General features: G+C 36.9%; 6 protein-coding genes across 8 annotated transcripts; 5 read left to right on the top strand and 1 right to left on the bottom strand.

Moving 5' to 3' along the window:
- Positions 1 to 15,128: 15,128 nt before the first annotated feature.
- Positions 15,129 to 18,481, bottom strand: LOC137709801 (putative glycerol-3-phosphate transporter 4). The gene is made up of 3 exons (XM_068448784.1): positions 17,455 to 18,481; positions 15,744 to 16,286; positions 15,129 to 15,163 (listed from the first exon to the last, which is right to left on the bottom strand). The coding sequence occupies exons 1-3, from the start codon at positions 18,479 to 18,481 to the stop codon at positions 15,129 to 15,131; spliced, it is 1,605 nt and encodes a 534-aa protein (XP_068304885.1).
- Positions 18,482 to 23,958: 5,477 nt separating this feature from the next.
- On the top strand, positions 23,959 to 26,302 carry LOC137710373 (large ribosomal subunit protein bL19cy-like). The gene is made up of 5 exons (XM_068449331.1): positions 23,959 to 24,093; positions 24,179 to 24,559; positions 24,953 to 25,039; positions 25,126 to 25,259; positions 25,886 to 26,302. Exons 1-5 carry the CDS (start codon positions 24,070 to 24,072, stop codon positions 25,992 to 25,994), a joined length of 735 nt encoding a protein of 244 aa, XP_068305432.1. The 5' UTR covers positions 23,959 to 24,069; the 3' UTR covers positions 25,995 to 26,302.
- Positions 26,303 to 35,137: 8,835 nt separating this feature from the next.
- On the top strand, positions 35,138 to 39,063 carry LOC137711451 (vesicle-associated protein 2-1-like). The gene is made up of 8 exons (XM_068450694.1): positions 35,138 to 35,364; positions 35,564 to 35,702; positions 36,644 to 36,714; positions 36,829 to 36,910; positions 37,200 to 37,315; positions 37,406 to 37,534; positions 38,111 to 38,185; positions 38,758 to 39,063. Exons 2-8 carry the CDS (start codon positions 35,642 to 35,644, stop codon positions 38,890 to 38,892), a joined length of 669 nt encoding a protein of 222 aa, XP_068306795.1. The 5' UTR covers positions 35,138 to 35,364; positions 35,564 to 35,641; the 3' UTR covers positions 38,893 to 39,063.
- Positions 39,064 to 40,950: 1,887 nt separating this feature from the next.
- On the top strand, positions 40,951 to 46,868 carry LOC137709945 (uncharacterized). The gene is made up of 15 exons (XM_068448921.1): positions 40,951 to 41,329; positions 41,414 to 41,463; positions 41,890 to 42,774; positions 42,876 to 42,942; positions 43,046 to 43,108; positions 43,687 to 43,750; positions 43,840 to 43,933; positions 44,008 to 44,091; positions 44,174 to 44,263; positions 44,391 to 44,439; positions 44,731 to 45,258; positions 45,348 to 45,409; positions 46,054 to 46,163; positions 46,245 to 46,332; positions 46,418 to 46,868. The coding sequence occupies exons 1-15, from the start codon at positions 40,951 to 40,953 to the stop codon at positions 46,652 to 46,654; spliced, it is 2,850 nt and encodes a 949-aa protein (XP_068305022.1). The 3' UTR covers positions 46,655 to 46,868.
- Positions 46,869 to 58,118: 11,250 nt separating this feature from the next.
- Positions 58,119 to 60,516, top strand: LOC137710887 (bax inhibitor 1-like). Its single transcript, XM_068450042.1, has 6 exons — positions 58,119 to 58,312; positions 59,088 to 59,231; positions 59,337 to 59,428; positions 59,586 to 59,772; positions 59,888 to 60,043; positions 60,174 to 60,516. The coding sequence occupies exons 1-6, from the start codon at positions 58,196 to 58,198 to the stop codon at positions 60,222 to 60,224; spliced, it is 747 nt and encodes a 248-aa protein (XP_068306143.1). The 5' UTR covers positions 58,119 to 58,195; the 3' UTR covers positions 60,225 to 60,516.
- A 1,459-nt stretch (positions 60,517 to 61,975) lies between these two features.
- On the top strand, positions 61,976 to 64,590 carry LOC137711426 (WEB family protein At1g12150-like). Of its 3 annotated transcripts, none has more exons than XM_068450667.1 (4): positions 61,976 to 62,095; positions 62,197 to 62,373; positions 63,868 to 63,978; positions 64,164 to 64,590. In XM_068450667.1, exons 2-4 carry the CDS (start codon positions 62,257 to 62,259, stop codon positions 64,392 to 64,394), a joined length of 459 nt encoding a protein of 152 aa, XP_068306768.1. In that variant the 5' UTR covers positions 61,976 to 62,095; positions 62,197 to 62,256; the 3' UTR covers positions 64,395 to 64,590. The 3 variants fall into 3 exon arrangements, with proteins under 3 accessions (XP_068306768.1, XP_068306767.1, XP_068306766.1); XM_068450666.1 differs by having other exon boundaries at positions 62,171 to 62,373; positions 64,164 to 64,589; XM_068450665.1 differs by having other exon boundaries at positions 61,982 to 62,373; positions 64,164 to 64,589.
- Positions 64,591 to 71,138: the final 6,548 nt, after the last annotated feature.

Here is a 71,138-nt window from a genome sequence, read left to right as displayed (position 1 = left end):
TGATTGAGGCAAGGAACTGAGATCCGGGAATCCCGCTTGCATGTGATGAAAGCTGGCAAAGTTGGCTGAATAATTAAAGTGAATTGTGGATTCACGCTGAGCTACAGGAAAAGCTGGATGGAACAGCTATTTTTACTGTTGATAAATAGTGTCTTGTCAGGAATCTGAAATGATGATAGCTACTGCTGATGAAGACGATATGGATATGATCACATGGGATATTATTACACTTTGAAATTAAAAATCAAATGGGTCCTGGGCATCTTGAAGATCTGCTTGATCTGCCCACTTGGCGGGAAGCTAAGATGAGGCATCACAGGCGTCTGAGTCCGAGTCTGAGTTTCTTTTATGCAGCATTGCTGCTTCTGCCATTAGCTGCTGGGCCAAATCCAAGAGCTGAGAAGACTTTTCGGATTTCTCCTTTTTTTTCGAACTGGAGGACTTGGAAGATTTTCCTTTGACGGAGGATGATGGACTAATGTCCGACAGAGATTGAACTGGTTCCTGGGCCTTTGGTAACTCAGGAAATTGCTGATTAACTGGCAAAGCCTGTGAAGAAGAAGCTGAAACCTTGATTGGCAGTGCCTGAGAAAAAACCTGGGGAAATTCCATTTTTATAATATCAATAATTTTTTGGTGGTTGAATTTATCCCACCATTTTACCCATCGGGATCTGTAAATACCACCAGTGTCTACTTCAAAATTCCATTTGAGAATCCAAGGGATCTTGTATTTAGCCATAAGTAATGAAAAGATTGTAACTCTGTTGTCGAACCGACTTCGGTCAAATCGGGGCTGAAAGTTGTTGATGAAAACATAACGAAGGTCTTCTGGAATGATGGAAGAACTTGGGCCATGAGAAGCCCACCAGTCTGGAAACCAGGCGGGAAACCGAAGCTTGAAATTCTTATCAAAGGTTATGAACCATGAATGGCTGAAATCTTCTGTCTGATGAAGAAAAATGTTAGTCCAAGCTTGGATGTAATCATAATAATTATAGTGGTTGTTTGGGATAAGGACATGCTGAGTATGGACGGGTTTTGTGTGGTAAATGGGAATTCCCCATTCAAGTTCAGTGAGAAATTTTCCAATGTGGAGTGAATGATACAATATTTTGTTTTGGTGAGTGGTGCTGTAGATAGGCTTAATAGCAATGCTTTCTGTTTCTGAGAGAATGGCCTGGTAATATTTCAGGCTTTTGTAGGATTCTATTGGTAAGAAATGAAAATTTGGAGGAATGAGTAATTTGGCAATGCGCTCTGGAGGTTGATTTTTGTCTATGTGAAAAGGGATGCTAAAAAGCTTTTCTGAATTGGGATTCTGGACATATGGAGAAGTTTTAGCATAGCTATGTGTCTTTGGTTGAGAAGGAACTGGAGAACGGACTGAGGAGTAAGAATCATAAGGGGTGGCTAAGGCCGTTTAGTAGTTTGGGCGGATATTTCCTATTGTTGATCCTAGAGGGGTGAATCTGTTTGTCATGGCTAAGGCCGATGAGGAATCGGGAATAGATTAATGTTTTACTGGTGCTGGGGTTTGGGTGAGAGTGGCTGAAGCCGTCTTTGATTAGGATTAGTACCCATTCTTCCCCTGCAAAAATTCTCTGGTTAGAAAATCTGGTATGCAATTCTGGCTGCCTTTAATGTATTCAATATCAAAATCAAAAATACTTAATATGGCTTGCCAGCGTGCAAAAATTTGTTTTGATGCAATGTTTTGAACATCTTTTTGTAAAACATGTTTTGTAGATTTGCAATCAACACGAACTAAAAATTTTTGATTTAATAAATCATCTTGGAATTTGCTAATGCATAATACAATAGATAAAATCTCTTTTTTAATAGTATTATAGTTGCTTTGAGCCGGATTCCAAATTCCTGAATGGAAACGAACAATTTGTTCAGGAGATTCGGAAGAAGTTTTCTGTTTGAGGATACCGCCATAACCGATATCAGATGCATCGGTTTCGACTATTTTGAGAGAGCCGGGAGTTGGAATGCCAAGGCAAGGCAAAGTCTTGACATGATTTTTTATCTGTTTGACAATGGAAGTATGATTTTGTGACCATGATGGAGGATTCTCCTTGAGGCGGTCAAACAAAGGTTTGCATTGTTGACGAAGGTGTGGATAAAATTCTGAGACATAGTTGAGAGATCCAAGAAAACGCTGGAGCTGGGTTTTATCAATAATTTGATCTGGGAATTTATCAGCAAATTGGATGACTCGATCTATGGGTTGGATGGTAGACCTGTAGATGTGGTAACCTAAAAATCTAACTTTGGTTTGAAACAACTTAATCTTGGTTGCCGAGACAACTAACCCGTTAGACCTAATGATCCTAATGAATGCATGCAAATGCTTCCAATGCTCATCTATTGACTTTGAAAAAATTAACACATCATCAATATAAACAATCGAAAAATGGTTGTATTGATTAAAAATCTCATTCATAATATTTTGAAATTCACTTGGAGCATTTTTCAAGCCGAAAGACATTACATTCCATTCATAATGTCCAAAAGGAGTTACAAATGCAGTTTTGTATTTATCAGATTCATGAATTTGAATTTGCCAAAAGCCTGATTTCATATCAAATTTAGAAAAAACAGTTGCTTGAGAAAGTCTCTTTATCAAATCTCTTTTGTTAGGAATTGGATATCGGATCCATTCTAAAACATCATTCAAAGGTTTGTAGTTAATAACTAATCGTGGAACACCGCGTTCTAATTCTGCATTTTTCTGGACATAAAAAGCAGGACAAGACCATGGAGATTTACTTTTACGGATAATTCCTTTTTCCAAAAGTTGGTTGATTTCTGTTTTACAAAACTCTAAAACTTCTTGATTCATCTGAATGGGTTTGGCTTTTGTGGGGATTTTTGACTCAACAAAATCTTTAACATAAGGAAGTTTAACAATATGCTGTTTTCTGTGCCAAAAAGCATTAGGAAGATCAGAACATATTTCTTTAGAAAGCTTATCAGAAAACTGGCTAATAGATTCTAATAAAGATTTGTTTGTTAATTGTTCTTCAATTCTGTTGTGAAGAATTTCTTCTTGTAAAAACTTTATTTGTTGGGATTTTGCAGTAATCTGGTTGAGGGTTTTTGAAACATTATCTTTTTGAAGTTGTTTTAACTTTTTAAGATCTGTTTCTATGCAAAATTTAAAAGTAATCTTTTGGCCAAAAACCTTGGTTGTAATACAGTTATGATGAACTTTGAAAGGATAAATTAATGCGATGAAAGGGAGTCCCAAAATAACTGGATCAGATATATTTTTGATTAAAACGAATGGAGTTTTAAAACAAACATTCTGTTGACAAACATGAGCTTTGGGAATTTCATATTTTAACTTCATTGGGGATTGGTTTGCCGCACTAAGTACTTCGGTAGACTTATGATAATATCTAGTAGGTATTAACCCTTCTTGAATACAATTTAAATCTGCGCCCGAATCAATTAAAGCGATGTTTTCTAAATGAAAATCTTCAATTATTATCTTGATTTTAGAATACCATTTTCTAATTCTAATTTTGTCTAAAAGACTTAAAACAAGTTCTTTTGAAGAAGAAGATTTGCTAGACTGGGCATCGGAATCGGAATGTGAAGAAGAATTGTCCTGTTCAAGCGCTTGAGTGTGAACCCTACTGAGTTGTGAGCGAATTTCGGTATTTTCGGATTTTAAAAACTTAATTTCCGATTTGATTTGATTAACTTCTTTTTGCAAATCTTTGATGGTGATTTCCTTTTTGGGTTTATTAAAACGTTCCAAAGTGGTACTGAGAGAAATCTTTTGAGAAGAAGTTTGGCTAGTGCCAGGTTCATGAAGAGAAATCAAATTTTTGAGTTTCTTCAAATAAAAAGATTTTAAATCAGGGTCATCGACTTTATATATATATATATATATATATATTAAGTAGATTTAAATTTATTTATTTTGTATGTATAACACTTAAGAAATTGAATGATATGTATATTTATTAAGTAACTTTAAATTTATTATTATAGTTTGGGTCTGAATTTTGTTAGAAAAATATATTATTGTGTGTTTTATGTAAAAAAAAAAAAAAAAAAAAAGAGTTTGAAGGGAGTAAAGTCAATTTTTTGGTTAATTACACTAACACCCCCTGAGGTTTATCGTGTTTTCACAAAACCCCATCACATTTGAAACATAACACTAACACCCCTTGAGGTTCTAGTTCACTTTCACATAACCCCTTTAGGGCTAACATCACCTTAAAATAATTTGTTGAAGACAATTTTGCCCTCATTATTAATTACTTTATGAAAAATCCTTTATAAATAAATAGAATAAAAATTCAAATTAAAATCTTACAATAAAAGGAAATAAAAGAAAATTGAAGAAATCTTGTTACCTTCTTCCTCTACGCTGTTAATTCATATCCCAATCCTCTTTTCTTAATTAGAAAAACCCTAGCATAACAAATCTTTCTCCTGTTAAATCCTTTGGGAGTTTCAGAGTATGAATGTGGTTGGATAATTTCTTCCAAGAAGCCAAATCAAGTATTCTTCTCCATGTTTGAAATCAAGGCTTTCTTCCATATCGTTTTCTCGTCGAAATTGGTTTCAGTTTGGGTGAACAAGGAGTGAAGGAGGTTGACGAAGAGATGGAGGTGGCGATTTGAGGACAACAACAAAAAGAAAAAAAAAAATTAAGAGAAAGATCCGAAGATGCATAGGTGGCTTTCTATTTTCAGTAAATTTTTTTTTTTTTTTATGGTTAATGCATGTTTTTGAAGTCCAACCAAAAATAATCTATTTTCTTTATATTGGTTATTATTATATGTATTTTTAAATGGCTTTTTTATTTTTTAAAGTAATTAGTAATGGGGCAAATTTGTCTTTAAGAAATTATTTTAAGGTGATGTCAGCCCTGAAAAGGTTTTGTGAAAGTGAATTAGAACCTCAAGGAGTGTAAATGTTATGTTTCAAACGTGAGGGGGTTTGGTGAAAACACGATAAATATCAGGAGGTGTTAGTGTAATTAACCCGTCAATTTTTAATAAATTTTTTAATAATTTTTTTTTAAAATACCTAGCACGACGCCATAATGTATCATTACGCAAAAGCACTTTGTGCGACGTCATAATTTATAACTGCATCGCGCAATTGTTAAAATTTTGGCAGTTTAATTGAAAAAAAAAAGCCTTTTTTTAGGATTTAATTGGAAAAGAGTCGAGACACTACCCACCCATCTATCTCTCTCTTCCCTCTGTGGAAGAGGTTGTAGGTGATGGATGGGTGTAGTTGGCTTGAAAAAATGGTGGAGATTGGTCAGAAACAACACGGGTCACCGGCAGGTTGAAGAAATGGGGAAGGATGTTTCTCTCTCTTTCTCCTCTGATTGGTTGCTTATATTCTCCCACTTTCCTAATTGGTCCTTACCCTTTAATCTGATTGGTCAGTCTTCCTACAAGGTGGGAGTTTAACACTTTATAACCTAAAATATAAATAACCAATTTCAAATGTCCGTAACTATACTGTTATAATCCGGACTCGCAAGCGGCTTTCGCCTAAATGTTTGTACTAACGAGTACTACACAAATGCGCTAAAGGAATAAGTCATACATTTCTCTAGACGATACTTCACGGAAGTCAAAGTCCGTGCCTCTAGGGGCATTTTCGTCAATTCTCTCAATTAAAATAAATAAAACGTAAATTTAGGGACAGGTTGTCGCAATCTACTCACCTTAAAAAAAAATTGTCCTCAAAATTTGAACTCACTTATAATACAAAAAATAGTGAAAAGACAATAGGGAAATAAATATGTAAAGAAGATATCAAGTTAGAGTGGTTGTATAAAAGAGAATGTCATTCTGTCGCGATCGGAGTGCAGTGATTCCTCTTTCATGCCTCCAAACTCATACTTTCCATCTCCTTCAGTACAATAATATAATATACTGCTTTTATAAAAACATAACTTCGAAAATATTTATATATGTAATATAACATCCCGCCAAAATACATATATATACGATAATGTAAAGTTAAAGTAATTGTACTGAAATGAAAACTGAATATAAAATATTTTTCACCTACGAACTCGTTACATCACGTACTCGCAATAACTTTGGGTTAAGCCCAAATAATAAGTATACTAACGTGAACGGACCTACTTATCTACTTGATTAACGAACCCAACGAATAAGTTATTGATATTACGGTCTGCAGCCCGCAATACCGATAACTCACTGTTGTCTCAATAAGCAAGTAACAAATTCCTGAGGGTGCAATATTACCATCATGCCCCTCATTGGGAAAATACTCATATCGTCTGAACAAAACCTCGATCGTGCTCACGCACTACCTTCTCGGGCAACGTCATAAACATTACACAATTTCTGACATCATAATCTCGATCATTCAAATACCTTTTTGTATTACTCCTCTATCAATCATATATTGTGCATAAAGTCTCCATGCAACGTTTTCAAACAGTGCCAAACTCAAAATCGAAAATTGTAACCGTAGTTACACATAACTCTAGAGGGATAGGTGTTAGTCATAATCATACCAAAACCATAGTACGCATAAACGCAACATGTCCACCAAGGTCAAGATAACTCATTCCAACTGGCCATTACTCTGAGGAAGAAACATGGTATTATACCAAAAACTTAGTGTGCATGGCCTTCAAGAGGACTTCCTAATATTTAGAAGTGATATGCACGTCACAGTGAGATACGGTAGTGACATGCGCACCATATAATCAAACAATGTAATCCACAACACCTTAGCGAACAGGTTCATAGTGAGTTTCTCTCGATTTAGCGAAAAGCTAAGTCAATAAAGCTAAAAGAACACTCAAGAATTTGAGGATCAACACAAGTCCATCAAATCTAGAGTTCAAGATATCTAGGTTGATTGTATGACCTCACACTACAAAGGTAGTTTATAGAATATTCAATCACCAATGGTAAAGGTTCACTCAGCAGAGTAATTGTTGGGTGATTGAAGAATTAATGGTTGCAACTAAAATTTCAATGTCCAAGCGATTATTCTAGACAGTCTGCCTACCTCAGAAATAAAACGGAAAACGGTGGAGTAGATACATACTCTTGATTGACTGAAATGCTTTCCAACAAAAGAAGATGAAACACCGTCAGAATATATGCCTATCAAAGCGCAAGAAAATCTGAAGAATTCAAGAATGAGATATTCTCTCAAGGGATCAACAATGTAGTCCATCTGGACCAATAGGAGGTGGGTTGACTTGTCAAGTTAGTCTATAATCACCAAACGTCATCATAATCTCCACATGTATGAGATACCTTGTACTAGGAGCTTATGGTGATATTTCCCCATCTCTATTCGGATACAGGAAACGATTACAACTATTCGAATGATTCTTGAAGATTTGTAGGTAACGTCAAACCAAGCTTGTGGATTCCAACTAAAATGGAATAGGACAGGCTGAAAATATTTAAAAGGTAATTAATGTCTTTTTACACAATTGGGACGATACTCAATAGTGCAATCATAGACATTGATTTAGTTCTTCCACTGCCGCTATCGAAAATTTAATACTTTTTCAAAAGAAAGTGCATTTAAGAAGTTTGTGAGATTGGTGAAAGTTCTGAACACATTTCTCCACAAAGAAGTGTCATCCGGTTTTCCAAATGAAAATGAAGACAATTGACTCTAGGTCATGAATAAGATGGTTCATTTCAAACGGTTCTAATCGTTGGAAAATATAAGCGATATTTCGTCATGCCAACGTCATCGAAAAGTGTAAAGAGATGGTGAGGTGAGAACAACAGTTCGGTAGTCTAAAACTTTATTCATAATCAACACCCCAAGCTTAACTAACTTTCCTTAGCCGATAAGTGAGGAAAAACACTATAGCCAAAAAATCGCTAACCAATTGTCGATAAACTCGACAAGATTAAGGATATCTCAAATCTCACACATCTCACTTCCAAATAAAAGGAATATCACCAGACCTATTAATGAGATTTTACATAAATCCCATAATTTTTTAGATTAAAAATATTAAAGGATAAATTATACTCTCCACCATATTTTGTGTGTGTGTGTGTGTGTGTGTGTAAACATGGGTACGTTCGTTAAAACTAACCAAAAAATTATTGTACCAAAACATGAGTACATTTTTCAAAAACACAAAAAAATAAATAACAGATACTCGGCTTAATAACATCACTAAATTTCGTCCATTAAACTTGACATGGATACATTCTCAAATAAATAAAATTGAATGTACCCATATAAGTTAAAATTTTGAATTAGAACAAAATTGAATGGATTTTATATTAAAAAAAAAATGGGTACATTTATATTTAAAAATGGCACATTTTATATATGACAAATTAGTATATTTAAAAATGGTTACATTTAAGATTAAAATAAATTGAAAAATATATATATGAATGAGTACATTGAAGATTAAAAAACTGAAAACATGTGCCTAGTATATGTAATAATACATGCAAAATTATTTACCTACAAAATAAAAGGATGTTTTTAGCCAATTGATTCAAAGTTAATTAATTACCTATATCTAATTAAAAATATAGGTAATTTATTTCACACAGATATAATAATAACGAAATGTGCCTAATGTATACATGCAAAATAATTTACCTACAATGATTGTCAAACAAATATAAGAATTGGACAGATGATGACAAGACAAGTATGAAGTAGATACTTTTGTGATAATAAAGCACTTATTTGCCATAATTATGGTGGATAATTAAATTCATCAACATAATTAGGGTGTTGTGGTACAATTGTAAATATTTTAAAAATAATAGGTATTTATTTGTTTACATGGCCGTTTATTTCAAATTTGGGTTTTATTTGAATGTTTAAAACGAGATGGGTTTTTGTCAAGAAAATAAGTGTTGCATGGGTTTATATCTAAAAAGCCCCTGGTACAAACTTATTCTAATTTTTTTTTTTTTTGAAATGTTTTGCATTAAAAATTAATTAGGAGGTTAATAAGGGTGTGCATATTAAAATTCTAAATCAATTACTAATTTTTATTTTAAAATATTACATAACTGACATATAAATTCATTAATACATTAATGCTAGAGACTTCGATTAAAATCTAAAAACTACTCAATGAAGACAAGTGAATCAATGATAAGGTTTTTTTTTTTTTTTCTCCAATTAAATTCTCAAAGTGTTAATTATTTTTATAAAACATACAATTTGCCGGTCCTTTTTTTTTCCCTAATTTACTATTTTACTTCTCATCCAAGACCTTCTTTCCCTTCTCCACTGTTCTCTTTCTAAATTTCAAGTTTGTCTGGAGAATTTTATCTAGCATGAACCGGCTCATATCATCAATCAAAATCTATAACCGTTGAACCTTAATTTAATCATTGAATTTTTAGCTAAAGATTAATGATGGTTGATCTCAGTCCATACTATCATAGAATTTTCACCCATAATATATTGGCTTAGAAGAAGTAAAGGGAATTGTTATTAGCACTCCAAAAATCTGATTTTGCACTCCTCATACGTGTATTTTTCTTTCTAATTATAGAAAGATAGAGTGCAAAATGAGATTTTTGAAGTGTCAATAACAATTGCCGATGCAAATTCACAACTAACAGTCTAAGACCAGTTACTAGTTTATGGCCAACAACTGAAATTATTTCATTGCATCAAAGACTTAGAGATAGTCAAGTCAAGAAACTTAACTAAAAGAAAAATCATTCACATGTTTATAAACTTTTTCTAGTTGAAGATGACCATGGGAGCTTTATCACCTTTAGACCAAAACCAGTCCACTTGTTCCACACTCTAGTTGTAGCCATGAGAAGAGAATGCAAGTGCAGTGATATGTGGTTCTAATTTTTGCCCCAAGACCCAAGCCATCGGGCACTAGCTATGTAGCCGTAGACTTTGTCATGTAATGCCGCTGGCTAGCGTGTTTGTTTGTGTGTTTGAGCATATGGAAGGTGAAAATTTTAGGTAGGAACTTTGTCACTACATAACAAGATGAGGAGAGGTATTATCTACACAATTCCGATGATGTGACAAAAGAGTCCCCATCGATGTTTGCTCCTAAAAAAGGGTGTTGGAAAATTGAAACTTGTGCTTTGGATTATGGTTTCTAGATGGACATTCAAAGCACCACAATGCGATGCCGTTGCCAGCGGCTTAGCAGTTTTGTATGGAATGAGTGGATAAGAAGAAATGGACAGCACTACAAGTTGCAGTAATAGTTCCATGCCTTCATCCTAACATGCTATCAACTTTCTATCAAAACCAATCCTTACTTTTCCACACAAATCATTGGAATAGTTCCAAAATTCATGCACATGAGCAACATTGACCTTAAATTAAATTTAGAACTCTTGACACAATTAATATAGAGGAAATTGTAACAATAGTCCTTCAACGTGCAACTATGGCTTTTTTTTTGTCAACTCTGTCAGAGCTTCTTTCAAAATGATTCACGTGTCATGCACATAAGATTGAATCAAGGGGCAAATATAGAAACCCAAATGAGAAAATTGTAGCAATGATGCGTCAGCTTTAACCCAATTGTAGCAATGGTCTTTTCAACATGACTTATTTTGATAGAAGTTCTGCAGAGTTGGCGAAAAGGATCATAGCTACACATTTAGTTAAATGATCATTGCTCTAATTGGATTAAAATTGAGGGACTATTGGTACAATTTTCTCATTAATATAAGATCCTTTTTCTCATAAGAAGTATATTCTATGAGTTTTATTCTAATGTTGACATGTATCGTACCATGATTGACCTCCTGGTTGGAAGGAAACTCTTGTGCTTCGGCAGGGATGCCTCAGCATGAATCCTTCAATGGGTCCTTGAAAGTATGAAGTTGACTGGTACTTGGTAGTTTTGGGATTGGTCAAGTGTGTGGTATTACCAACAGGTTTCATTGTTTCTGTAGATGAGCGAAAAAGCAGAAGCAGAATTCACAAGTAAAGTAGAAAAGATTTTTACCAAGAAAAAAAAATGTTTATAAAGATTAATGGCCATTTTTGATAAATGAGGTAATTTTTGTTAGTTTTGATGAAAAAAAAAGGCATATTTTAATTATGTAACTAACACTTTTCTTAATTCACAATAAGCATACAATGTTAAAACCCTCTTCGAATTGTGTTTGGAATTAGCTTAAATGATAAGAAAATGTAGAATAATGAGTTGAAGGTTTTTGTCACACACATTTATACGTATGCTTATTGTCCAAATTATTTAAATATCAATGATTTTCTGTATCTCCAGCATGCATGATAGAGATTGATGGTTATGTCTGAGTTGGAGCTTTCAAAATCGACATAGCTTGTCTTTTCGTTACTGCATCATGGGAACCATAATTTTGCTTTTTTTGGTCATGAGGAACCGTCATTTTTTAAATGGAAGGTTTATGACCACATCTAGCTTATGACCTCAAAATTCATGGCTTATCGTAGATGATTATGAATTTTTTAAACAGTCATTTGATAGCTATTTTGTTGTTAGCTTTTAGTTTTAATTTTTATTTCATTCCAAAACTGAAAACATGTTTGATAACTATTTTCAGTTTTCAAATTGAAAATTAAAACTAATTGGTTATCAAACGATCCGTGAGCGATCTGACAAGAAATTGTGCAAGAAAATTATGAAAACCAAATACATGATGATGATACTAAATATTTACGTGAAGGAAATCCTTGATGCCAGAATGCTTAATTGTGATCATACGATAATGCTTAACAAATGATTATTATTTATCTATTTAATTATTTGTGAATGTGAAGCCAAAAACCCTGGCTACTAAGCCCCCATAAAAGGCATCCTCTTTTTAGAATTGTATTAGGGCACTCCGAAATTCCGACAGGCATCACAAAAGATTGTACATGTTATTGTTGCTGTTTCAAGGGATTGCGAAGTTTTGAGGAATTGAGAACAAGGTGGTGAGTAATGGGGATTAGGATCCTAGCCGAATCCTCTTTTAGAGGATCCGAAAGATCAATTAATTGTATTCGTTCATCGTAATCATGTAATCAGAAATTATTTTAAATTTTTTATTTAAAATTAAATATAAATAGTACCTAACGAAAACTAACCGCACAATGTATGATAAACAGACACGATTAATTGATCCTTCAGATCCCCACAAAGAGGATCCGAAGAGGATCTGAAGAATGGATAACAAAAAGTTGATAGGATGAATTAAAAAATGCACTTCATGATCATTATAAAAACATGCAATAGGGATTTGTAAATGACACCTTTTAAGTACGAATGCAAAGAAAAAACACCTCTCTCTCTCGTTGAAAACACAAACAAAGGAACAAGCAAAAGCCGCCGACCCTAGCCTTTGGCTTGGGTGCCAGTGGCAACCCCCTTTTCTTCTCCTCCTTTCGTCCTTCTCTTCTTCTTCTTCTTTATTTTGGTTCTCTTCTAAGTGTTATCTCAATTTTCTTTGACCTCAGTCTCAATCACCCTCTAAGCTTGTCTCAGTTTTGGGTTTCATTCCCCTACCTTGACTTTCGTCGCCACTTATCCTCTAAGCTTGTCTCAGATTTAGGCTTCATGCCCCTTATCCGACGTTTTTCGCCTATTTTTACTACTTTCTGGTATTTATTTTTCCTTGCTCTCCCCTCATTTGGGTTGTGGCTCACCTTTTTCTTGAGCTTTTTACTTTGTATGGTGTTGTTTAGCTGCTCTTTTTGGGCCATTTTATTGTTTTTCTTTCTTTTTTTTTCCTGTTGTTTTGCTTGTATTTAGATTGTGGGATGCCTTTGGACCTCTCTTCTCCTTGTACTATTTTTTTTTCAGTGGAAGTAACATTGTTTGACAAAAAAAAAAAAAGAGTAGGGATTGGCATATCCCTCTCAATAATGGTCATGGAGGGCTTTTGTAATCATTACTGTCTAACATTTTGTGATCAATTTCTTAATAACTTGACCTTAATCCCTCGGTACTTGAAAAAACCTCACTCAAGCATTAAAAAAATTTCAAAACCAAAGATATATGTATATTTTGATGTCAAGAACTTTTGTGATGCCCATAATTTTGAGCAAAATGGAGAGCTTGTAGCATTTGTTTCATTACCAGTGTTAGAACTTGGGACCACAGACTATGACTACAGACCATATTCATGAAGAAGGGGGAAAACACATATTACTGGCCAAAGAAATTAAGCACTAATATATGATTATGGTGATGCACCCATCTCTACATTATTAATTAAGTATTGCAGTGAGTGAAGGATTACTTGTGGGATTTTGTTGCATTTAAGAACCTGATGTGAATATTTTTTTATAGGATATATTTACACCAAGTGAGAAATTTGTGTTAAATCACACCATAAGCCAGCTATAATAAATTGATATCAAATTCGTCACCCAGAAAAATGAAAATCAAGACCTTATACTTATAAATGAAAAGATTAGGGTAGAAAAAGAATTGCCAATTAAAGTCTTTTCAATGTTATGACTGCTATGATGAAAAGGTTTTATATGGAATTTTAAAACAGAAATTTTATTTCCTACAAGGAGGATTTATTCCAATGTGGTTTTTTTGAAGTCAGTTTTCAGATTTGCCCAAAGCTTCTACTACAATGGTGCACTTTGCCTAATTGGACGTTCATGCGACTAATCGAAAATCTTTATTTATTGAAAGTTAGTGCGTATAGTTGATGACTGGAGGCTAATTATGGAGCCCTCTCGAGTCTCGACGTATTACAAACAATTCGAGTAATCTATTTTTTAAATTTCACTTCGTATTATTTCTGTAAAATATTAGCAAAAATATTAGTCAGAATCAGAAATGATTAAGACATCTAATTGTATTTAAAGAAATTAACAAACATAGCACTCGAAAAAACATTAAAATTCCAACATGAGAATTGAATTGGTAAAAGGTTTCATAATGAGTTGACCTTTTACAAATGCGATATATTGATGGAGAACTAAAAACAGGTTTTTCGAATCATTGTAAAAATATATTTAAAATGGGGATCTCTTTTTGAAGGGTTTTTGTATATGTAAATCACGTTTTACACTTTCCAAATTTATTCAACAACATTTTCCTCGTAACATTGAGATTCTAGAAGTAACCCTCGTCTATTTTTTCTTTTTTATTCAATCAATGTAGAATCGAACTCTTATTGTAAGTGTGATATTTCTTTTCGAAAAGTCTTCATATCGCTAGTTTTCTATGAGAAATGATAATCACGCATCGTTTTTCTCCTCCTACATACCTCTTTTCATTTTGGCCGTATCAAACAAAAACGACAGACAAATTAAACACGAGTGAGAAAAAAATGTGGGTATCATATTCCGTTTTCTTTTGCTCCCTTCAATCCTGTAATTTTTTGGTTACATCCAGCTTGTCAACTGAATTGATTCATTTGTTAATCACAATTATTCTACAAAAAAAATCATATAAAACAATGTGACATACTTTACAGCATGCAATCATACCCTTTCACTGAAACATAAAAACTACAAAATACAAACATTATTAATAGCTCCATTTTATTTCCAACTCCTGCAAATGTAACACTCTCAACAAAATTTTCTACACTAACTTCTCCCCAGCAGCTCTACAGAGCTACATTATCAACGAACATGGAACCAAAGAAATGAAACTACGATTCGGGCAAATGTCGATTGGTATTAAACCAAAGTTGTAAACTTACAAACAGAAATGTTTTGAATCTTGACAGAAAGCTAAACAGCATCAGTGCCACCTAGTTGGATCGAGACAGTAAATCAAAATTGTCACACGAAAAAGAAGTCGAGAAAGAAAGAATTATATCTTAGCCAATAGCCGTAAACACAATTCACCCGGTCCCTCAATGACAACAGACCTACTTGGGAGAGCGATTACCAGAGTAGGGAAAATCTTAATATCGTTTATTAGTTTGCTTATATTACGGTCAATGAACCCCAAAATGACTGCTAAAAAGCTACTTCTGAAGGCATTCAGTTTTGACTATACTGATGCTTTGGCTTCGTTTTGTAGAATGTCCAAAAGAAAATTGCTTTTTTGAAGACCACAAAATGCCACTTACATGCTGAGCTTGAACTCATCAATGTAACGAAGATTGTTTTTCACGATTTCCAGCATACGATGAAGCTTCTTGAGGCTGTACTTTAGTATCATCATTGATCACTTAGAAGTGGCTGTGATGCAGGAGCTGCAGAAGGAAATAATACCAGTAAGTACAGTATGGAATGAAAATGTAATGGTCACTTTGGCAAGGACTGCACATAAGAATTCTAGTTACCCAAGAACGAATTTTTGACGTCTATGATCACCTGAATCAAGGCATGCATGAGAGGGTGTGTTAAGCATAACTTTATATACAACTTAGGCCTCTCTACAAATAACTTAAAGTATTGTGCTACATTAATTTAGGAAACGTTTTGTATTCATATTTCCCAAATATTAAGATAACTCTTCCGGGTGTGTTAAGCATAACTTTATATACTACTAAGATGACGGTTCCACTGACCAGGATGGTTTGATCATGGAATGGAAACTCATCTTTAAATATGACTAATTCTTGCGGAGGTTAGTTGGAGATTATCTAGAGTCAAAGGGTTTATTTTCCTTCAATCAATCATGATCTGGCCTTTTTTCACAACATGGATGGAATTGATTACGCAGACCATCCAGTCATTCTATATTGTCAGTATTGGCTGAGGAAAGGAAGAAATGCAGGAAGTTCCCTTTAAGCAAATATTAAGGGAACAATGCAAAAAAGTAAGAATTACCTCCAAAACTTTGCTCACTGGATACAGGTACTGGTTTGCACATCTTCTCAGAAATTTCAGCTATAACCAAACGTGATAAAAGAAGCGTCGCAATAAGAGCACAAATCATTAACATCACAAATACTGCATCCCATCCCTTTGTTGAAAGGAAACCAGTAAGAAGAGGGCCAAAAGCTGCACCAACTGATCCTGTACCATCAATTATGGCGGTAACTGTTGCCAGTGCTCGAGAATCCCCTCTAAGGGAGCTGTGCGTACCAAGGTCTGCAGAAACTGCAGTGGTGATAAGTGCATAGGGCCCATTAATAAACAAGCCAGCAACCATCATAAGTGCAATGTTGGCATTGTGTGAAATGCTGCCATATTTCCGATATAAAAGCATTGCCGGAATTGCAAAAGACATGAAGCCTGCTGCTGTGGTAGCTCGAGCATTAAGTTTATCAGATATGTAGCCAGCAAGGATTCCACCAACTATGCCTCCCACGTCGAACAAAGTGGAGAGATTTCCAGCAGATTTCACAGAAACATACTCTCCTCCAATTTCTGAAAAAGCATAAGAGGGAACAAGATGAGGAACAAAATATCAGACGCATGAACACAATTTAAAATAAATACCTCAAAAAAAATAAATAAATAAATATGACTCTGCAGTCACTTCGCCAGTTCATGAACATTGTTGCAATGTGATATAACATTAGACAACAAAGAGTGATCAATTACCAACGGCAATGTAAAATAACAACACTTACTAACAAGTAAGAACAGTGTGTGCGGATAAGGTTCTAATAGACATTACCATCGACAAAAGAACAGACGCACTCATGCATAGGATCAGCATAAATAACTAGGTACGCATGAGACCAGTATCCACATTAGCAGCCTCATCAAAAGACATGTTTCCTCTGTTGTTACTAGTACTCAAATAATGTTGGAAACCAGGTGAACCTCACGAAGATAAACTTTTGCAGGCTACTAGGACTCCTTATTAGAGTACATGTTTATTCTTTGCAAATCATCTGGAAATCATATAAAGGAATTGGTAAAAATTTCCCTCAAAAACCTATTACCATCTACAGGATGTTTACAGAGAAAATAGATTGGCCACTCTCTCTCTCTCTCTCTCTCTCTCTCTCTCTTGGAACTTGTATGAAACAAAAATCACAAGAAACATGAGAAATTTGTCAGACAAATACCCTCCCTCACTTGCAGCTCCATCCTACACATGGAAAGGCAAAGAAATACAGACGGAAAGAGGCATATAAGTGCAGCCTTGTCTGCACCTTTCAGAACAACAAAAAGGTGGAGAATGGCAATTGGAGGCTTCAAAACCCAAGTCCTGAAAAACATTCTATGCCATTTTAGGCAATTAGATAAGAAAATTAACACACGCAACTGCATAGACTAGAAAGATGGAGACATAAGTAACATTAACTCTATCAACTCATAAGGAAGTTTATTGTGCACTTGTAGTATAACAGAGAGGCCCTAGACCCCAAGCACCAATGTTCTGCCAACATGTTCTTGACTATAAAATTATAAATAACAACCCATGGATACTGCAACGTTTATAATCTTCTTGTTCCAGATTAAAATAATAAAAATACAAAGGCAGAAGATATCTGAAAATGTAGATGGCATTCCCAAATCTTATAATTTGTTACGTCGTATCAGTCAATTCAGATTATATATAAAACCATGAATGTTATGTTACCTGTCTGACTTAGATAAAATGGTAGCCAGTACAGAAATGTGTAGGCCACAAGCTTTGAGAAGAAGAGGCACAACGCAAAAGGTATAACTCCTGGTATTGTACAAGCTTGAATAAGTCCAATACTCGTCCTACTCACAGACCCAATTCGGCGAACAGTTTTTGTTTCACCCTCGACAATGAATCCTTTTTTTATATTAGCTTCTTCGTCGTCGGCCGTTGCCTCCAAATTAGGAGCTGAATTTGGTGGGAAAGAAAATCCAATATCTTCAGGATAAGCAGCCAAGAAGAAGAAAACGATTAGGCCTCCAACTGCTATAAAAGCACCTGGAACAATAAAGCACCAACCCCACCCATAATCCAGAACACTAGCAGCAAGAAGTGAACCACTTATATTCCCAACCGAAGTATGCGCATTCCATATGCCCATTATCAAACCCCTCTTACCCTTTCCAAACCAATTACCAATCACAGCAACAACCGAAGGCCAACCTGTTGCCTGGAACAACCCGGCAATCATTTGCATCCCAAGATAGTAACCAAACACATGGATATTCCAAAAGTATCCCATCCCAAACAGGGCAACAAAAATGCCACTCCCAATCATCCCGGTCGTCAAGAACAACCGGAGGTCCAATGTATCTCCCAAATGACCAGCAACATACATTCCCAAAGAGTAACATGCAAGAAATGCAAGATCAATCTCCCCCAATTTCGACGTCCCATCGGTTCCATTGAAGGGGGCCCAACCCTTGTCTAACCTATAATTCTCATTGCCCTCAAACTCTCTCTTGACAAAGACTTTGCCAAACAAGGGGTCCAAGCCATTGCCTTTATTGGGGTCAGGATACAAAACACTTTTAACTATACTACTGGGTTTTCTAGATGCATGGTAACATGTATAAGCTATGAAAGTAACAAGCAAAATCACATATCTATATGTAGAAAGACTCCAGTCTTTGCCTCTAATGCTTCTAATCAGCAAAATCCCAGGTGGGATTCCTCTCATTGTATCAGAATTCTGAGACATTTTAACAATCCCACAAAAAACTAAAACCAAAATCAAAACAACCCAAAATTCTTCACAAGACCTTCATATGGCATTCATTTTTCATGTTCAAAAACTACCCAGAACGCAAAATTGCAGGTTTCATGTGTCAAAATATCAGAGCAAAAGCTTTAGAGAGGGAGAGAGAGTAGGATGAGCTTGTTGAATTGACGAAGAAGAACTGAGGCCTTAAGAGGCCAAAGATTCAGGCTTGCATCCCTGAGAGGATGAGAGGGAAAGCGTAGAGGGCGGGGAGGCAGAGGGAGGACAAGTGGAGGGATATGAGTAATGGAATGGAACTGGTTTTGCTGTGCTTGGGCGCCACGTTTTCTTTCCATAGTGTGAGACTGTGACGATTGGTGACACAGTGGATGATGGAGTGTTTGTATTTGCTCGGCTGCGAGAAACGCGTGGCGGTTTCTGTTGGGTTTTGTGAAACATGAATCACGCATGTGTACAAAACAGCAAACAAATTTATAAACGGAACTTTAACCAAAAAAACTTTCATTATGTTCACTTTAGCGAAAAATCATATTTTTACGTTAAAAATTCAATCTTTGTACTATTTACTTTACCTTTTATTTTATTCTTACGGTTAAAACTCAAAGTTTTCAAATTATTTTCATTAATTTTCCAATTTATTTAAACTCTAAACTATCTCCAATAGTTGGGATAAATCTTAAACCGCTCAAATCATTTTTAATTAGGATAAACATGATATAAGTTTTTTTTTAACAAACGATAGTATCTACTTATAATTTAGTTTATTAAAACTAGTCTCTCACCACGCGCTCATACGCATGCGAGAGGCATTTTTGTATCACGGACGTTGCGCGCCCCCAAAGATGTGTTGCTTTAGATATTCTTATATTTCTTAAGTGATTACTGAAAATGAATAGGATCTCATTATTATGCCTAGGAGAACGACTTATATAAAAATAACTAACACAACATATTTTAAGTGGTGCGTAGCGCTCGTGATTAAAAAATGTCTCTCACATGCTCGTGAGCCCATGTGGAGAGGCTAGTGAACATGAACGCTACGTGATGGCACACATATTCTTATATATGTTGTTCTCCTAGGCATAATAAGATGACTACGCTACGTGATGACACGCATGCGTACTTGCTCACATGCTTATTTCTTATTGGAACTTAGGCAAACATTTGAAGTGGTTGTTGACAATTGGAATATTAACTAAGCATTGATTAACGTACTTATTTTCTATTGGTGACATATCAAATAATTTGCATATTTAATTTAAAAATTAGTCTATCTAACATTATTCTTCTCTACAAATATGAATAAAACTCTTAAACATGTGCTATTAAAAACTAACGTGCCAATCTGTGGTAATTAAATCCCTAATTACAATTGGTATACAGAGTACAATGCCTAGGTTCTTCTTATACTTGACCCTCTCTTATCTTAATCCCACTCGTCATTGTGACAGAGTCTGGTAATCTGCACACCATGGTCACCTCAAACCTTATTCGACGACGACGTCGAAGAAGTGGTCGTATCCTATCACCAAGGGCTAGTAATAAACAAATTTTTGGTTAGAAAGAAATCAAACTTCAAACCATGTCCACCCTACTATTCGTTTAAAAAAACATAAAAAATGTGAACTAAAAATAGAAAACGAACTGGTTATCAGGCAAATCCTTAAACTGCCCAAGAAAAGAATGTAAAAAAAAAAAAAAAACAAACAATTCAAATTACCAGAAAACAGAAATGAGATGTTCTACAAAATCATAATTTCATCATTCTTTCTTCAACTCAAGCAATCGGAACTGCACAGCCTAGCCCATACTGCAATAGCATGAATAATGAATGAGCTCCAGGACCATAAAATCCACCCTCTAATGTTGAACATTCTATACCTAACCCGAATTGGTACACCCATAATTATGTACTCACTCACTCCTCTAACTGCGTCAACTCTCTTATTCGCACAACAATATGAACAGATGATCCACCACCTGCTCGAACGAAGCCAATGCACTCACACTCTTCCCCATTTTATTTGCTCCGAATCACATCAGTCCAACCAGTTGTCCCATGTATTTCATCACATCCCTGACGCAGATCATGTCCGACAGTCTATGTTCATCCCATGTTGTATCGTATGCAGACTCGCGTCCATTCAATCTCAAGCATCCTCTGCACTTCTAGAATGTCAATTCTTGCCAATTGGAAAACTAATCGCAACCAAACTCAGAAATTAGGAGCCTTCGAGAATATAACAAATAAACTAAAAACTTAAAAGCCAAGAAAATAAAGAGACCTATACCAAAATTAGAAGCACACAGCCAAATTGGTAAATATTAGTTTATAGATTTACAAAATATAAAGAGACCCAATTCCAGAACTAGAAGCACATAGCCAAGAAACTAAAAAGAAAAAAGACTCAATGGAATGTGTGAAGAAATAACTCAACCCAGATACATAACCACATAAAGTAATCCAAAAAACCCAAAAGTCACACAAATTAGTCAAATTCTTTTTGGCAGAAAAGAAGAACATACGGTGGGAAACTCGTTAATGGTGTAGCAAATAAGCATACAGGCCTTCCCCACAGCCCCATCTCCCAGAGTCACGCACTTGATGAACCTTGAAGAGCTTCAAGCCATTGGAAACTACGAAAATACTCAGAGAGCCAAAATCTACATAGAAAACGAAAAGAAAAGATTGGTTGTGGTTGGGTTGTTGGGATATGCACAAACAGAATGATCTGGTAAAACTACAGGTTGCAGGATAAGATTCAAAAAATATTAAACCAAAAACCAGTATATAATTTGTACCAGTGTGAGATGATTCTTGGCAACTAAATAGAATCCAACGAAACTGAAATTCACTTTGGAGAAAGAGTAAGTCGTATCAATGTAAGATGAGTCTAACTGATGGGAGAGATCTGATGAAATTCAGAAGAAACTTCTAAAAACCACTCGGAGGAGATGAGTCTGTGCAGAAAATGAAAGTGAGTTTGTTTACTTTTTGTATATATTTTGGGGGTTAAGTGATGATTTGAGGTCTTTAGAACGTGCGGTAAATGGCGGTTCCTTCTCCAGTATTGGCAACTGCTGTAACTGCTGTTCTAAGTGGAAGTGTGGAGAGTTTCTGTTCCATCTGGAGTGGTTTTCTTTTATTTTTTTTATATTATTTTTGTGTTTTTATATGGTGAAAATATTAGAGTGCAATGTAGTAGTTATAAGATGATCAATCTAAGGGTTGACAATGAATTTTAAAGCGTGGATGTTTTCATCTGGTAGTCCAAAATGTCCATGGTTAAGATAGGCACATATGCGGAGCATTCCACTTTTTATAGATAATTTATTAATGTTGTGATATTATCGTTTTGACCCTATTTCTATGAGCAATTATACGTTAGCTTTGTGTGTGAAGTGAGGACATTCTTGGCATTTCGGAATGTTTCAGCATTTTGTCCTTCTCACTTTATATATATAGATAGATAGATAGATAGATAAATTTAGTATCTTAAGTTTAATATTATTTTATAACCAATAATTATCTATTTAATGATAAAAATTATAATAAAAATTAAATTTCTTCCTAATTATCTCTTTAATTATACTTTTTTTGTTTATTTTTTGTTAATTTTTGTTCTCTTTTTTTGCTCTAAACCTCATTCATAGATTTTATTTTTAATTCTTATAATCAATCTAATTTTATTTATCTACGTATATGACAGATTCTTTTTTATAATCAACTCTATAAAAAAATTAATGTATCTTTTTTATAGGTATACTATGTTTTTCTATCTTTAGGTTTAAAATAATTTAAAAAAAAATAAAGGTGGAGAACAGCTAATATTGGACTTAACCTAATAATCACGTTGATTTTTGGACCCAAATCTAAATGCCCCTTTCAATTATTTAGGTGTAAATTATAATAAGCCTTTCAAAAATTTGAGCTCCTCCCAAAATTTGAAACCTATAGCATAAGCCCTAAACTTATCTCAAGGACATTCCAATACCATAAACCTAAAATGATTAACCACAAACCTCGACGTGCCTTCTAAAACCCTGGGTGCATTGTTACACCGGACTATCTCGGATTAGACTAGCTTCAGGGACTAAATTGGATTGGCTTAGACTAGACTAAGCTGGACTAACTTAGTGAAGCGTTTGGTGCAGTGTCGGACTAACAAGCAAGATAATTAACAAACTCTAATATTATGTTATTTAACCCATAATTATTAATATTTTATTTTCATCCTATTTTTGTATCCCTCTATTCCTCCCTTACTGTCCCATTCTGTCCCTTTTTTCTCCCTTTTCCATTCCAATCTTTTCCTCCCCAGATTAAACCACTCGATTCCAGCCTCTCTCTCCTCCCTCCTTCTCGATTTCAGTCTGTATCTCTCTCTCTCTCCTCCCTTTATCAATCTCTCTAGCTCTGCGCTAGTCGAATGGAACCCTCACGGCTCCATTTTTTTTTATGAGTTGCAAGTTTCTCGACGAGTTTTCTGATTGAACCTCGTCGGATTAGATGAGGTTTGCACCACTAACAAACTCTTCCCCATCTCTAGTCTCATATCCGAGCTTTGCATGCTCAAATTTGTCATGGATTCGAAAAAACCCAAATTGGCCGAGACTTCCAGGCCATTTTTCGACCACCTCCAACCACCTTTTGGCCTTGATTCAGGTAGAATCATAATCCCCTCACTCCCATCTTCAATTTGGTATTTTATATGAAAATTGGTTGTGATAGTCCAATGGTTTTCGATGGTGAGTGGTCGAGGAGCAGGGCGAGGAGGAGAGAGGGGGAGAGAGGGGACAATCTTAATTAGTCCCATGGTTTTCAAGGGGTCTCACTAAGACCAACTAGTCCTTGATTTAGTCTAGGCAAGTGAGACTTAGTCTCATTAAACTTAGTCCTTGTCGGGAACAAACATGGGACTGGACTAACCCTTAGTCCAGTCCAGTCCAATACGCTTTAGTGAGGGCAAACAAACGCCCCCTAAACTCTCAAAGTCAACTCGGGGCTCTAAGGGGCCTTACAAAATTCTAAAAGAAATAAGCTTGAGGACAATATGGTAATCTCTCATACCTTTTACTTAGTTATAGGCTCACTTGCAATAAAATTTGTAGCTTATTAAAATAATTAATTGATGTCATTTTGTACTACGGTCTAGTAATCTATTTCTTTCACTTGTAAGTGAGAGATTTTAGATTCGATTTTTACCAAAGGTGAATTTAAACCACATTATTGCTAGCTCATTGTGAGGCTAAATTCATCTCTCATCTTACTGTAGATAATATCGTTTGTTAAAAAATAAATAAATAAATAAATTGGAGCGTCAATTACAATTCTTATTATAAAAAAATAAATAAAAAAAAAAAAAAAACTTGATTGTCGTACGTGCAACGCACGTGATGAATAGATAGAACAGATAAGGCCACCTTTGTCCTCCTCTTCTACTTTCCTCTGCGTAGTAGACTCCATAGTTATACCAGTCCATCCCACTCACTCCCATGACCTCTACTCTCTAACTCTTTCTCTCTCTCCCCCTTTCCTCATTACCACAAACCCTAATTCCTGAATCATGGGCTCCAAAATTCTTCCACAGGTACTCTCTTTGACTGTCTGTACGTGCGTATGTGTGAATTGTAGCAATAATTTGGAGAGAAATTGATGAATTTATGGTTTTGCAGGCTCTGCTAACAATTCCACGAAACCCTAACCAATTCCCGCCAGTAAAGCTCGGGTTTTCAGCTGCCCTCTGTCGCCGCTCTTCCAATTGCTCTCGGGTTTCGCTCTCTAGGGTTTCATCGAGTTCAATTGGGTCCGTTTTCAGTCCCATTGTTTCTGCAATGTCGAAACGGAACTTTGTTGTGAGAGCCGAGCCGAGCTCTGAAGGTGAAACCGGAGCCACCGATAATGCCCAAGAGAATGAAGCAGCTGGAAGCGGGGAGGCCTCTGTGGCCGTGGTAGAATCTGAAGCAGAAGCAGAAGCAGAAGCAGTGCTGGAGTCTGAACCCGAAGAGCCAAAGCCGCCGAGAAAGTCTCGGGTTAAGCTCGGAGATATAATGGGGGTAATTTATTCCCTTTTCTCTATTTTGCCGCCTTGCTTGGTTGATGTGAAAAGTGCAAATAATAAGTATGAAGAACTGAACATAATTTTGAAACCGAAACCGAAATTATGTTTGGTGAAGTAATGTAGAAATGAAAATGACATCAAGGTTGTGTTGAGTTCTGATCTCAGCAGAAAATGCGTAATTAAATAAAGGGGATTGCCTGGAATGTAGATTTAAACACGGTATTTTCGGCTGGAATGTATATTTAAACACGGTTTTTTGAGGAAAGCTGAAACACTAACCTCCTTGTTACTGTAAACCTTTCTTAATTTATTAGTCATTTGTTTTTTTTGCCCTTCAACCGTATGGTAAGTGAGATTAATGTTGACCGGAATTCTTCTGTTTGGTTAGATATTAAATAAAAGGGCAGTTGAGGCGGCAGAGCAGGAAAGGCCAGTTCCGGACATTAGGACTGGAGATGTTGTGCAAATTAAACTGGTAACAGTGGTTCTGCTTTATTTCTTCAGATTTATACCATACAACATTGAACCTGTTGTGATTCTTTTTATGTGTATGACTTACAGGAAGTTCCTGAAAATAAGAGAAGGTTGTCTATCTATAAAGGCATTGTCATTTCCAGACAAAATGCTGGTATTCACACAACTGTTCGCATTCGGAGGATTATTGCTGGCATAGGGGTTGAGATTGTGTTCCCGCTGTAAGTTTTCTTTTGTGTTCTGCATTTTGTGCTTGATTTTTATGCTGAATCTGAAGACATGATTCCCTGGATTCTGATGACATGACTCTGAAGAAGCTAACATGTAGAAATCTAGCTGGGATACTTATTGTCGCTGATGTTTATTTATTAAAAGATTTTCTAGAGTCTAATGTATTATAATCATACGTTTCCTTTCCTCGAAATTAAACAACTTGATCCGTCTTTGTAGTTGGGTGCATAGGTGATCAAGGCTTTTCAGAAACATGCATAACCTAGGAGGTTGTAATGCTTGGAGGAAAAAATGTTTATGCTAATTGTATTATTGGATTCTCTCATCCCAAACACCCCCAAATGGCTTTCCTTTTCTCTTTTTTTTCGACTTTTTGTACTTGATAATATGTACGAGAGAAGAAAAACCCCTTACTTTAGTAGAATATGCTAGAATTCAGTTTTGACTTCATGATGATGATGCTTAGGCTCGAATGAGTGTTAGATTGCTTACTGGTAATTTCTCCCCTTAAAGCCTTCCCTCGAGTTTTGAAATAATTCAAGCGTTATAATCATATCTTCCGTGAAGAATATATTTTATATGATATGTTTTTTATTTTTGTTGCTTGTTATTTCAGATACTCACCAAACATTAAGGAGCTAAAGGTACTGAGTCACAGGAAGGTCAGGAGGGCAAGGTTGTACTATTTGAGAGACAAGCTTCCAAGGCTATCGACTTTCAAATGAGAAATGGTACGCGGCTCTTCTTTGGTTGTTTTCGGTTTCAGAGTAGTCTCATGAAAACTGTCACATTGTAAAAAACTTATGTATCCAGGAATCCATTTAATGTATGTGTATCAGTTCTCCCCAATTTTTGTTGTATCTGCTATAGCAATACTAGGTTGTTTTCGCCTTTTCGTTCTCATGCTGTTTCAGTTGATTAATTGGGAGGAAATCAGTGTTCTTTTGCATGTAAGTTATGTTTCCTTCCCTCCTGGACTTCTTCCCTAGCCTATGGAAACCTCTCGTGTTTGGAAATGGTGGTGATTTTCACATACCCTATCTAGCCATCGGATTGGAGAAATCAAATAGAATCAATGCACATGATTTAAAAGAGATTTGTGAGAAGCTAAAAGGAGTGTTTTATCATTTTCCATTTGGAAACTACTTACAACCTATGCCATGATCAGTTTAAAATTGAGTGCTAAAATTGATACTAGCAATTTGACATTAAATTATTAGTAGTAAAAGTATAACGTGTAAAGTTTTTTGATCGAGGTAACTTAGTATTCTGGTTTAATGATATTTTTTTCCACTTGTAGATGAGAGTCTTAAAGTTCGAATCTTGTGATCGGTGAGTTCGTAATAGCCTTCCACCCTTTTTTGGTTTATGCCCGAATATGCATCCACTATTCAGGCAGCGCAACTCTTCTAAATAAAAAAACGATTGGTATGTTTTCATGATTTTCACCCTTCGGTTTCGGATGGTCGGCCTTAAGGCTGTAATATTTATGAACTTATGGTCTGCCTTAAGGTTTTTAACTTTTTTTTTCCGGTCAAAAGATAGATTTCGTTAGATTAGATTTTTGTTTTTTTAGTACATCGATATTTTTACACTAGGGGGATGGGGAGTTTGGCTACGCCACACAGTAGGCAACCTAATTTGGTATCGAATTCATTATCCACGAGATTCGAACTTAAAACCTCTCACTTCTAAGTGAAGAGGAATATCACTAGATCGTAGTACTGAGTGGTTTGTTAGATTAGATGTTAGATTAGCCACTGATGGGGTTCAAACCTACGCCGTCATGCAAGACTCAACATCTTTTCACTACTATAATAAAGAGCCACTTGCGCCTTAAGGTTTTATTGACTATCCATAATTTGTTTAACATAAAAAAAAAATTAATGGAATTGAATGCCAATGATTAAATTGATTTGCAGAGGTAAATTTCAAGAACAACTTCAATTGATTTGAAAGGTGAGACATCAAAATGATGAGTTAGTCATATTCTAAGAACTGATAAAATCCTATTAAGGTGGGGGAATTGTTAGCTCTAAAATCAAAGTTTTAATCCCTAAAGAATGATTATAAATCCAGATAAGTTAATTATGCTAAGTCATTTTAACAATTGTAAACTTCGTCCAAATTTTAAATTTACTCATCTTATCTAAATAGAGGGTGTACATGACAATTAAAATATCATTTAATACTACGATCTAGTGGTATTCTTCTTTATTTATAAGTGAGTGTTCTCAGGTTCGACTATTGTCAAAGATGAATTTCAACTACATTATTACAAACCCATCTTGAGGCTAAGTCCACTTCATCTTTTATCGTTTGTTCAAAAAAAAAATCCGAATAAGACCAGTATAAGTATGGCACAAAGGTTGTATCAGGCTTTCTCTCCCCCGTGAGAGACCTCCATAATGAGTGTTTTTCTTTCCCCCGTGAGAGTATGTTTTATAATCATTCCCTTAATCCCCTCACCAAATCCCTTCAAACCTTTATTAATCCAACCAACCCATTCCATTTTCTCTCCCTTGTGAGAGTCTATTTTCACTTCCTTAATCCCCTTCGTCCAACCTTTATTATGCCCAACCAACCTATCGCACCGAAATTCATATTCAATCCCACCTGTCAATTTCCCCTTTCCAATCCCTTCGCTGTCCAATTAGGTTTGCATCTAGCAGTACCCAATCAACCTCACCCTTAAAACCCTAATCTTTGAATCTGGATCTACGCGTTGTGGGTCTGGACTGCAGAGATAAGGGGAGGGGTCCACTGAACCTTATAACTCCAGAGGGAAGTACCAGGAACACATCATATCTCGAGAAGGTCAGATCGGAAGGATATGACAAAAGGAATCAAAATAAATACCCCAACCTACTTCGAATGAGCATTTACCCCCAACCACCCAAGGTATTCATGGCAATTAAGGAAAGCCCAACTACCAGAGTACCTAACAAAGTAGAGAATAAATGTTTTAAACCTCTAATGAACAGGTACTTACAATCATTTTTTCCTCTTGTGGTCCTACTGTTTTTACAAAAAGATTCACCACTCTGTGAGGCGAAAAGGAAAATCAAGGGTTATTCGTACAACAAGTATCAAAGCAAGCAAACTATTTACTTGTCATATGTACTCGTGCAAACAATCCATCCAAGTCAACAAAGTTAGGGATTGATTGCGAATCCAGAGGTTGAGGAACTTGTGGTCCGTTTTGAAAGATCCATAGAGTTGGCAACTATGGAAAATGGGGTCAAACTAGTGAAGAAGGCTCTGGTCAACAGAAATCTCAACAAATAGGGGGTTAGAAATATTCTCCGCAGTACGTGGAAGGAAATGGGGGACATAGAAATTAAATGGGTTCGGGAGAATACGTTTATCATTATTGTGCATGATGAAAGTACGGCAACAGAAATCCTTAATCAAGTGCCTTAGTCATGAAGCAAAATTTCTCTGTTCAAAGATGGTCACCAGAACTCGCTTTGGAGGAAATACAGTTGGAGCTTGTTCTTTTCTGGGTCCAGATACATAGGGTTCCGCTATACCTATGCTCGGAAGTAAATGTCAAGTAACTTGTAAGGAAAATTAGGGAATTCCTGGATCTTGAAAACCTGTCTAATACATGGGGCTTCCTTGGAGTTAAAGTATTAGTGAACACGCTAAATACTCTAATCACTGGTTGTTGGCTGCCAAGAGATAATAACGATGATACTTGGATTGAGTTCCGCTATGAAAGACTCCAAAATTTCTGTTACCGATGCGGTAGAATTGGGCACTCGAATAATGAGTGCTCTTTTGAACCCACGAAAAGAGGTGCTGCAGGGTATAGAGATTGGACCAGAACGGTGCCAATTCGAGAGACGACAAAAACTCAATGATTCTTAGCTGGCAGTTCGAGTGATCGTAAGTGGGTAAGAGTTCGAAGAAGTGGAGTAAAGTCATTCGCCCAGAGGCAAGACGAGAATAGGGCTGGGGAGAGGGGATATAAACTGAAAGCTCGACTATGCCTTCTCCCACAATAGAGACAAGTGGAAGGAAGACAAGTCAGAAAAGATGGCACAGAATAGAGAGACGAATGGAAGGTACATCGTTCAACCCGGCCCAATGGGTTTGAATGAAAGCAACTCTCAAATAAACCACTAGGTGATACTAAATTATGGGCCATTGGGCTTCCCAAACACTCACACTATGTACCTATATAGAAGGCAAGCCCGAATCCTGACGATCTGGATTGAGGAGATCTTATATAAGATTAACTCTTAACCATTGGGGGTGTCTTAGATGGGAGACCATTTACAGCTCTTGCAAGCCTCGACGGGAAAGGAAGTGATAAGCAAGGTGAGTCATTTGAAGATTTCATCCCATATACCAATGGCAGATAATGGAAATCAGAGAGCCCAACAAGAATGCAACCCCAACCTTGTGGGGATTTGTGAGGCAGTAACTCCAAAAGAGGGGCGAATGCCTGTGAGATGGACTTAGCATTGACTCAATCCGCGCAAAAAAATAAAATAAAATAAAAAAAATAAAAAATAAAAAGCAAACAGATAGAGGGATCTGAAAATATCATTGAAAGGAAAATGAAAGCGGCAGAAAAATTAAGGAAAATGAGTGTAAGGAAAAGATGCTTGATGATGGAACGAGCAATCTATACGGAGGAGAAGTTGCAGAAGATCCCAGTGGAGTACCAAGACATGTGGGATTATATGGAGGCAATAACAGAAGAGGAGAAGAAGGCAATGAGCATTACGAAAGAGGGAAGTTCTTCCCAAGACGGTGGCAGCTGGCCTTCAACAGCTGTACGGTCATTATGATAACCCTGTTTTGGAACTGTTGTGGTCTTGGGTCGGACACGGTAGTTTAGGCCCTTCATGGGCTAATAAGGAAGTATAGGCCCTCTATGATCTTTCTATTAGAAACAAAGATGAAAGATCATAGAACTAATGGTGTTAAAAGACCGATCAGTTACTCGGCTGGCTACAATGTTGCTCCAATTGGGATGGCTGGATGTTTGAGTTTATGGTGGGATGAATCAATTGAGGTGGACATGGTGGATTCATCAAAATACTTCATTGATGCCTAATGTATAGTTATGGAATCACAGCATGTTTTCCGACTAACGGGGGTTTATGGCACCTTCTACAGAGCATAGAGTGCGGCTTTCTGGCAAGGTATGATCAATGACTTCTACCCATCTACCACCCCTTGGATTTGCGGAGGTGATTTCAACAATTTTCTGTGGGATTGGGAAAAGTCGGGATGAGCGGAGGTCCGACACAACAGGTATAGATACCTGGGGGAATTCATGAACATTATGGAATTAATGGATCTGGAGTTTAACAGCCCCAAATTTACTTGGAGGAGACATCACAACGGTTAAGTTGTTGAGGCTCGATTGGATCATAACTTAGTAAATAAGGAGTGGTTGGATTTGTGGCCCAATACTATTGTTACTCATGGTACTTGTATTGTGTTCAAACCATAGCTCGATTATAGTCTAAGGTGAGCCTAGTTGTGGAAAGGGTAAAAGACTATTCATGTTTAAAGCTTACTTGTCCAAAGAGATTAAATGCAAAGAAATTGTGAGGAATTGCTGGGAAATGCACTACTTGGGAGATAACATGGATAGATAAAACAAAAGAGTGAATGATTGTCGTTCAAAATTAATCGGTTAGAGCAGGAAAAAATTCAAGCTCAGGGGGCGGCAGATTGAGGAAAAGTTGACACACCTTGGGAAATTGTAAGAAGACTGGGGAAAGGATAAAAAGCAGATTGATGATCTATCACTGGTGGTGGATACGTTGTAGAGGCAGGAGGAAAGCTTTTGGCAACAAAGATCAAGAGTGAAATGGCTTCAAGAGGGAGATGCAACACACTAACTTCTTCCATCAATCCACCTTGCAGAGGCGAATGAGGAATAAAATGCTCAAAATTAAAGATGAAAATGAGGAGTGTATTAAATGTCCTAGGAGAGTGAAGGAAACTATTGACAAACACTTTGTGTATCTGTTCACGTCGACGGGCCATAGGGGGTGAGGAACGGTTTTAGATTGTATCCAGCCTAAGTTGACTGCTGATATGAACTCTTCCCTCATCGCCCCCGTCTTTACAGAGGAGGTTAATGATGCGCACTTTAAATAGAGGGATTAAAGGCCCCCGATCCTGATGGCTTCCAAGGCATTTTTTACCAGTCATTCTAGGGAAATATTGCGGAAGACGTCAATGGGTTAGTTGATCTTATGAAGGGCAATATCAATCATAACCGTATTAATTCCACACTTGTTGTCTTCATTCCGAAAGTCCCAAATCCGGAGTCTATTTCCCAATTCTGCCCAATCAACCTCTATAACTATTCTTACAAAATATTGTCGAAGGTCATAGCGAATCGCCTTAGAATGTTGTTGCCAGAGCTGATTTTCCCTTTGCATAATGCCTTTGTTGTAGGAAGACATATTCAGGATAATATTGGCATTGCTCATGAGCTCTTCCATTTCCTCAAAACGCGATGAACAAAAAGAAAATTCGAGTTCGAGGTCAAATTAGACATACACAAGGCTTATGACAGGGTAGAATGAGACTTCCTACTGGTTGTCATGAAGAGGATGGGGTTTGATCAAAGCTGGCGCTGTCTTGTCTTCAAATGTATTCCGTCGGTTGACTTTGCCATTCTGTTAAATGGTCAACCTAGACAGAAGTTTGCTTCCTCTCGTGGCCTTTGTCAAGGCGAACCTTTATCCATATATCGTTTCCTGTTCGTAAGTGAGGTACTCTCCCTGCTTATCACACGGGCTTATGAAGAGAAATTGATTATGGGGGTTCAAATTAACCTTCATGGGCCTGTTATTTCCCACATCTTCTTTGCGGATGATACCCTATTCTTTTTAAATGCTAATATGGTGAATTGCAACAACCTATTGAAGTTAATAAACGAGTATTGTGAGGCCTCTAGGCAGCAGGTGAACCTCCAGAAATCTAGTGTTTTCTTCGGTGCCAATGTCCCAGTGGCCTTATCCGAATAACTCGATTGCATTTTTCGGATACCAATTGTTGATGACCCAGGGACTTATCTTGGTGTGCCAACCATGTGGGGAAGATCCAAAAGGAAGGGGCTGGCTTATGTAAATGAGAGGATTTTGGGGAAAATTCAAGGATGGAAACATGCAACATTATCGCAGACGGGTAAAGAAGTTTTGATTAAGGATGTGGTCCAGGCTATCTAGGCCTATCCGATGAACCTTTTCAAATTTCTTGCTACCATTTGCAAAGAAATGGACTCTTTGATCTCTAACCTTCTAGTGGGGGCATAACAAGGAAGAGAAACACATTCACTGGGTCTCCAAGGATACTATTGGGCTACTGAAGGCAATAGGGGACTTGGGTTCAGATGTTTCATGGATTTTAATGATGCTTTCTTGGCGAAACAATGTTGGCGTTTCATCCATGAACCCGATTCCCTGTGGGTGAAGGTTCTGAAGGCTTGGTACTTCCCCTATTGTTCTTTTTTGGATGCCAAGCAAGGAGGCTGAGCGTCATGGGCGTGGTTAAGTTTATTTACGGGATGTGACTTTTTGCTAAAGGGGACCCACTGGCAAGTCATGAATGGGAAATAGATTCGGGTTTGGAGTGATAAGTGGTTGCCATCCCTCATGGTTGGACACCCAATCCCTACCGAGTTGGTGCAGGTTAGCCGCAAAACCAAAATGCATTCATTAATTAATCATGATAGTGGCAACTGGGATATCGACTTCTTAAAACCGTTTATTTCGACGATTGAGTATGAGGCAATCCTGGAAACTTATATTGGCCATCCCATGCTCTGAGACAAGTTTGTGTGGCCTTTAGATAAAAATAGGCTCTACTCAGTTAAGTAGAGCTACCACTGCGCATTCACGGGTGATTTCAAGGACCAACCTCAGATCGTCGTCATCTATAACCATCCTAGATTCGCTATGGAATTTGGTGTGGAAACTTAAAACCATGCCAAAAATTAAATGCTTTATGTGGAAAATGGTGCATAATGCCCTGGCCACTATGGCGGCCCTCTATAGACGGAAATATGCCTCCTCACCTCTATACCCCCTATGCAACTCTCAGGAGTAATTGATTAAGCACATTTTCCTCCTTTGCCCGTGGGTGGAAACTATTTGCTTTGGTGGAATCTTAAATTACAAGGTAAATCGAAATGAGATTACAACGTGGACGAATTGCCTTTTTGTAATTTTCAGGGCCAACGATAACTCAAAAGCCGATAAGGGGAGGATCCTGACTTGTGTTGCTTTCTCTTGTTGGTATATTTGGAAGGCTAGAAGTTGTTTCCTCTTCCAACAAAAACAAATCATCCCTTCCTAGGTGTTGGCAACTATATTTACAAGCGTCAGAGCTTTCATGAAGGCTTCGAGGGCTTCCACCAGGAGTGTGGTGCATCGTAGACTTGGCAATCCTGTGCAGAAGCGTTGGACGAAGCCAGCCATCCATATGTAAAAATTAAGGTCGACGTAAGCTGGGTGGTCGCCACGAATGAGGGATTTGCTGGGGTAGTGGTGAGGGACTCTTCTGGCAGTTTCATTACTGCTCAGAGATTCCGTCTCAATGCTCCAAGCATCGCTGCTGCTGAGGCGATGGTCATTTTGCGTGGATGTGATTTAGGTTTATCCTTGGACCTGAACCATGTGGTTGTAGAATATGTTCCTTGGATTCCATTTTGTGCCTGAAGGGAAAGATAACAAATGGCAGATGGGAGGCATATCCAACCTTAATGAGGTGCAAGAAAGTCGGGGAATCCTTCCATGACTGTCGCTAGTCTTGGACTCCAAGATCAGCCAATATAGTGGCTGACCATTTGGTGTTGCGAAGCTGCGTGGAGATGTGTGACTTTACTTGGGTCGAAAGACCTCCATCTTAACTTGTTCATGTACTAAACAAAAATGGACTACCTTGCCCGCATTAACTTTGTTTTGGTTGTGCAAGGGGTGACGCTTGTTGCTTTCTTTGTAGGGTTCCGGTTTCTTTTTCCCCTTGCACTTCCTAGTTTGTTTTTTGGTTGCTTGCCTCGCTGTGGGCTTTCGTTGTAATCTTTGGCATCTTTGCCCTGGTTATATAATTTCTAGTTCTCCAAAAAAAAAAGGTCGATTGTAAGTGGTATGAACCGAGATCTGCTATGCTCGATTAACTGTTGCTCAACCTGTGACAAGCATGTTACTTGACACCTGTGTCCATAAAACAAAAGCTTTAACAGTGTTAAGTTTACAGAAAAAACAAAACAAAATAAAAAAAAGATAATGCTAACGAGATTAAATTTGTAGACAAAGTCTGTAAACTAAATGATTTGTCACCAATTAGAATAAGCACGTTTATCAACACTTAACTCATAACCCAATTATCAATTTTTATGTCATTTAGTTTACAAAATTTTGTGTATAAATTTAATTTCCTTAGCATTTCCCAATAACAAAAAACCATTCCCCAATAACAAAAAACCATGAGAAACTTGAATTTATGACTCCGTTTAGTCTCCGGCTCCATCGTTTACCCCTCCAATTCAAATTCAAATATAAAGGGAACGAAGCGGAAATCGGGATGCGGGGAGAAAGAGAAAAGTGGGGGACAGATATCTGTTGCGGTTGCAATCGGCGGCCGGAGTGGCTGACGGTAGAGGCCAGGTTTTTCTGTAAACTTAACACTGTAAACTCCTGCCGTGTGAAGGACGGGTGTCAAAGTCTGGAAAACATGTTTGTCACAGGATAGGCATTGTATATTTGGGCACAGCAGATCTCAACTCTCAAAATTGCACCCCACACAAAAGCTTTCCCCTAAGCGGGCGTCATCACTCTCTTCCTGTTGACACGTGCCCTTCTCCATCTCTCTCTCTCTCCCCCCCCCCCCCCCACCCCGCCTCGCCTTAAGCTCCGCCACTTCCATCGGACCCTCTCCTCCTCTCTCTTCCTCTTTCTCTCTCTAAAATCAAATTAGGAGGTGAGTTTTGGTTTTGGTGTTGAAGCTCGCTCGGACCGAACCCGATCTTGGTGGCTGAATCTCCGAAGCTGAGGTCGAATTTGCAGTTGGACCGAGCAATCCGTACCCTCTTCCTCTCCTTGCGTTCTGCCATATGTTAGTTCCCAATTCAATTTCTCTCTCTCTCTCTCTCTCTCTCTCTCTCTCTCTCTCACTAACACATACGCACATTGTCTCCCTCTCTCTTGCTTTCTCTCTCTATGTCAACCATGCACTCGCAGAGGCTTTAATTCTCTCTCATCTTTTTGTAACTGTTGTTCTGAGCTAGGGTTTGTTCTGGTAATTTGAATGGCAGGGTTTGAGATTGTTTGGTGAAATTTTGGAAGAAAAAGAAAGAAGCAAAATTGTTTTGCATTTTTGGCGGTGGACCATCATGAGTGCCGGTGGTGGTAAACAGTTGATTTCTGTTCTTCCTGATGAGCTCAAATTCCTATGTAATCTCTCTCTCTCTTCCCATCTCACTGCCTATATACGTACATGCATGCCGCTCTGGGTAATCAGAAGGGTTTATAGTTGAATTATTTGTGGGAAATTGATCATGATTATACTGAATTGATCATGGAAAGATGATTTTTTTTTTGGAGAATTTGAGGATAATTGAATTGCATGAACACAAAAGTACTGGAATTTCCTTGATGATGATTGTGTTTGTTTTTCTGGGTGAATTGAAGGGGAAAAAATCATTGTTGTTAGTTTTCTTTTCTTAATTAAGATTAAACAATAGATTGTTCGACTATATTTATAGCTCATCAAGGTTTATGATCTAGAGGCAAAGGTAATTAGGCTGCGATGATTTCTAAGATCTTAAAACGTTTGCGTTATGAAGTGACGGTAAATTTATGGTTGAACTGATTACTTAGATGATTTGATGCGTGACAAATGGAGGAAAAAATTCGAGGGGGATTTCTTTAGTTTATACAAATGATGTGTGCTTGACCTCTCATATCCGACACCAGTCCTTTTTGTTGATTGTTATTTTGCTTCTCTTGTTGGGTACCTCATGGCCTCTGGATTTGTATCCTTTTAGGTTTTTGAGCTGCACCTGTTAACCTTTGTCTTAACTGTTTCCCATGAATTTGCTTGCCCTAAGTTTCATAATTATGTTGTGCTCTATATATACACATAAATAAGACACACATATACCTAATTACCTATCTATGCGTGTGATAAGCGGTTCCAGCACTCCTCTGGTTATTGGAAGGGTTCAAATTGAAACAGTTCCGGCTAATAGGGTGAACCTCATAATGTACATAATTTTGATTATAGTTAGTGCCATGGCCAGGCAATTTCTTTTCAAATTCTGGCATAGAAAGTTTCTTCTTTTCTTGCTAATGTTGTTGGATAAAATGCTAATTAATTTGACTTTCTTGATCAGTTGAGCTGGAAAAGCAAAGCTTTTGTGATCTAAAAGTTGTCAATAACACAGAACACCATGTTGCTTTTAAGGTACCGATTTTGTTCATAAATGAATTTAATAATAACTCGATGTTTATTCAATATAGAAATCGCTAGTGCATTTTTTTTTTTTTTTTTTTTTGTTTTCATTACTCTTGTTTCTAGGTTAAAACTACTTCACCTAAGAAGTATTTTGTACGGCCCAACACTGGTGTTATACAGGCTTGGGATTCATGTGTTATCAGAGGTAATACTCTTCTCATCACGTTTTTACAGTTTTCATTTGCTTTATAATCTTATTTCTTCACCTCGCAAATCAGAAACCTCTGAGACTGCCCATCAAGTGATCTCCAGTATTGCTGAACCTCTCAGGCAATAATTTCAAATGGAAAGTTTATAATCTAAGATTGTATTATGGCCAGTCATAAGAATGTAACATATTGTTCATGTACTGTCTAAAAGTGTTTATTATACTCACTTTAATATCTTTAAAAGCTTTTGTAATACTGGCGTCCAACTAACTGCTGGGTGTGCAGTCACCCTCCAAGGCCAACGGGAATATCCTCCAGATATGCAGTGCAAAGATAAATTTCTTCTACAGAGTACAACAGTGCCTCCAAATACTGATGTTGATGACCTTCCACAAGATACTGTAAGAATTTTAAGTTGGACAGCAGTCACTCTGTTTGACTAGCTTGATTTGTCATTTTAAATAACTACTTGTTCTTTAATGTTACTCTAGTTCACTAAGGAAAGTGGAAGGGTTTTAGAGGAGTGCAAGCTTAGAGTTGTGTATGTCGCTTCGGGTGCTCAAGGAAACTCAGAAGATGAAGCTACGAGGAGCTCCATGCGTAGTCTTGATGCTATTTCCGTGAGTCTTGTGGTGCTTTCTCTTCGGGTTTTCTCAAATATGTTTGTGTTTTTGCATAATAATGAATCATGGATGTGTATCTTATTGTTCTGGGCTTAGGGAAGTTCATTAATCCACTGCTTCACAAACTTTAATCCAAAGATTGTGTTGCATGTTACATTTCATCACTTGCAATACAAAGTGTATTTAGAAAGAAAAAAAACATCAAGTATGACTTCTAGTGATTAAATGTGGTCGGTGAATGAAGTGAGTGGTTTAGCATGTTTTAATCACAATTTATTAGGATTTGTTCAAAGTTTATTCCACATATTAGATATCTGCAGAAAAATCGTATGTCTAAAAATTAATAATAAAAAAAAAAAATTACGAAATCATGTGAAGTTTGAACCATCTGACTTGTATTTGGAATTATATGAAAACTATGTGCTCCCATTTGTTTAGTTGACTTTCTTTCCGTGCTTACTGTGAACTTGTAGCAGCCCAGTATAAAATGACTTGATAGGCTTATTGCAGCGATTCATAATATATTTGAATTCATTTCATATTCTAACTCTTTAAAATTTGTTTTATATGTAGAATCAGGCTTTTCAGCGCCTGAAGGAAGAAAGAGATGCATCTGTTAGACAAACACAGCAACTTCAACAGGAACTGGTTAGTAGATAATTCTTCTTCTGCTTTCTCTAATACCCACATATACAGAAAAACTCGATTATTAACCTAAGTAGCTTATCCTTGATTGTTTGATCTTTTCCTATAGCTAGAGATCGACCATTAGAACTTGGTGCTTGAATCCCGAGTCCTGACCATGGAAAGATTTTAATATCAAATCTGATGGTACATGATTAGCTACGTGCTAGAGTCACGTGCAGCGTGCTTGCACACACACATATATAATACAACATTAAGACAGACTTGTCACAACTTATAAAAGCAGGAAGAATATAATTTTATGAGGTGACCTCAGGGATTCCGGAAAATTGAAGACGGGGAGCTATTTGTGGTCAATTAAAATTGGCAGTATTTATAATTTGCTTAATGCTCAGAACACTGCCGGAAGTTAATGACCTGGTATCTGTAATACGGGCGAGGTTGATAGGAGCTGAAATAGGCAGTGGAAGTATAATCATATAAACTATATGGAAATGTCCTTCAGAAGATGGTTTAGATAAATATGTCAAACGATTCAAACCCCGCTCTCACCACTGGCATTCTCTTTTGTCCAGGATATATTGAAGAGGCGAAGATTTCGGAAGGGTGACTCAGGCTTTTCCTTCACCTTCGCAATTTTTGTGGGACTTATTGGACTCATGGTTGGCTTCCTTTTGAACCTTTCATTGTCTTCACCAACTACAGAATGACTTGGACGTTTTTATTCAGGACATCAGGAAATATTTTCTTGACAAATTCGTTGTATAATTTATTTATGTTCCGTTTGCTGGAAAGTTTGCTTTACTTCCTTTTTTGTATATTGATGATTGTTGCAAATTTGCATCATGATTAGTTGATTTATTGAATATGTTTCTGTTTCACCATCGTGTTATATGCTCAGTAATCCGCATGCCACGTTTCTGACATTGTTCGGAAGGTCTCCCGAGAAAAACTTGCGTATCACATGTTCCATATCCCTTTACTACATGCAATGCCGTGTGCCCTGGAAGTTTCTCACTGCTTCCCGTCTTGGAAATTAGTTTGCAGCTTGTCAGTGTGGATTGCAGCAATGGTTTCTTAACTTTAACTCAATTGGAGCAATGATCTCTTAATTAAAAACCAATTACCATTAGTTCATTAACTCATCAAAACGTGTAGCTATGATTTTTTAACTAAAAATTAATTACCATTAATCCCTCAACTTTAATCCAACTAAAGAAATGGTCCTTCAATTTTAACCCAATTGGAGTAATGGTCCCTCAACTTTAACCCAATTGTAGCAATGGTTTTTCCAGCATAACTCATTTAGACAAAATTTTGACAAAGTTGACCAAAAGGACCATAGCTACACGTTTTGATGAGTTGAGGGACCTCAATTGTAGAATGGTCATTCCAACATAACTTATTTTGACAAAATTCTAACGAATTTGATAAAAAGAACCATATCTATACATTTTGATGAGTTGAGGGATCAATAGTAATAGATTTTTAGTTGAGGGATTATTGCTACAATTCGATAAAAATAGAGGAACCATTGCTACAATTTACTTCAACTTAAAAATACCCTTTTGCAAGTTAATTGAACGCTGTTTTCTCAAATTTCTGATAGTTATCATTCTAAGGTAATTTGAAGTTTGGGAGGTGATATTTCTGTAACCTTACCCGCTTCAAGTGGAATAGTTTTGCTTGCTCAAGATCTTCTGCAAATCTTCCCAATGTGTGATATTCGTATACTAACTTTCACCACGATTCTGCGTCATTACACTCTATTGACATTAGCTCAACGGAAATGCTAAACACATATCATTTTCTCCTCACACATCACCCTTTATTGTTGCCCACTAAATTGAATAAATCAAATGAAAAGAAGCAGCACGATTAAATAAAGACGTGTAAAAGTAACTTAATAGTATTAATTCAATGATGCACAAAATTTGTTCCATCCCGATAGTTGGACGCAAAAAAACCTTAAAATCCTGTTTTTGTTAAATCACAAGAACAGGACTGCAAACAGATATTAATCCTAAACTACAGCAGTGAACATAAGCAACAAATTAAACCACAGTACACATTGTACACATTGCTGCCCTATGAAGAAGTGAAAAAAAAAAAAAAAAAAAAAAAAAAAAAACCCACCACTAGGAGATGATCGTGGGAATGGCATGATTAATCCAACTCTAAAAATTAAAAAATAAATAAATAATTTTTTTTAAAAACTTACAAAGTTCACACTTTAAAAATCTTACAGAGTTCAACACACTTGCTAATTAAACATTTAAAATTACCCAAAAATTACAATGATAATGATATGTTAAGATGAGATGAAGAAAACCTTAAAAGAATAAAAAAAAATATGTTTGTGAAGTAGTAATCATCATTGCCCTTGCTCTTCTTCTTTCCGAATGGTGGACTTGCACAAAGATAATTACATTTTAGAGTGAATAGTGAGGCAAATCCATTGTCTTTGCTCTCCAATTGTCGTTGGGCCATTGCTCTCCACCAACGGATGAAGATGCTCTTATGAGAGAGAGAGAGAGATATACCATCTGAATCTGGATCTGGGCCATTCAATCAGGTTTGGACTTAAGAGGCCCAAGTTACACTAATTTTTTTGCTTCTTAAACAAAGAGAGAGAGGGGAAAATGGGCGGGAACTCTTCGGGTGCTAAATCTCAAATACTACACGTGCGAAAATTGGCGCCCATCCTTTCCCCTCAAATTCCAATCCCTCTCTCTGTCCGATCCAAATCTCATCAATCAACCATGGAAATGGCGACTCGCCCCACCGACTCAGCCCCCATCACGCCAACCATCTCCGAGTCCGAGAAGGCCTGGCACCTTTTCGCCCTCCTTTTACAACTCGGCTGCCCGACTCACCTCTCCGAGCTCGCCTCCCGATGCAAATTGTTCCCGGCATCGCCTCACCTGGTCCGATCCCTTTGCTCCATACCGCGCTCTCCCCTCTACTTATCGGACCAGCTCTATGTCACGCCGTCTTTGGCTTCATTGGCAACTTTCCTAGAGTTCTTTTCACATCGCAGTGCCGGGGATGCAGTGAGAGTCTGCTTGGGGAAGCGGAAACTGGCCGTTTGGGATTTCGGATTCGGGCCTCCGGCAGAAAAGAGATTAATTCTGGATTTTGGAAATGGTAACTGTTACATTTAGTCGTAGTTTCTAGCTTTTTGTTTGCGATTTAGTGTATTTGGTTGGTAATGGTGGTGATGAACTGCAGTGAATGAAGAGTGTAGAGCGCGGAAGGCAGTTGGAAATACTCGTTCGAAGGTACGATTAAATTCGTAATTTCTGCTTTTTTTTTGTGTTTTTTTAATTTAAATTTTAATCTGGAAATGTTAAACTAACGAAAGAAAAAGAATCACTTTAATCAGGGAATTTGTAATCCTAAGAGAACACAAAAATATGTTTAATTTTTGCTTTCATTTTTTGTAACGGAAGACTTGGCGCAAAACCGAGCGCAGTGGGTTTCTAGTGTTCATAAGGCTTTGTCGTTGTTGATGATAGAGAAATATGTGCTCATGTATATGTGTGTATTTACATATGTATATATATTTTTGACATTTATCATCTTTTATATCTTGTTTGAATTTGAGGTTTTTCTATTTCGTTTGAAAGGCGATTCTTTGTATAAATAAAGTGAAACAAAACATATTGCTTTTCTGGGAAGCTTGTAATTCAGATCAATTTTTGCAGTCACATTCTCATATGGCTGACTACTACTTCTGCAAATACATAAATATGCTACAAAGTTGGATGACACTAACGGTGAACAAATCGATGTTAAGTTCTTCGTTATTTATCGATTACAGAACCGAACAATCAAGTTCAGGACTGAACAATGTTGATCATGTTGAGGAGCAAGAGGCGGGCACCAATATAATTGTTGAAACGAAGGTTAACAGGCCAGTAATGGATTGTGTAGTTGGTTTAGAACCGGTTCTTTCAATCATGGCATCCGATGATTTAGTCCTTTATGAAGGAGCTAACATACATGAGATGGATTGCAGTGGGTATTTTTTTCTGGAAGAAATGATAGAGAACAATATATCACCAGTCGCGGATGAGAATGTTAATGGTAGTTGTAAAGCTACAAATGTTGGAATCGTTGAAGTTGAAAGAATTGTTGGAGGTGTGGAGGAAGAGTTGTTAGTGGCTACTCGCAGCCCTAATGGAGAGAGAGAAAATTTCTCCCAGCCAAATACTGCTAGTTATGATATGTTGCCTAGACGTAAGTTAAAAAGATTGAGAAAGGCAAATTGTGAAGATATGATGCCTCTGAATAAAAGGCAAACAAGTAGACATGAGACCAAGATCATATGTTCAGCTACTGAATTTTCTGTTTCGCAAAAGAAATTGTTGAAGCCCTCCTCCAAGACGAAGGGAAGTGACAAGGATAAAATGGCTCGGAGACTGCAATCACACAACTTAGAGCATGACCAGGCTGTTGCCACTCCCAAAGAGAACCAGCAGCGTGAAACAAATCAAAAGCCAATCAGCATAGTACAGAAATTAAAACGGAATTGTGATGGCATGCATACTAATGAAAGAAATGGACGCCATAAATCTGTTTCTCTTAAGGTATGCTACGCTTCCGAAATATAATTCTTCTCTGTTTCAACGAGTGCACGTATGCTTTTCATTTATGATCTTGTGCTTAGTAAGTATCTGATACTTTGTAGGATCAACCCGAGAAAAAGGAATTTCCAATTTTTGAATCTTATGTTGTAGAAGAAGAAGAAGGTTCAGGTATATAAAGATCTGACTACGTGGGATTTTTCACACCTCTTTCACACCTCTTTCAACCTCTTTGTCGTTAATGATTTTCTTATTTTGTTTCCCAAACTGGTAGGAGGTTATGGCACTGTTTACAGGGCACGGTTAAAAAATGACGAGAAAAAGGTCGCCATTAAGTGTAAGTAATTTTTAATAATTAAGTCAACTTTCTTTTTCCTAGAAACTGCTAGCTTTTCACTTGGAGATATTAAATAAACACCAAGCGAAAGGAAAGGAATGGAAAGGAAAGCATGTACCCAAATGTTATAGCCATCCAGTGACACCCCAAACTTTCAGTTATCTAATAAACTTAAACACTCAACTGTGCACTGTCATCATATGCTGCCTACGTGCCTTCTATAAATGTAAATACATTGCAACTTGGCTAATTAATAATGTGTGCTTGTTGATATATTTTGGATAATTTATGATGTAATTTAGGTGAAAGAATGGAATTCAATTAAGTTGGGTGTGAGCCCAGTTGAAAAGAAAGAGTGGAGTTGCAATCGGAGGTGGTTTGCATTCTGCATATCGTGTACTCCAACCCGTTTAAGGCATGAAAGGGTTTATAGCTGCCCCCCAAACCCCCTTATAGTTAAACTTAAAGTGGCCTACTGGAAGGGGTTTCAGGTCCAATGGGAGGGTGTTACTCAAACCCACTTTTAGTTGAACCCAAAAAGAAGTTCCTAATCTCATATTTCTTTAATTGCTCTGCAGGCCCGCATGCTAATGCTCATAAGCATCATGTTAACAATGAGTTAAGGATGCTGGAAAGGTTTGGGTAAGTGTTTTAAACTTCAAGTACAAAATTTAGATCTTTGGCGGCATGCAGTGGTGAGATTTTACCTCCCAGTGAATTTTGTAATGTAGGGGCAAAAACTTTGTGATAAAATATGAAGGCCATATCAAGAATGAAAGTTCCAGTTGCTTTGTACTGCAGCACGTTGAGCATGATAGGCCTGAGGTGATTATTGGATATTTTCTTAATTCTTCTCCTCTTCTTTTGAAGCTTTTGTTTGACATTGATTTTACTTTTAGGTTTTAAAGCAAGAGATAGGTCTTTCTCATCTACATTGGTACGGCTATTGCTTGTTTAAGGCATTGGCAACCCTTCATAGACAGGTAACTACTGTTATGCATATTCTAGGAGGATTCAAGAGCTTTTTGTAAAAGTTTCTAAAATATTTTATTATTGCATTCACAGGGAGTAGTACATAGAGATGTTAAACCTGGAAACTTCCTTTTCTCTCGAAAGGCCAACAAGGGTTACCTCATAGATTTCAATCTTGCAACGGTTGGTCATACTTGTCCCCACTTTTTACTTTATTTTTAGTTTGTTTCTTATTTTTCTGTTGCAACCATCTTGAAATTTGCTGATCTATTAGTGTTTTTACTCAATTTTATTTTTCCTTATCTGACAGGATTTGCATTTGAAGCCTGGAACAAGAAGTCAGTTTTCGTCTCTTCCATGTAATAGATTTATTGTTGGCATGGTTTTAGTTATTGAGCCTCAATGTTTTTGTGTTACTGATTATATAGATAATCAGGTGTTAAACAAGTACTAAATGATGGTTACGAGCACCTAGATACCGTTTTGCTTTCAGTTTAATTCAATCTCCAGACTCATTTTTGCAGATCAATGTATGTGGATAATTAGGAATAAAACAATAGCATTTTGCATATGCATGCTAAATGTTTTTTTGTTGAGTTTCTGGTAGAAAGAATGTAAAATTAATGAAGCTAATTTTTGCATTTTCACAGGCAAATTAAAATCCGGAGATGATGTAAATTGCTATGATGAGAAAATTACAAATGCGATATCTGTACCTAGAACCCCACTTCAGAAGTTGTCAACTGCTAAGTCTTCAATAATAGCCAATGGGGAGACCAAAAAAGGTCTCAAATCGACTTTTGATCTTAAGGACTTGAAAAAAAAGGCTTTCAGCCAAATGAAGCCCTACAATTCTTCGGGTAGCTGTTGCGTAATCAAAAGTCAGGGTGCAGATGGCTCAGGTATAACGTCAGTAAAGGATGTGAGTAATATCAGGACGACTTCAGTAGAAAGGCTGATGGAACCTTTGCCATCCCAGGGAAGGAAAGAGCTCATCAACATAGTACAGGAAGCAATGCAGAATCGAAACCATATATCATCAGGTGTTTCGGCTCCTATGAGAAAGAGGATTCCTGCCCCTCCTAGAAATGTGGATGACAAGCTTTTCTGTATCACTCCAATGCCTCTGCACTCAACTGGCAATGGTGTTGGTGGTGCAGCCTTGATCAGAAGCAGAGGTTTGTTTCTTTCATCGATTTGGAGTCTTGGACAATCTGGTTGGACTAGCAAATTTCTTTATTTCTGTTTGTCATATTTTTTGTCTTAGGAGGTGGAAAGCAGAAAAAAGAAGGTCCTTGTGCTGGAACTAAAGGATACCGAGCTCCGGAGGTGAGGATTCATGTACTTAATATATTTACCTTGGTTTATCTGCGTAGCCTCAGTTTAATCCTGCCATTACACTAATATTGTTGTAAGTTCATACATTGTCGGAACCTCACTGATTACTCGTAATAAGGAACTTAGCCAAGCAATAACCAACATATTCCTTGTGACGCTTTGCAACTCAAGTTGTTAAAAACATTTACCCCTTCACCTGATGTCGCGTGTTTGACTCTCCACTCCATTATGTCATTTGTATACAAAAAGGAAAGGGCATACTTGTGAGTAGGTCAACCGTGAACGGGGAGAGTTTGAAGATTAAGGATAGATGCAATATGTTCCTTCAAAGTATCATCTTCTTTTTAAATTTACATGTAACCTGAAACTTTCTAGATTTAGATTTCGGGTAGTTGATTTTGTCGGAAGATACATTCTGTAGAAGCATATGGAGTACTTGAGTTGCACATGGAGTTGAACCCATTTAGTTGGATAGTTTTATTTCTCTATTTGCCTGAAAGATGTTTGATTAATCAAATAAATTGGGATGGAATTATGACAAAGTAGTTTCATTTTGATAATTTCTAGTAAATGATTGAGACCACCTCTTTCATTTCTTGATTTTGTTTGTCATAATCTGTGTGGTTTATATGCAGGTTCTCCTGAGATCCCCACATCAAGGCCCCAAGCTTGATATCTGGTCTGCCGGTGTCACTCTACTCTACTTCATGATTGGCAGAACGCCCTTTGGTGGCGATCCCGAACAGTAAATACCCTTTCGTAATCTCAATTCTCTTTATTTCGTATGAAACATTTTGCTAACCATTGCCGTGGGTATTATGATCAGGAACATAAAGGACATAGCAAAGTTGAGAGGCAGTGAGGATTTATGGGAAGTTGCCAAGCTACACGACCGCGAATTATCATTTCCAGTGGTATTAATCATTCATAACTTCCATGTAGTAAATAATATTTCAATCTGCATAGTCGTTGAAACTGCAAAGTAATATTTTGTCACAGGACCTCTATAGTACAGAGTCTTTGCCATCTCTCAAATTGCAGGATTGGTGTAGAAGGAGCACAAAGAGGCCGGATTTCTTCAACCAAATCCCTAGACCGCTCTTTGATCTCGTGGATAAGTGCTTGACAGTGAACCCCAGGGTTAGGATAAGCGCTGAGGAAGCACTTCGACATGAGTTTTTTGCTCCATGTCATGAAGAGCTCAGAAAGCTGAGGCTTCAGAGGCAGGTGCGGTAACTTGGAACGCAAGAAATGGCACCTGTTTTAGATGCACAAAACATCATCAGGACTAATCGGCTGGCATTACAGTCTTGGTAATTTGCATCCATGAAAAATGTTGTATAGTTACAGGCCTTGCTACACTATACGGTGGGGGAGTAAGCTTAGTTTGAACTCGTTGTCAACGAGTTTAAACTTGAGATCTCTCACTAATTAGTGAAAATGAATACTACTAGACCGTAGAATTAAATGGCATAAAATATGTAATTAATTGGATTATATACTGCAATAGAAATTGAAAATCATTTGCACACGTGCTTGTTCCCCTTGCAGGATTTCTCCCTATATTGCTTGTTTGATAATTATTTTGTTTTTAACTTTTAAACTCTATTTTTCATGCACACAATTTGAGAATTAGATAGATATATATATATATTTTTTTTTTATCAAATGATAAATTTTATACAATCAAGTCTAATTGATAAGTTCACATCCTTAGCAAGAATATTAAAATATATATATTATTATTATTTTTAACTTTTAGTTTCCTTAATTTCTTCTTTCTTTGTCATCCTTTCTCTCACAATATCACATTTTTCTTTTTCCGCTCTTCTTCTCTTATATATATTTTTAAGGGAGTTTTACTAAAATATTTCTAGTAATGTTCACTTTTAACGAAAAACTATTTTTTTTACCTTTTTTTTATACTATTCACTATATCTTTATTTGTCATTTTTCATTAAAATAAAAAAAAATTTGAATTTTTTGTTAATTTTCCTTATTTTTAATCTTTTCAGATTACCTTGGTAAATAAGACATTTGCATTTGACTCAATGTTCGGTTTAAACCGTCCACCTCTTAATGGGGACTGGTGTTCTTCTAATTACTAATTACATATCGTTTTCCTTAACCAAATTTCGTTGAATTTTTTTTATGACGCAAAATTTAGTTGAATTTGTTTTGTTGGTCAAGAACTAAATTGGTGACGAAATCATACAAATGGGAACGCGCCACGTCATGTTGCTGATGTGGCAAGATTCGATTGGCAGGAAGGACACCTGTCCCTTTCACGGATGCATTGCTTTCGTGGCTATTCCCTGTTTGATATTTTGCTTAGTGAGAAAGCGATGTCACGTTTGACAACAAATTGAATTAGATTCGACGGTCGTCATGGAGTCGGGTCAAAACACCAATCCACGCGGAAGACTCCAGTATCCACTGGAACTGTCTTTCCTATTTCCCTATATGCCCTTCCATAACGCATATAATTGCTAAAATGACATTCCTCTTCTTTTATTATTTTTCCCTCCCAATAGTTTAAAATTTATGGGTCAAATATCATCATTTTTATTTTGTTTTTCATAAGTCCCGATGAGAGTACAGGAACTTTGTAATCCAAAGATTAAACAATTCAATGCAATTGTTTCACATAATTCTTACAAAGAGGCTTGACTCCTTATGATTGAGGAGTTCCTCAAAATAGTTTGTGTGAGATTTACTGAATTTTATGATTATAATTAACACGGTTCATATTATAAATTATTATGTAAAGATTATCTCTGTAAAAAAATTAATTAAAAATAAGGTCTTCTAATCAATTAAGTTTTGCAAATAGATAGACGGTTTTTAATTCTTTTTAGTGAATCCATTCATTCATTTTGTTTTTATACAATTCAATGACTAAACGATCTCCTTAGTTTATAATTTTTATACATAAATAATTTTTACAAAGTTCAAATTCACCCCACCCCCTTCCCTAACTAGCACTCCAAGTTCATACCCAATTCAGCTCCTCCCTCAACCCACATGACCCACAGTTGCAGACTTATTTTATTTTATTTTTTAAAATGATATTATCTACACTAACGGATGGATTTAGCCTCACAATAAACTAACAATAATATGGTTCAAATTCGCCTTTGGCGAGAATTGAACCTTAGACCTCTCACTTACAAGTGAATATGAATATCACTAGACCGTAGTGTTAAATGACAGATAATTTTAGCCATGAATAAAAATTCATAAGGTAATTGACTGAAACTAAAGTTTGGGGAGTAGATTTATAATTTTAGGGGAATCCGACAAATAGGCCTTAAATTTTTGCTCTATTTTTTTTATTATAAACAATATTACTACTGCAAGCTACAAGAATTCAACCCGAACGCTATTTCTTCTATTAAGTTCCAACAAATTGGACCCAACTTTAATTCTTATTTTTTAATCCAACATTAATTCTCCAACAAAAAGAAATAATCCAACATTAATTATGACACACCCCGTCCCGAAGGAGGGTATGCTGGCCGTCACGTGAGAGTGACGTAACCATTTGCACAGTTCGGAAGCTTTAAAATATACTACTTCTAAAATGCAACACCCGAAGGTGAGTCCTTATTTGGTCCATTCTGTCAGAACTCCGTTGAATTTCCTCGTAGTCACCACACCTTTGCAATTCTTGAACCTGGAGGGGCGCAAAACAAAGTTGAGTGGGTCAGTAAAACAATTCTTTTCCAATTCTAAACACTTCTCAAAACTTTGTAACCCCTCGCCGTAAAACAAGTATAATTTCCCAGAAAATAAACATATATACGTATGTATAGATATGTCAATCATGTTCCATGATATGCCATTCATGCTCACAATATGCCATTCATGCTTGAGAATATGCCACAATAGAATCTCATAATAAATGTAAATGCTCAAGCGTAATCACATCACAATATATAATCTGGCAGCCGGGAGTCACCTAACGTGACATGTACCGCTGCACTTAGAGCTCCACGCTCAACTCAATCACTGAATCTGCACACGAGTCGGAACCACCTAACGTGGTCTGCACGACAAGCTGGGTGTAATATATATGTATGCTCTAGTGCTACGATCACGTGAAGCTGTGCGATAAATCGCGGGTCACCTACAAGTCGGAACCACCTAATGTGGTCTCCACGACAGGCTTGCACCTAACTTGGATCCAAGACGAGCATGCGGTGCTGGTGAACATACACGTGAAGGCTGTGCCCTGGCCCTGGACGGGAGCACTAACACCGGGGGTGCAGATTATGAGCTCTCTAATCCTCTCAACCTACTACTGCATAACAACATGAATACCACTTACCTGGCACTTACCTGTGCGTCCACAGCACCAATACACATATATAAATGTATGCCACTACTAATGCATGTGATGATAGTATTTCAATCGTAGCTTACCTGGGCCTCCTCAGCACCATGCAACAGTATGCATAATTATGGTAATGCACATATTAAAATATGATGCATATATGACAGGATAATTAATTCGTATTTCTTTTAAAATACGTTTCTGGGAAATACGTCAAGCATACGTATATATATATATATATACTGAAAAATAACTGCCCACTCACATATCACATCGACGTCTCGTAGGTCCCTGAACCTCCCCTAGCTTGGTTACATTCTTTCTCTGTATAATTTTCACCTATACAAAAAGTAACCAAATTGACGTTATTTGACGCACATACACCAAACATTCGTCCATAACTTTCTCATACGTTGCTCAATTTAGGTGTATGAATATACCACGGTGATCTACACGACGTCACGAACGCGTGACAATTTTCAGAACTCAATTTGGAGCTCTCACGCGCCCCCACGCCCACTGTTCACGCGCTGCCCACGCGCGCGTCTTCTTCCTCGCGTCGCCGGACTGGTTTCGCCGGAGATGGTGTTTTGCCGGAATTTCTGGGTAAATTTCAAAGTGTCATAACTTCTTCATTTCTTAACCATTTTCGACGTACTATATATCAAAATGAAGGTATTAACGAGACGAACACATCCATACCTGTCTCGACCCCTAACTCGCCGTGGTTTCGCCGGAAAAAGCCCCGACAGCTCCGGCCAAACTTTGAACTTGTCATTCTCCGTGTTCCTATGTCCATTTTTCACGTAATTTATACCAAAATGAAGCCCTAATCATAATCTACCACGTTGGACTAGTTTTAGGGCCTAAAAACAACGGAATCAAACTTTTCCAAAAATACGAAAATTCGGCCGGACTTACAGTTCGTGATCCCGACGTCCAAATCCTTCAAACGAAGCACTCCGAGCTTCCTTAGGACCTCACCAAGCTTCCTACAAGCTTCAAAATCCCAGAAAACATCAAGTTTTACGTGTGCATGAACAGTGCACACGCACAGTGAAATTGAAATCCATGTTTTCCGAAGTGAAACTCACCTAAAATTGGTACCATCGTGTTCGTGTGGTCCTCAGGAGAATGATGGTGGTCTTAGATCCTTCGTTGGTATAGTTTTGGGGTGGTTTGTGGGTGGTCTGTGTGAGTTCGAAGGAGAGAGAGAGAACTCTCAGAGAATGAGAGATTTGTGAGGGAGGAGAGAGAGAGAGAGACAAGGCACGGGAATGAGGGAGAGATTTGAGGGAGGTGGGATCCTACCCAATCCCCAAATCATCAAGTTACAACATATTTTACGCCCCTTAGTCCCGTTTAAGGGCATTTTCATAACTTCACGTCCTCGGAATTAAAATTCTGGGACGGGTTGTGACAACCTTCCCTCCTTATAGAATTTCGTCCCCGAAATTCCAACAACCAACTAATCATCTAAACTCGTACAATAGCTTCGGATAAATCTCTCTCATCCGATTCTCCTTCTCCCACGTAATTTCTTCCACTGAATGCTTTCTTCACCAATTCTTTACCAATTACACTGTCTTAATTCTCAATACATTCTTTTTCCAATCCAAAGTCGTCCTTGGTTCCTCAACCAGTTTAATCCGGATTAATTCTCAACAGTTGCACCGGAACTCCATGTGACGAATCTGCCACCTAGTGACAACACATCGAAATATAATACATCATGCACCTTAGCCAATTTTGAAGACATCACCACTTGTATGCAACTTCATCGATTCCTTTAGTGGTCAAAAACGGTCTGATGTGTTTAAGACTTATTTTGTCTCCTTTCCAAATCTCACTATTTCTTTTCGTGATGAAATTTCTAAAAATGTTGAATCATGAAACACATCATGCTCTTACAATAACTCTGGAAGTAAATCAAGTAACTTCACCTACTCTTCGATGATCACATAAAGTCCGATGTACTTAGGACTTAATTTGCTTTCCTTTCCAAGCCGAATCATACTTTTCTAAAGTGAAAACTTCAAAATTATAAGATCATCTACGTTAAACACTCGATTAGTGACATGTTCAACTATTAATCTCTTTTGCAATTCCTGGCTACTCTCAGGTTAAGCTTAATCACCTGAATACTTTAAAAAAACTCATCCATAGTTTCAGGGCCTACCAAAACTCTTTCGTGAACGAATCTTCTCTATCCAGAAGCATTTCTTCCACAAATCAACAAAAATCGACACATTTCATGGTCCTTATGGCGTTACATCGGAAACTGCGCAACCAATATACTTAAGAAACTCAGCAGTTCCGTAACCCAAATCTTTTCTCCATAAAACATATAAGTACTGTTGCACTGTGGTTGTTACTCAACACTGGAGTAAATGTACTAACTTGGTACATTGATCAACTAACACTTCAAGTTCAATCATAACCATCCTATTCTCGAACTCAGCAATCTTTCTTTTTCCCCTCTTTCTTTGCCTTGGTTAATTCTTAATTTTCTTCGTTAACCATTTGAGTCTTGAGTACGACCTTACTAAAAAGACTTAACTTGAAAATTAGCAATTACAACTTCTTCTCAATCTTCCATTCTCAACTTTACTTCAGTTGATTTCCAATCCACAAGAAGACAATCTTGGCAAGCGTGCCAGACATTAACTCTTACCACAGTCTTCTCACCAAGTGCATCAGCTAGAACAATTTTACGATCACCCTGGTCGTACAATCATGTTCATTAAACAATTCAATCCACCTTCGCTGCTTTATATCAAAATTCTTCCAAGTAATGGATATTGGAGACTTTTTGGATTCATAAAAATCTTGCATTCTTACCAAATATAATGTCTTCATAACTTCACAGCAAGAATGGTAATCATGACTTCCAAATCACCAGTAGGGTAATTCATTTCATGAGGTTCCTTTTGTCGTGAAACGTATGTAATCACCCTAACATTTGCATCAACATGCATCCAATACCATTCAAGATAGTCTGGTAAGCTAAGAAATTCCGAATCTCAATTACGGCTCGTGGTTATTCTAAATTCTCAATTTCTGCTACCTTTTAAGAATTCACTTGAATACCTGAAGCAGATATAACATATCTCAAAAATGCTACTTGATTCATCCAGCATTGGCATTTGCTAAACTTAGCATACAATCGACGTTCCCTCGATCTTTGCAATACCGATTTAAGATGTTTAGCATACTTTGCTCTAGTCTTATCAATCTTTTCAATAGCAACAACAAAAAAATTGGTCTAGATATCATTGGAATACTTTATTCATCAAATTCATAAAGTAGTAGATGCATTCGTCACTCCGAATGGCATCACCAAAACTTGAAATGACCTTAACGAGTCCTGAAAGTTATCATAAGGGCATCCTCACCGATAATCTTCAACTAATAATATCCAGACCTCAAATCAAACTTAGAAAATATACAACCATCTAGAAGCTGATCAAACAACCATCAATGTGAGGTTACGAATAACGGTTTTCAATTGTTACTCGATTCAACTGCTTATAATCAAAGCACAGCCTTAACGTCCATTTTCTTTCTCACCAATAAACTAGGGTTCCCCCAACGTAATGTACTAGGTTGAATAAAAACCTTTATCAACCAATTTCCAATTCTCTTAATTCAAAAGGCAACATTCTATAATATATGGTTTGTACCTGGAGACAAATCCATAGTGAACTCTACATCTTTGACTGGCGGCAATCCAGGTAAATTCTCAGGGAAAATGTCAGGTAAATGTTTGACTACTCCCACTTCTTCCACGCTACTAGAAGTGACATCATTTAGCACCACATGATATAAATATCCTTGGCAGCCTTTTGATAATAATCTCTTTGCTCTTACAACATAAATAACGGCCTGCCTCACTCCACTTTGCATACTTACAAAAGTAATCTCTAGTCATCCAGACCGATGGAAAATAACATATAATCAATTCAACATTCGGCTATAAACATAGCTCATACTCTTTCATTCTAATCAACTCAGCCCTCGGCTGCATATATAGCTCATAATCAACTCATCATATCATGTATATAACATAATATGCTCTAGAATAACATCGAAATCCACAATCTAATGGAACAAAAGTAGCTAGCAACAATACATACTTTACTAATACTGAGCACTCTGAATAAGTACGATACTAACATAGGATAACCTATCGGTTTACTTGCTTAACGAATCCACGAATAAGTTATTAATATTACGGTCTGCAGCCCGCAATACTGATAAATCATCGTTGTCTCGATAAGTAAGCAACAACTCTCGAGGGTGTAATATTACTATTTTGCCACTCATTAGGAAATACATACACACGTCTCAACCGCGTTTATTTACTACTTTCAAGGCAATAACAATAATAACGTAATATTTCTACATTAACAACAAATAGACTTTAGCTAAGTCATTAAGAATAATTATCGTACCCCTAATCAAATCCAAATAATTCTGAGTATCTTGCAGTGATGTGTGGTTAACACATCCCTGGGCTTGTTGTCTCCCACAACCTCTATTAGTGTAAATACTTCTTTCATGTACACCACAGCCTAACTGACCATAATTAATAAATCCAGGAACTTGCTGGATCGGCGCTAGTTGTGGCAAAGAAGACTGCTAGGGATTCTGTTGGCTTTGGACATAATTTGCAGTTCTATGTCCCATCTATCCACTTGTAAAGCGTCCACTGCTTTCTCGCCTACATTCTCAAAGGTGTCCATTATTGTACCTACAGCCCAAAGGTACATTTCTTTTACCAAAATCACCTTGTCTCTGAGATCTGGGATTACCAATACATCTATCACTTCACCTCTGATCAATGGCATTAAAACCTTTGCCAAAAGAACTAGAATTAGCTTCACTTCTTTTGAAGTTCCGAATCTTTCTATATTCTTGATATGACGAATCATTAACTTTATCGTCCTCTTTTGATTCCCATTCTTTTATCATTCTTCTTTACTCTCGCTGAACATGTTCTCAGAATCCTCAAGGCTCAACAACATCTTGTATATTCCTGATAAGAATTACAATGGATAGTGGTCACCCAAAATACCATTGCCTTATGCCACCCAGCCTAAAACAATATAACACTTCAATCAAAATAGCAGCAATATTTGAATGGGACGAGGCAAGTCTGAGAACTTTCTATAATACTCATTGATCGTCAGCTTTCCTTGTCTCACATTTGCAAACTCTTGCTTTCTACCATCATAAGATGCCAAAGGAAATAATTCTTTTCTTTAAACAAATCCTTAAACAATTCTCAATCGGCTGTTTCCTTCGGTGACAACGAATTATACTCCTGTTTCCACCAGGATACAAGTTCATAACTCAAACCAGGTAGTCGTCTCAACCCTTCTGTCAAAAGGAAGATTCCTTTGACTTGTATAATCCAAAACGTCTTTTCCAAATGATTAAGCCATCGCTTTGCTCCCTTAGGTTCATCATTTCGTAAGGTGATTCAAATTCAACTCATAACCCATCTTAAAATGTCCCTTTTTGATAATATACTGAATCACCAAAATAATAGTTTCCCCTAACAGCTAAATCAGGGAGACTAAATTCCTCTAACTACGTGGTTTGCTACGAGGCGGTGTAGTTCTGACAGAATTCACTAGAACTTCTCAAGATGTCCAAGATTGAAACTAGGCTCTGATACCAACTGACACACCCCGTCCCGAAGGAGGGTATGCTGGCCGTCACGTGAGAGTGACGTAACCATTTGCACAGTTCGGAAGCTTTAAAATATACTACTTCTAAAATGCAACACCCGAAGGTGAGTCCTTATTTGGTCCATTCTGTCAGAACTCCGTTGAATTTCCTCGTAGTCACCACACCTTTGCAATTCTTGAACCTGGAGGGGCGCAAAACAAAGTTGAGTGGGTCAGTAAAACAATTCTTTTCCAATTCTAAACACTTCTCAAAACTTTGTAACCCCTCGCCGTAAAACAAGTATAATTTCCCAGAAAATAAACATATATACGTATGTATAGATATGTCAATCATGTTCCATGATATGCCATTCATGCTCACAATATGCCATTCATGCTTGAGAATATGCCACAATAGAATCTCATAATAAATGTAAATGCTCAAGCGTAATCACATCACAATATATAATCTGGCAGCCGGGAGTCACCTAACGTGACATGTACCGCTGCACTTAGAGCTCCACGCTCAACTCAATCACTGAATCTGCACACGAGTCGGAACCACCTAACGTGGTCTGCACGACAAGCTGGGTGTAATATATATGTATGCTCTAGTGCTACGATCACGTGAAGCTGTGCGATAAATCGCGGGTCACCTACAAGTCGGAACCACCTAATGTGGTCTCCACGACAGGCTTGCACCTAACTTGGATCCAAGACGAGCATGCGGTGCTGGTGAACATACACGTGAAGGCTGTGCCCTGGCCCTGGACGGGAGCACTAACACCGGGGGTGCAGATTATGAGCTCTCTAATCCTCTCAACCTACTACTGCATAACAACATGAATACCACTTACCTGGCACTTACCTGTGCGTCCACAGCACCAATACACATATATAAATGTATGCCACTACTAATGCATGTGATGATAGTATTTCAATCGTAGCTTACCTGGGCCTCCTCAGCACCATGCAACAGTATGCATAATTATGGTAATGCACATATTAAAATATGATGCATATATGACAGGATAATTAATTCGTATTTCTTTTAAAATACGTTTCTGGGAAATACGTCAAGCATACGTATATATATATATATATACTGAAAAATAACTGCCCACTCACATATCACATCGACGTCTCGTAGGTCCCTGAACCTCCCCTAGCTTGGTTACATTCTTTCTCTGTATAATTTTCACCTATACAAAAAGTAACCAAATTGACGTTATTTGACGCACATACACCAAACATTCGTCCATAACTTTCTCATACGTTGCTCAATTTAGGTGTATGAATATACCACGGTGATCTACACGACGTCACGAACGCGTGACAATTTTCAGAACTCAATTTGGAGCTCTCACGCGCCCCCACGCCCACTGTTCACGCGCTGCCCACGCGCGCGTCTTCTTCCTCGCGTCGCCGGACTGGTTTCGCCGGAGATGGTGTTTTGCCGGAATTTCTGGGTAAATTTCAAAGTGTCATAACTTCTTCATTTCTTAACCATTTTCGACGTACTATATATCAAAATGAAGGTATTAACGAGACGAACACATCCATACCTGTCTCGACCCCTAACTCGCCGTGGTTTCGCCGGAAAAAGCCCCGACAGCTCCGGCCAAACTTTGAACTTGTCATTCTCCGTGTTCCTATGTCCATTTTTCACGTAATTTATACCAAAATGAAGCCCTAATCATAATCTACCACGTTGGACTAGTTTTAGGGCCTAAAAACAACGGAATCAAACTTTTCCAAAAATACGAAAATTCGGCCGGACTTACAGTTCGTGATCCCGACGTCCAAATCCTTCAAACGAAGCACTCCGAGCTTCCTTAGGACCTCACCAAGCTTCCTACAAGCTTCAAAATCCCAGAAAACATCAAGTTTTACGTGTGCATGAACAGTGCACACGCACAGTGAAATTGAAATCCATGTTTTCCGAAGTGAAACTCACCTAAAATTGGTACCATCGTGTTCGTGTGGTCCTCAGGAGAATGATGGTGGTCTTAGATCCTTCGTTGGTATAGTTTTGGGGTGGTTTGTGGGTGGTCTGTGTGAGTTCGAAGGAGAGAGAGAGAACTCTCAGAGAATGAGAGATTTGTGAGGGAGGAGAGAGAGAGAGAGACAAGGCACGGGAATGAGGGAGAGATTTGAGGGAGGTGGGATCCTACCCAATCCCCAAATCATCAAGTTACAACATATTTTACGCCCCTTAGTCCCGTTTAAGGGCATTTTCATAACTTCACGTCCTCGGAATTAAAATTCTGGGACGGGTTGTGACAAATTAACTTCATTTCGCAACTTCCATCTTCCATCGGCCAAACCAAAAATAAACACATGAATATTTTGTAATTTTTTTAGAGAATTGTTATTATTATTCTAAAAATCTCATTCTAAACTTTAAACTTTCTATATTAAGAAGAAAAAAAATACACTTGTGAGGAGTGTAGAATGTGATTTTTGAACTGCCAATAACACTTTTCTTTTTTTCTTTAAAATATTTAAGAAATAACATTATTTCAACTTACAAGAGTCGCCATTTTTTTGGATCGCAAAAATTTATGGATCTCATCTCATTGCCCACTACAAGGGTAGAACGGTAAATGAACGCTGCAACAACTAGAAGTTTCCAGGAAATCAAGTCACCCGAGGGAGGGCCCTATAAATTCCACATCCCCGTCCCGCAACCGCTTTCAATTTCCCACTTTTTCTCTGCAAATTTTCTTGCTTGCTCGTTCTTCCTTTCTTGCCTACCAAGCAACTATGGACGCCTTCACGTCTTTCTTCGATTCTCAAACGCCTTCGCGAAACCGCTGGGCCTCCGAGTCTCTCAAGAATTTCCGTCAGATCTCTCCCGTCGTTCAGAATCATCTCAAACTGGTACGAATTCCTCTTTCTCCGAAGGGAATTTCAGTTTCTTTGGACTCTGTTTGGTTGCCGATAAAATTTCGTTGTGTTCTTCTCTGTTTTCTAGGTTTTATTCTCTGTTTGTGTATTAGACTGAGCAATTTAGGCGTGGTAGTACGAATTCCTCTTTCTCGGAAGTGAATTTTAGTTCCGTTTATTTCTGTTTGGTTGTCGAGAAAATAATTGAGAAAGAAGAGAAAGTTTCATTCTATTTTGCTCTGTTTTCTTAGTTTGATTCTCTATTTGTCTACTAGACTGAACAATTTAGGCGTGGAGCGAGAACTGCTAGGGTTTTGATTCCCCTTCAATTTCTCTTGATAATTACAATTATGTGCTGCAAAAATCGTGCTGGATGTATTGATTTTGATATCTAGGGTTTCGTTTGGTTACCTAGAATCAGAAAAAGAGATTCATAGCTTCTGCGGGTGTTATTTGTTATTGTATGTTATTTGTGTGTAAACATTGTATGGTATTTGTCATTTGTCATTTGTTATTTGTGGTGGAAACGAGAAACCAGAAAGAGCAGGGCTCTCCCGTGTTCTTCTTTCTCTGTCAAGTTGCTTTTCTTGGATGTTATGATATTGCTGATTACTCGAATGACAGTGGAATGTGTGAATTTTCCCATTTTACTGGTTTTGACTTTCTTTGATTGGATGGTTTTGGCTGGGGAACTTGGTTTGCCGGATTTTGTGGTTGCGTGCAAACCATACCAACTTTGATTTACTGATTGGTAGCCTAAATCTTGCAGGTCTACCTCACTTTGTGCTGCACCCTGATTGCATCAGCTGCAGGAGCCTACCTGCATATCCTGTGGAATATCGGAGGCATGATCACCTTTCTTTCTTGCACTGGATGCATGGTGTGGTTACTCTGCACACCAACCTATCAAGAGGTAGGATTTGTTAAATAAACTCTCTTCATCTTCCTGCAGTTATGTATTTGTGTTATCGCAATTTTTTTATTTGTTTTCGTGTATTGTGTTTTTTTCTTTGAGCAGAAGAAGAGGGTTTCTCTACTGATGGCCGCTGGTCTCTTTATGGGGGCTACTCTTGGGCCTTTAATTGAACTGGCCATTGAGATTAACCCAAGGTACATATGTGTTAGCAGTTGTTTTCTTTATTTGATTGAATGTTCGAGCTGAGTAGCATGAAATGAAACGACACTTCTATCTCTTAAGAAAGAAGTGACCGTATGTAGTCATTTCTAAACAAAAGTCGTGATTTTTTGTTGTTTTCTTTTGAGGCAGTGTCTTGATGAGTGCATTTGGAGGAACTGCTCTGGCCTTTGGCTGTTTCTCAGCAGCAGCCATGTTGGCAAGGCGCCGGGAATACCTTTACCTGGGGGGTTTGCTTTCTTCTGGCCTTTCTATACTAATCTGGTTACAGTTTGCTTCTTCTGTCTTTGGGGGTTCTGCAGCTCTTTTCAAGTTTGAGGTAAGGAATTATCAATTAGTCATGTGAGTGATGGGCAATGCTACATTTTGCGTATAAAAGCTAAAACAGGGTGATATATGCAGTTATCTAATCGCTCTCTGAAATTGTGTTGCAGCTGTATTTCGGGCTTTTGATTTTCGTGGGCTACATGGTAGTTGACACCCAGGAAATGATTGAGAAGGCGCACCATGGTGACCTGGACTATGTGAAGCATGCCCTGACGCTTTTCACTGACTTTGTTGCTGTGTTCGTCCGTATACTGGCTATCATGGTAAGTTCTCGTTAATGCTTTAAGAGCAAAATCCTCCTCTCGGTCTTGTTTTCTATTTTATATTGTCAGATGTTATCTGTTAGGCTAAATAGACCTGTTAACTAAAACGGCTATCGTTTCTTTACCGCAGTTGAAGAACTCGGCCGAGAAGAATGAGAAGAAGAAGAAAAGAAAGGATTGATGCTCCTCCTGTAACCCTGGTGATGCAAAGCAAATGCAAAATGAGATCATCACTTGTCTATGTAGAGTTTTCCAGGTGACCTCAAAAACAAAATGTGTAGTTGATATATTCCCTACTCTTTGGTGGGTGGTAGACTGATAGTGGTTGTCTAGTGTTGCTGCCGTTAAACTTCTACGTACTGTTTTGAATGACATCGTTTTAATTCGTGACCAAGTTTATTGTTGTGCTGTGTTAATAAACTGGCTAGCTCCTCCATCTGCACTACTTGTTTGGTGGTATAGCAGGTTTCCAACTTCCGAGTCCTTATGGAACGATTTTCGCCACGTCCAGCAATTGAGCGTGGGCGTAGCGAAAATCCAGATTTCGCAAGACTCAAATTTTACGATGAAGATGGTCAGAAGTAGTGATTTATATTATGAAATTTTACGACGCCCTGTAGTCTTGGGAGATTTCGCAAATTTGTTGACACTAGTTATGGTATAGCATGTAACACTACCTAACTTTTAATTGAGTCGATTAGTACTAGAATTATTATTGGCACTTCAAAATTTTTATTTTACATTTGTATAAGTGTTTTTTTTTTTGGCCAAATAGAGAAAGTTTGGGAGTATTTTAAAGTGTTAATAACAATTTTTTTAGTATTACGATTTAACAGTTGTTTTTTATTTGCAAGTCAGAATGTTTGAATTTCATGAATGACGAGTTTGAAAGTATACAATTAAAAAATATAATCTTAACAGGTCATTAATAGGTATCGTAGGCTAAGATGGACTCGTTAATGGGTCCACTTGTTTGAAACATGATCTGCCCGGACTCATCCCGGACACTCTATTCATGTTTTGTCGGGTAATTGATTTTGAAACATGATTTGCCGCTGCCCGGGACTAAATCTATTGTAGGGATTTTGTTGTTCCGCCTTTAAAGTAGTAAAGATACCCTTAAAAATCTACCATGTGCAATGCAGATACGTTTTTTTTCTAGGGAATTTTAACGACAACCTCCCGGTAATGTTTACTTTAATGAAAAATTACATTTTTATACTAAAAAGTCAATCCTGATACTATTCACTTTATCTTTTATTATGTCCTTATCGTTAAAAATTCAAAATTTTCAAGTTCTTTTCATTATTTTTTTATTTTTTTCTTTCTAAGGTGACAAAATGTAATTGGTTAGCTACGTAGGTAACATAAAACAGATGGGTATATTTACAAGATATTGAACTGTTTTATACATCAAGTTTATTGTTCATTTTTAATATTTGGCATATATTTATCTATAAATTCAGTTACTTTTAAAGTGTATAAGTATGTTTTAACCATTTTAATATAGAAGTATATGATTAATATGAAAATAATGAACTCAAAACTAGCAATAAAATACAAAAATTCGAAACGCTTGAATAGAAGAATTCAATAAAACGAAATATTTCAGAACTTTTTTTATTTCAAAATAAGTTGGCTAACTTGGAAAAAAAAAAAAAAAAAAAAAAGAAGAATTCACATTCTAAATCTATCTCAATTTCCCCCTTTTTGTTTGTTTGTTTGTTTTTTGTTTTTTTTTTTTTGTGAAATTTGAATTCGGAATCGGTTGGGTTGAGATTGGAAATTTCAACGGTGGAATATGAAATTCTATTCCAACTTTGCCCCCGTCTGTGTAACGAGGCATAACAGGTAGTTTGGGCATAGAAATGGACTTAAACACCCACCCTTCCCACCCACCCCCCCCCCCCCCCCCCCCCCGGGTGTGCGTCTTGTAACTGAAAACAGCACATCTCCCACAGACGCCCAAACAAAGCCCTACTCTGCTTCCTCTCATTTCCGTCTCCTCCAGCAAAACAGCCAGCCATTGCTCCCGCTCCGCCGCCCGTAAAGGTCAGAAACGTCGACTGAATTTCCGAATTTTCTCTGATTCCAAAGAGTATATATTTCTGATTGTCGGTCCATTAGGATGCTTTGAATGCCCTAAATTTAAGATTTGATTGCGTTTGAGCTGAAATCGATGCGTTAAGAGGTGGATGAGAGAGTGAAAAATTATGAATAAGCTGATTGAATTCGGAAAGAAAGCTCTGTTCTATGCGAGGGTTCTTTCCGGCTACGAAGAACGGAGAATCCGATCGTTTCGGTTGGAGGTTGAAAAGCCCCTGAAAGAGGTCAGTTTTATTTATTTATTTGTTGATCTTGCATTTGTAAAAATTAAGCTTCTGTTAGAGAAATTCTTGTTATTCTTTCATTTCCGTCCGATCGACGCTGTTTTTGTTCCGTAATTGTATGAAATGGTGGGCATATTATGTGGAGATTATTAGGCTGAGATGAAGTATGATGACAATCTTTGTGGACATGTGAGTTGAGTTCATATTGTTCCTTTTCTTTGAGTGCTAGAATTCATCGCTTAGGCGGTGTTTGGTTGCTGAAATGAGCATTGAAATGAATTCAATTAAATAAGAACGGAATGTGGGAGAGTTATATGATGGAGCAAGGAGAGTTGAAAATTTGTTGGAAATGCGTCGGTTGGTTTAATCATATTGGAGAATGGGAAAACAGTACTTTTGTTTGTTTTTCCAGATCCAATAAGGACCTACGGTCCCGGTGATGTACGTACATGTCAGGCGTTTGTAAATAGCTGAGATTCATAACCTTAACTTAGGTCTTTATCTTAGGTTCTTGTTAGATCAGGACTAAACATAAGGTGCACCCAAAATTATGAGCATTTTGGAAGAAAATTATTAGATATGCATTTCATACGCATTCAAAGATGTGTTTTTTGGTTGTGTGAGGGAAGCATGTGTATTTTGATTTTTCTTCCGTGACTTTCTTTGTTTGAGACTTCATTACTTTCTGAAATAGTGCCACCATTTGTATCCCCTTCCCCTTGGTTTATTTATTTCTCTTTTTCCTTGGCTTCTTATTCTGGAAACGGTTAATGTGATAGAATAAATTTCTGATAAAAAGACCCCTTGAACATAGAGGTTAATGCCGAAACTGCAAATGCATAGGCATTAGGCATTCTTTCATCCAGGAAATGTACTACTGTAATATAGGCTTACCTTGTTCAAGTACTTTGGCAAATGATTATGAAAATTCCCTGGAAACTTTTTGGCTGTCTTGTGTGTCCACGATGTTACCGTCAAAAGGATGAAGGGACATACAGATACAAAGGTGAAAATTTTACTCCTAAACCCTGAGTTTATATTCTGTCTGACTTTTGGTGATAAGATAAAAGTTCAGCAGAATAAGTGGGACTTTAATTATGGAGGAGCAATTGAAACACATCTTTGTACACCAATTTCTTATTGAAGCATTTTGAGAAAATGAAAGTGTTTGGCTCATCAGTCAGGTACAAGCAACTTGATTACACTCAGAAGCATAATATTTGCTTTCCGAGCTCTAAAATATATGCAATAGATGCAAGTTACGATGGAATTTTTTCTTAAGAATTAAGCAGCATGTAATAGCTTATATATGGATATCTTACTTTGGTTTGTACCTTCTTTTCTTTCCCCAGTCGCTTTAGTCTTATTCAGGTTTAGCGTTCACTGCCTCTAGTAAATAGGATTTTCACATTATCTGTGGCATTTGTTGCCTTAATGCTTTGAGTACTAATTTACTGTCCCCATTTCTTTTATTTATTGACTGTCTCTCTCCAGGCAACTGCGCGGAAGTTAGCCTTAAGAAAGATTCCTGAACAAACTATATTATCGGAGGTTCGCCGTATGGTCGAGGAGATGCAAACTTTAAATAGGAAGCTGGAAGAAACTGTAAGTTTTATTGTCATTGCTGAGGCGGTGAGGCCATTTGGAAACAATTCACAAGTTAACCTTCGGAAACATTAGGGAATATGGCCCAAATATACTTGTTGCTTTTAAACAGATGCTTATCCCAGCAATGTAGAATGTCATGTTGTTTTAATTTGTTTTTGTCCTTTTGTCTGCTGATGTACCAGGAGGCTCAAATTGAAGAGTACTTCAAGCCGATTGACAAAGAGGCTGAGATGATTATGAAAACGCAACTTGAAGGAGAGGAGAGGACAATGAAGGAGATGATGAAAGCCATGCATCAGCAGGCTTTGCTTGAGAAAACAGAAGCGGAGAAAGAAGCACAAAAGAAATTGGAAACAGACCAGAAGAACCAAGAGTCAAGACCCAAGACCCAGCATCTACAGCGGCCCCCTTGAAGCTTAGGTGAGATGATTTTGTAGTACGAATATGTGTAGCTTTAGGATGATTCCTACAAGAGCGTTTTATCAGTTTTGACTGTTTCAAAAACCGTGCTTTGATATGAATATAAACGAAGTACATAGTGTACTTACAAGTTTTACTACTTCTTTGATTATAAAATGGGTTTTGACCTGGCTACTGAGTATTTATATCGTGTGACCGCCACACTTAACACGCTTCTCTTACCTTGCCTTCGTTTCTTCCCAATTTCTAATCCAATTTCTAATCCAATTTCAAATGAAGTATGTGGTAGTTGAAAATTTGGCTTAAGTAATTGTAGGGCTGTATGGAATTTTGAAAACACCTCTTGCCCTTTGGGAGACTAGGCTGTGCGGTCATGGCTTCTACTCAGCCCTTGTTCCTTAGGTCACAAGCCAATCAACTGTGAGAGTGCCATTTTGCCCTTTTTACAGGAAAGAAAATGGTATGACCGTACTCACCATACCATGTAATTTTAAAGCCTTTTTAGGGTTTTTTTAGGTTTGACTTTTACTTTTGACTAGAACTAAATGAATGAAAATATGATCTTGGAATATTTAAAGCCTTTTTAGGGTTTTTTTAGGTTTGACTTTTACTTTTGACTAGAACTAAATGAATGAAAATATGATCTTGGAATATTGGAAACATTAACAAAATGAAATTAGCCTGGTCAAGTTTCTTTTAACCTAGGGGCCATTTTTCCAGTTAGGGGTAAGGGGTAAGCATTTTACTGATAAGGCCGATCAATCCAACAATTTGAATTGGTCGTAGCGAGTTCATTCCTAGTTTTGGTTAAAACGCATTACAGCATGTTTGTTGTCAATTCATTCCTCTCGAAAGGATATTATTCTAACAGAAATCGAGGATGGTTGAGGATGGTTAATTTTTCCGACGTGGTTTTGTGTATTTGTCGGACGTGATTATATAGCAGGTCGTCTTTTAATTGAGGTTATACTTTGGTTCTTGATTTTCACGTATGAGTTTTGGATAGACATTTTTAACCATCCCTTATTTGTAAAGCCTTACCGTTGAAGAAGTTGAATTTCTATGATGTCTGGAATTTCTAGTTCGGTATTGTTTGTTGGCGTCTGTGTGATTCTGTTAATTGAGATAGTAAAAGCCAACTCCAGTGAGTTTAATTATTTTATTAATATGTCCAATTCGTATTTCAAAAGGGCCATAAAATAATAGCGTTGCTTTGCAGCAGAAGTCTTTTCAATTGAATTTGATGGACTCTACTCATTCCACTTTGTCTAACATGCAATTGAAGGGGTACATAGGCGGAGTGATTTTCGCATTATTTTTAGCCTCTTCATAATTTCTTTTTTATTTCTAATCATTTAATTAAATGAATCAAACTTAACTAATGGACAAGATGAAACAAGATGGAAGCTTAACTTTTGGCTGGAAGCGGTGGAAGTTAAAAGTCTTTGCATAAGTAGGTCAAAGACTAGTATATGGAGTGTAAATTTAGTGAGAACGGGGGCTCAAGTAAGATAGGGTGAGGATTGGAGATCAAGAAGTATCAAAGAGTGAATGTTTTCGTTATCTTAGATCTATCTTGCAAAATAACAGAGCATTAGATGGAGATCACAAACATAAAATACAAGCCAAATGGATGAAGTAGAAGAGTGCATCGAGTGTTGTGCAATCGTCGTATGCCACTAATGCTCAAGAGAAAATTTATTGGACGGCAATAAGGCCAGCAATGCCTTATGGCACAAAATGTTGGGCGGCCAAAAAGCAACATTTCAAAAAATGAGTGTAGCATTTCGTTAGATATGTGGGCATGGGAGAAATGATATGATTAATAATGAGGATATCCGAGGTAAAGTAGGAGTGGCTGTAATTGAAGATAAAATGAGAGAAAATCAGTTATAATGGTTTGGACACGTGAACCGGTTAGAAGAAACGATTATGAGAAGTGCAATGACGTTTGAAGATTCATCATACAATCGATCTCACTTAGTAGAATAAGGTTTGTTGCTGTTATTGTTGTTTATGATTTCTCTTTGAGTTTTCAAACTTTGCCACTTGAGGTTTAATGTCACATCTCGGCCCGGGGGAGGACCACTTCCCGGGCCCGCTCCACCACCGTAGCACGATATTGTCCGCTTTGGGCCCCGACCACGCCCTCACGGTTTTGTTTCTGGGAACTCACACGAAAACTTCCCGATGGGTCACCCATCTTGGGAATGCTCTCGTGCGCTACTCGCTTAAATTTGGAGTTCCCATGGAACCCAAAGCCAGTGAGCTCCCAAAAGGCCTCGTGCTAGGTAGAGATGGGAATATACATTTAAGGATCACTCCCCTGGGCGATGTGGGATGTCACAATCCACCCCTCTTAGGGGCCCGACGTCCTCGTCGGCACATCACGGCCAGGGTTAGGCTCTAATACCAATTTGTCACATCTCGGCCCGGGGGGGACCACTTCCCGGGCCCGCTCCACCACCGTAGCACGATATTGTCCGTTTTGGGCCCCAACCACGCCCTCACGATTTTGTTTCTGGGAACTCACATGAGAACTTCTCAATGGGTCACCCATCTTGGGAATGCTCTCGCGCGCTACTCGCTTAACTTCGGAGTTCCCATGGAACCCAAAGCTAGTGAGCTCCCAAAAGGCCTTATGCTAGGTAGGGATGGGAATATACATTTAAGAATCACTCCCCTAGGCGATGTGGGATGTCACATTTAAACATTGTCAAATTCATAATACTCGAAATACTTTATTGTTCTCCATTAAAAAAAAAAAAAATTAAGTATCTATACTAAAACCTCAATAAATATATCTTTGATATAATAATAACTCTGGTTAAATAATAAAATATTTTGGTCCCCACTAAGGTCACTGTACTAAAAAAATGCATAAGATAATAATTTTCTATAAAATACTTTAAGGCCTTAAAATATATGATTTTAATAATTAATGAAATACACACACAAAATTAACAGGTACAATTTCATAATACATACATAAAAGAGTTAACACTTAAATTCCCATAATACATATATGTAGGAATTTTTTACTGAACAATTTACATTTTCTCAATTCAGCTCATCCTTAACTACAAATAGCCATCTACCATAGTGGTAGAGATGAATGTTGTCCTTGCACCATGGTGTGAATTTGAGTCATGTCGTCTCCAATCTAACAAATTTATCATTTGACATAAAATAAAAAAATAAAAAAAACCTCACCCTTAATTTTTTGCAATGCATACACCACATTCATTTTTCACCTCATCTGACAAATAATATGTTGACCTTTTAAGAGCGTTTGATATTATTAATTGGCCGACGGAGATCTGAAACCTTTGTTGAGCACATTGCCACTAATCTTTTCTACGTGACGAGGGATGCTCATTATTATACTCCACAATGCTCTCCTTATCACATCAATCAATCTTGATTTTCTCACTCATTTTAAGGGAGTCTAAGAGATTATGTTTTATGTACATGGAACATCTTGAAACAAGCATCTTCTAGTTCTTAAATTGTCTCAAAGTTTTAAAAAAATCATACATCTTTTTTATTAAAAAAAAACATATATTTTTGTCAAAATAATAATAATAATAATAAACTATAAACAAAACAAAATTTTCTTATTAAATTAATAAATATTCATTTATTGATAAATAGTAAATTATTTATTATCGATATAATCATAAGTTTTCTCAATCTTTACAATATTCATTTTCAGAAATTTTGCTGCCAATTCAAAATAAACATATAGTTTCCACCACAAACTAAAAATTGAAACAAGAACCGTAATTTTTTTTTTTTTTTTTTTTTTGCATAAAAGTGTGAGTTCAAACTTAGATTAAAACCTTCATATACCAAAACTTGGAGTCTTTGACCCTCCATATATATATATATATATATATATATATATATATATATGTAAACAATATAGATCAAGAATGGAGGATGAAGTCATGAAGGCATGTAGGCGTTTACGTTAGGTATCCATACATTACTATTGATAGAGAAAGGCACTCAGTTACTTTTGAGTCTTTGACAGTTATTGGTTAAACAAAGGGATAAACTCTTTTTCATTTCCATAATATGCTGATTTTTTCATTGAAACCTTTCCAATTATAGTGGTCATGTATGTATAGATAAACAAAACCATGATTTCTTCCTACTTCTTAAGCTTGGGTGTCTAGTTTTTTTACTAATATTAATTATAACCGCATCTGCAAGTAGTGAAATATCTTAGTGAATATGATATTTTTTTAGATCTATTGTGTCACGGATTCAAACTCTACCTCTCCCTGTAATTTAAATGTTTTTTTCCATACAATGATATATTTATTTCATGGTATGAATATGACTAAAATCATAGTATTAAGTGGCGCAATTTAGATGTATTTAGGGCATGATTACATAGGAGTATCATTTTCATTAATGTGTTACTAAAAATCAAGAATTCGAAAGGAATGAGTATGAGTTTCATTCACATGTTTACTAACAATTAATCAAGGAATGAAAATAATAAATGCAGAGTGGTATCTCATACTTAAAAGTGAAGGTATAAGATTATTACGGAGAGTGGTTTATCTCATACTCAATCCTTTATATTCATATTTTTTTATATATTCATTTATTTTCACAATATATAAACATATATATTTTTAGGGTAAATTATCTTATCGTGCGTCAAATACTATCTCCCCCAATCTATAACATAAAATATGTGAGTACCACCTCTTCTTTTTAAATTAATTTAAGTAAACAAAAGCTAGTTTGAATAAAGTAGGCTGTTTGTGGTCGCCCGCGGCCCGCCCACGCGTAACGTTCGTTCAGATAGGTAGGTTTGGACTGGCATGAACCATGATGCAACCAAGCGCTATCAATGGGCTCAATATGGTCATGTTAAACCAATGATCTCCTTCCACGTGTCATTGCTTTCCGGGTTTGCAGTGAAATGTGGCACGAAGTGGTGGAAAAAGGATTTTCGCCGGATCATTTTTCTATGAATTCTATGATCTCATTCTTTCATCGTACATCGTGCGATCAAAAATCATTTCAAAATTTAAAATTTAAAATTAAATATGAATAATACCTAACGAAAACTGATCACAAGATCTGCGATGAACGGATGAAATCATAAGATCTCTAGAATTTCTAGAAAAAAGAACCCGCGATAATTCTTTTTCCGAAGTGATGCATGAGATGAGATGAGGCAGCGTGGACTTTGGAAAGCCAAAAGCTATCGAGAGTTGGAGTCGCGACACCACTTGATTGAAACGGTAAAAAGGATGCTTCAATGGCTTTAAAATCTAATCCCGGGGAAAAGCAGGTTGCTCACCTTCCTAGTGCGCACAGGCCTTTGCCTAATATTTTTGCACCCCACGTAAAACTTATATTCCAATTCAATATACACGTCATATACAGTTAACACAGAATTATTGACACGAAAATTAATGATAAGGGCCTTGTATCATGTAATTTATTCTTCAAATATTGAATCGAATCTGTTTAACGCGCTCAGAAATATAACAAAATATAATATTCGAAAAGCACATTAGGTACATTGTTAAATCGGTCAATCTGAACGGGTTAGATAAGGATCTGGAACAAGACTACTTTGCATACAAGTTTTATCCTGGAAAGCTTTATATGTGACATGAAAATAATTTTGTTTCAATAAGAACACGTCAAGTGATACTCTGGTGGAAGAACAATTTTATTATTATAAACTCTACGTATAACGAATTACAGTTTAGGACATGAAAAAAAACCTTTTTGTAAAGGTGTTGGTACCATTTAATGTGAGCGTTAGTAGTGTAATGCAATTACGTCCAAGTATAATATCTTATCTTTATAATGTAATATGACACTCACAAGGCAAATGTCGACCTTGTTACTATAAAAATTATGACATTACTATTATTATGTAACCTTGGAATGTAACTTGAACATAGTGTAACCTTACATTTCTTATAATTCACAAGTTGAATGTTAACCTCGTGTTGCAACATTGTTATAAGTTAAGCTAGGGAGGTCATAAGTGACTTGCATTGTGTAATTTCACAACGTCCCCTAGTAATAACCTACATCCATAGTGTAATTAGCAACATCGGTTGTGTAATGCAATCACGTATAAATGTTATTAACTATAACATTGGTATTGATGAGCTTTTTTATTTATCAAAGGGTACAGTAGATTTTTTGTTTTAAACAAGCGATATTGAATAGTGAACGAGAGGTCAAGACTTCTAGTTCAAGGAATGAATGCTCTTAATAAATTGAATTATAAGTAACATAGTAGTTTAATACATCAGTATTCCATATCATGTTCTGGTATATTTATATATGACATATTTTCTTTGTTAAATCGAAACACACAAAAAATACTTCTTACTGTATTTAACAAATGAATTATGTATGGTAAATTAATTAGTTATTTACGTAAACAACGAATGATAAGATATATATCATTATATTTTAAAAGAAATAAGTAATTACCATAATATATTGACCAATACATAAGTAATCTCCGTACTCACAACACTTTCACACACTCATATTATCGTGAAGTGCACAAATATTTTTTTATTTAGGATAGATATTCACATACTCATATTTACCTTCCACATCCTTGTTAATTTTTGTCATTGGTCTACTTCAATTCATTTTATCATACATCCGATGATCGAGAGAAGTGTGCGAAAAGTAAAATTGGATGTATGGATAACACTACCCTTTATTTATTATAT

This window comes from Pyrus communis, chromosome 12 (genome assembly GCF_963583255.1).
Source record: "Pyrus communis chromosome 12, drPyrComm1.1, whole genome shotgun sequence".
In the NCBI taxonomy this organism is placed as follows: Eukaryota; Viridiplantae; Streptophyta; class Magnoliopsida; order Rosales; family Rosaceae; genus Pyrus; species Pyrus communis.
This window is presented reverse-complemented; position numbering and strand designations above follow the sequence as displayed.

Coding starts and splice junctions, on each gene's coding strand:
- LOC137709801 (XM_068448784.1), bottom strand. CDS start 18,481: ATGTCTCAGAATTCTGATACAATGAGAGGAATCCCACCTGGGATTTTG. Junction 16,287..17,454: donor ATTTTATCTAAGTCAGACAG/GTAACATAACAT, acceptor ATGCTTTTTCAG/AAATTGGAGGAGAGTATGTT. Junction 15,164..15,743: donor CAGTGAGCAAAGTTTTGGAG/GTAATTCTTACT, acceptor TTCCTTCTGCAG/CTCCTGCATCACAGCCACTT.
- LOC137710373 (XM_068449331.1), top strand. CDS start 24,070: ATGGGCTCCAAAATTCTTCCACAG. Junction 24,560..24,952: donor AGCTCGGAGATATAATGGGG/GTAATTTATTCC, acceptor CTGTTTGGTTAG/ATATTAAATAAAAGGGCAGT. Junction 25,040..25,125: donor ATGTTGTGCAAATTAAACTG/GTAACAGTGGTT, acceptor TATGACTTACAG/GAAGTTCCTGAAAATAAGAG.
- LOC137711451 (XM_068450694.1), top strand. CDS start 35,642: ATGAGTGCCGGTGGTGGTAAACAGTTGATTTCTGTTCTTCCTGATGAG. Junction 36,715..36,828: donor AACACCATGTTGCTTTTAAG/GTACCGATTTTG, acceptor TCTTGTTTCTAG/GTTAAAACTACTTCACCTAA. Junction 38,186..38,757: donor AGCAACTTCAACAGGAACTG/GTTAGTAGATAA, acceptor TCTTTTGTCCAG/GATATATTGAAGAGGCGAAG.
- LOC137709945 (XM_068448921.1), top strand. CDS start 40,951: ATGGCGACTCGCCCCACCGACTCAGCCCCCATCACGCCAACCATCTCC. Junction 41,464..41,889: donor TTGGAAATACTCGTTCGAAG/GTACGATTAAAT, acceptor CAATTTTTGCAG/TCACATTCTCATATGGCTGA. Junction 46,164..46,244: donor TTTGGTGGCGATCCCGAACA/GTAAATACCCTT, acceptor TATTATGATCAG/GAACATAAAGGACATAGCAA.
- LOC137710887 (XM_068450042.1), top strand. CDS start 58,196: ATGGACGCCTTCACGTCTTTCTTCGATTCTCAAACGCCTTCGCGAAAC. Junction 58,313..59,087: donor TTCAGAATCATCTCAAACTG/GTACGAATTCCT, acceptor TAAATCTTGCAG/GTCTACCTCACTTTGTGCTG. Junction 60,044..60,173: donor TCCGTATACTGGCTATCATG/GTAAGTTCTCGT, acceptor TCTTTACCGCAG/TTGAAGAACTCGGCCGAGAA.
- LOC137711426 (XM_068450667.1), top strand. CDS start 62,257: ATGAATAAGCTGATTGAATTCGGAAAGAAAGCTCTGTTCTATGCGAGG. Junction 62,374..63,867: donor TTGAAAAGCCCCTGAAAGAG/GTCAGTTTTATT, acceptor GTCTCTCTCCAG/GCAACTGCGCGGAAGTTAGC. Junction 63,979..64,163: donor ATAGGAAGCTGGAAGAAACT/GTAAGTTTTATT, acceptor CTGATGTACCAG/GAGGCTCAAATTGAAGAGTA.